Genomic DNA, 72089 nt, shown 5'->3' on the forward strand with positions numbered 1-72089 from the left:
TTTAATAATAATAAGTAAAACAAATGCCAAGTAAGGAAGTAATAAAGGAACAATTTCCTCTGAGGTCTATCAGCTTCCTGATTGAATGTGATTGGATCGTTAAAACAGTGTTAGACAGTTGGTCACAGAGAGCAAAAAAGGACACACTGAGTGTAAAAAAACATTAGGATATTGAGTTGCACTCCCCGCCCCCTTTTGCCCTCAGAACAGCCGCAATTCGTCAGGGCATGGACTCTACAAGGTGTCAAAAGCGTTCCACAGGGATGCTGGCCCATGTAGACTCCAATGCTTCCCACAGTTGTGTCAAGTTGGCTGGATGTCCTTTGAGTAGTGGACCATTCTTGATACACACAGTAAACTATTGAGTGTGAAAAACCCAGCAGCGTTGCAGTTCTTCACACAAACCGGTGCGCCTGGCACCTACTACCATACCCCGTTCAAAGGCACTTAAATATTTTGTCTTGCTCATTCACCCTCTGAATAGCACACATACACACTCCATGTCTCCATTTTCTCAAGGCTTATAAATCCTTCTTTAACCTGTCTCTTCCCCTTCATCTACACTGATTGAAGTGGATTTAGTTTAACAAGTGACATCAATATGAGATCATAGCTTTCACCTGGATTCACCTGATCAATCTATGTCATGGAAAGAGCAGGCGTTCTTAATGTGTTGTATACTCAGTGTCCAGTGAGACAGAGGGGAGCTGTTTTGCTCAGATGCTTTCGCAGGTAAGATTTATGTATCTTGCTGTCAATCAAATTATCAATATTTAGAGACCCCCCACAGTTTGACTTTGTTGCATTTAGGGAAGCTCATGTCTTACTCATGTCGCACTCTGCATGTAACCAAAGAATCTGCTTGGAATTAAAGAGTAACATCAAGAAATTGGACACACCTACTCATTCAAGGGTTTTTCTTTATTTATACTATTTCCTACATTGTAGAATAATAGCGAAGACATCAAAACTATGTAATAACACATATGGAATTGTATAGTAATCGAAAAAGTGTTAAACAAATCAAAAAATATGTTATATTTGAGATTCTTCCAAGTAGCCACCCTTTGCCTTGATGACAACTTTTCACACTCTTGGCAATCTTTCAACCAGCATCACCTGGAATGCTTTTCCAACAGTCTTGAAGGAGTTCCCATACATTGAGAACTTGTTGGCTGCTTTTCCTTCACTCTGCGATCCAACTCATCCCAAACCATCTCAATTGGGTTGAGGTTGGGTGATTGTGGAGGCCTGGTCATCTGATGCAGCACTCCATCACTCTCCTTTTCGGTTAAATAGCCCTTACACAGCCTGGAGGTGTGTTGGGTCATTGTCCTGTTGAAAAACAAATGATGGTCCCACTAAGCGCAAACCAGATAGGATGGCGTATCGCTGCAGAATGCTGTGGAAGCCATGCTGGTTAATTGTGCCTTGAATTCTAAATAAATCACCAACAGTGTCACCAGCAAAGCACCCCCACACCATCACACCTCCTCCTCCATGCTTAATGGTGGGAACCACACATGCGTAGATAATCCGTTCACCTACTCTGCATCTCACAAAATTACACGGCGGTTGGAACCAGAATTCTAAAATTTGGACTCATCAGACCAAAGGACATATTTCCACCGGTATAATGTCCATTGCTCGTGTTTCATGGCCCAAGCAAGTCTCTTCTTCTTATTGGTGTCCTTTAGCAGTGGTTTCTTTGCAGCAATTCGACCATGAAGGCCTGATTCACGCAGTCTCCTCTGAACAGTTGATGTTGAGATGTGTCTGTTACTTGAACTCTGTGTAGCATTTATTTGGGCTGCAATCTGAGGTGCAGTTACCTCTAATTTACTTATCCTCTGCAGCAGAGGTAACTCTGGGTCTTCCTTTCCTGTGGCGGACCAACTCGCTCTCTATCTTTCTCAGAGCAATCTTCTTGACCCTAACCAGTCAGGCTTCAAGATGGTTCACTCAACTGAGACTGCTATTCTCTTTGTCACAGAGGCTCTCTGCTCTGCCAAATCTGACTCTCTCTCCTCTGTTCTAATCCTCCCAGATCTGTCCGCTGCCTTCGACACTGTGGACCATCAGATCCTCCTCTCCACCCTCTCAGGGCTGGGCGTCAAAGGCTCAGCACACTCTTGGACATCGCCGACCAGGTGATGTGGAGAGGATCTGTGTCAGCTCCACATACTCTCACTACTGCTGTCTCCCAGGGCTCGGTTCTAGGCCCTCTCCTCCTCTCTATATATCAAGTCACTTGGCTCCGTCATATCCTCAGATGGTCTCTCCTATCACTGCTATGTGGATCACATTCAACTACTTTTCTCCTTCCCCCCTTCTGACACCCTGGTGCCTGGCAGATATCTCAGCTTGGAGGTCGGCCCACCACCTCAAACTCAACCTCAACTAGGCCTGCCTGCTCCAAGACCTCTCCATTATGGTTGACAACTCCACCGCATCTCCCTCTCAGAGTGCAAAGAATCTTGGCGTGACCCTGGACAACACCCTAACTTTCTTTGCAAACATCAAAGCATTGACTCGCTCCTGCAGGTTCATGCTCTACAACATCAGTAGGTTACGACCCTACCTCACACAGGAAGTGGTGCAGGTCCTAATCCAGGCACTTGTCATCTCCCGTCTGGACTACTGCAACTCGCTGTTGGCTGGGCTTCCTGCTTGTGCCATCACACCCCTACAACTTCTCCAAAGTGCTGCAGCCTGCCTGGTGTTCAACTTTCGCTCCTCCGCACACTCCACTGGCTTCCAGTCAAAGCTCGCATCCACTACAAGACCATGGTGCTTGCCTACGGAGTAGCAAGAGGAACTGCCCCTCCCTACCTTAAGGCTATACTCAAACCTTACACCCAAACCTGAGCACTGCGTTCTGCTACCTCTGGTCTCTTGGGCCTCCAATCCCTACCGGAGGGCAGCTCCCCGCTCAGCCCAGTCCAAGCTCTTCTCTGTTCTGGCACCCCAATGGTGGAACCAGCTTTCAAGGACGGCAGGGGCGGGGCCCCACCTCTTATGAGAATCAGCTGGTGATGCCTGTGGGCCAATCCGGGCGGGGCGTTTTGTGAAGTTGAAGCTAGTGGTAATATTTAGTCATTTGTTGAAATGTTTGTAACCCGTTGTTTGCTATTGCTGCACTAAGAATGAAATGACAGTAAATATTCCCCCCAACAATTGGTAGTTTCCAGTATCACTTTATTGGAGAATTCAACTTGTGGTATGTTATATTATATCTTAATCAGCGGACCATTTAATGTTGTAACATTAGTTTGTCTAAATGTAGTACAGTGAAAGTTCAAATAAAAAGGATTAGACGTACTGTAGTCAAGCTCATTGATTTTCTTTCTTTATTTTGCCAGAAGTTGCAGAAGGCATATAAGTGTTTTAAAGTCTCCTATGGAGTCTGATACACAGGCTAGTACAAACATCTTAATAATCACTATTTCAGGTAGTCAGGATGAGGTTTGTATGTAATATCCACCAATGAACAAATCAACGTAATACAATAAAAGCTTCAGACACTGAAAACACATTGTTTGGCTTTATTTACTTTAAGAAGGATAAGCAGCCTGGCTGTTTTATTTAAATCCTCTTTAGGGACAATTACTCAAGATCAACATAGATTTTTCTTAATTAATAATTGGCTTCTTAAAAATGTTGCAATTCAGGTTACTCTTGGGGGGTTTGATACTCTCTAGTTTGTACACAACATCGCACCAAAGGTTTTTATCATTTTTTTTCTTCAGCACGGCAGTAACTTTGAACACTTCATACGGTGGAATCAACACCTCCTTTTCACGATTCCCCATTTTGGGGTAGGACTTCAGATCAGCGCCAAAACATGTCTTTATCTCAAAGCAGGACTTCTCTCCAAAATGTGTCAAGTTCTTTAGGAAAGAGCTGGAGGCAAAGAAGCCGAATCTGATTATTTTGTTAACTTCACCTCCAAACTCCATGTTGGTTCTCCGGTATGTGGTGTGACAGGTCTTTTGGTTTAGTTTCAGGAGGCGAATGGCGTCAGTCAGCAAGAAATGCAGAGAGTGGAACTGGAAGGAGGTTGTGTACTCTGTTCTATTGGTCCGGACTGCTTGGTTGAACTCTGGGTACATCTTAGTTTGACCTCCTGTGTAAGCACAGATAGCCTTGATATGATCATGTGTTAGTTTGTCTTTAGAATTGTACCTGGACTTGTCCTTTTTGAATCTGTCCTTCACATTTTTTGCACACCCTGCTGCATTTTTCCAGGATTCATTGAATATCCCTACATTTCTGTTTTCATTTGGAAGATATTCCTTCCGCACCTTGTTGTACATTTGTTCAGTGCAGCCGTTATACATGTCGTCAACAGAGTTAGGGACCATGTCTAAGGGTATGCTGGAATTCAGTTCAGGCTGATGGAGATTAACCTTTAGAGAATATGGGGGGGGGGGGGGGAACAGCAACACGTGTAAAACAGAGGAATGGTTCTATATATTGAAATGCATTTAAATGCTCTCTCTCTCTCTCTCTCTCTCTCTCTCTCTCTCTCTCTCTCTCTCTCTCTCTCTCTCTCTCAAATTCATAAATGTTGCCAAAGCAAAGTGATACACACAATTATGAAAACAACAGTGACAACAATAAAAGTAATAGCTATAATACTATTTATATATAAGAACTAAAACGAATACATATCTAATCAAAAAAAATTATACTGTAATACCTCTCTCTCTCTCTCTCTCTCTCTGTCTCTCTGTCTCTCTGTCTCTCTGTCTCAAAATTGTGTAATATCTTACCATCTTGGAGTCCACACCCAAAGTCCAAGCCTGGATGAAATACATCACAGTAAAGCTTAGGATCTTGTGTCTTGCCATGATGTCAAAATATGTTGGTCCAATGGCAACTTGTAATGGAGATGAATTGTCTTTTAAGATACAGAATCAGCATTGAAATGTTCAGCTTTCAGGGGGCCTTGTTATATCAGTGCTCTTGTGGTTATTTTCACAGTCCCTCCTCTCTTGCTGAGAACAGGCACCTACAGATACAAGTACCCCTCAAACCACAAACCCCTTAGCACAGTACACACACACACACACGCACACACACACACAGGTAGCCCTTTAGCACAGTACACACACACACACACACACACACACACACACACACACACACACACACACACACACACACACACACACACACACACACACACACACACACACACACACACACATACCCACACAGGTAGCCTAGTGTTTAAGAGCGTTGGGCTGTAAACGAAAGGTTGCTGGTTTGACTCCTGAGCCGGTGAAGGTGGAAAATCTGCCGTTTCTCTGCTTGAGAAGTTAAACCCCAACAACCACTGCTCCCTGATGTTGATTAAGGTAGCCCCCTGCACCTCTCTGATTCAGAAGGGTTGGGTTAAATGTGGAACACACATTTTGGTTGAATGCATTCAGTTGTGAAACTGACTAGGTATCCCCCATTCCCTTCACATACACACACACATACAGTGTGGAGCCTAGTTGGGACAAAATCCTGCAGTACCTGATGCGCTCCAGAAATAGGGTTGATTACCTCTGGTCAAGTCTAAGCTTTGTCTGCCAATCATTCCTTTAGCTGGTTGAGGTAAACACTGCCCTCTTCTGCCCAGAATGCACCATGTCAAGACTGAAGGCCTCCAGGTACATTAGTGTGTGTGTTCGCTATTCTGTTGTCTCTCATGCCAATGTCCAGGTTATGATTTAGGCAGTATTCTAATACTACTGGTTATGTTTTTTTTTTTTTTGATATATTTTTTTTATTTATTTTTTTTTTTTTCCGGGGGGAATGGATCAGCTTAATATTGCAGATAGATTGTATCTTCTATCAATGTAATTGTCTGCATCACTTCCAATCCCCCATGTTTTATTTTATTTTTTATATATATATTCCCCTTTATTACTTGCCCAGGCCTCTACTTCCGGTCTATACTTACTATCTACACCTTATGGACAGAGTTAATTTTACAATAATTCTATATATATATATATATATATATATATATATATATATATATATATATATATATATATATATATATATATATATTTTTTTTTTTTTTTTTTTTTTTTTTTTCTGAACTTCTTCTACTCTCAACCTCTCCGATCATTTTCATGATGTCCATCCGGTTTGCTTCTAACTGCCATATCTTTCTAACTGTGCTCTTTCCCAAAAGCTCCCAACATACAACCTATATACTTATTATGGACACAGTATGCTTACATTATTAGCTATTTTTGTTATTATTTGTTGTTATTTGTTATTAGTCCCATCCTTCAACTCTATTCATTACCTCCCATCTATCTCTTAACACCATCCATATAGGATATCTATTTGCCATATATATTTCAACCGTACTGTGATGTTTTACAAAAGTTCTGAACCTTTCTATTCTCATTGCTTCTACAGATTGTGAATTAAAAATAAACATTTTTGCTAAAAGTATTATTATATTATTGATTGATTGACTATGACTTTTCAGATCACCCAGTAATACTATCTGCAAGGTTAGTTCCAGGTAAATATTGCAATCCTTTAGCCATTCCTGGACCTGTGTCCAAAAACAAGCTACAAATGGACAGAACCCCCTGCACCTCTCTGATTCAGAAGGGTTGGGTTAAATGTGGAACACACATTTTGGTTGAATGCATTCAGTTGTGAAACTGACTAGGTATCCCCCATTCCCTTCACATACACACACACATACAGTGTGGAGCCTAGTTGGGACAAAGTCTAAGCTTTGTCTGCCAATCATTCCTTTAGCTGGTTGAGGTAAACACTGCCCTCTTCTGCCCAGAATGCACCATGTCAAGACTGAAGGCCTCCAGGTACATTAGTGTGTGTGTTCGCTATTCTGTTGTCTCTCATGCCAATGTCCAGGTTATGATTTAGGCAGTATTCTAATACTACTGGTTATGGTTGTTACCTTTATTTTGTTATGACTGAGATGTGAGAGGACTGGTAGGTTGATAGTGTTCAATTCCTTTGTTATGACTGAGATGTGAGAGGACTGGTAGGTTGATAGTGTTCAATTCCTTTGTTATGACTAAGATGTGAGAGGACTGGTAGGTTGATAGAGTTTCATTCCTTTGTTATGACTAAGATGTGAGAGGACTGGTAGGTTGATAGAGTTTCATTCCTTTGTTATAACTAAGATGTGAGAGGACTGATAGGTTGATAGTTTCATTCCTTTGTTATGACTGAGATGTGAGAGGACTGGTAGGTTGATAGTTTCATTCCTTTGTTATGACTGAGATGTGAGCGGACTGGTAAGTTGAAGTTCCATCATATTGCGTTCAAATGGTGAGGTCTGTCAGATATGTGGTGGTTACAAATGATAGGAGACAAGGAAAGGATACAAGGAAAGGAAGGAAACAGATTGAGACTATGGCCATATTGTTTGGTAACATAGGGCCACTGACTGTGGAGTTTATGATGGAGTTCAGCCACTGTTTAGGTAGCACCTAATCTAACAGTTATATATGTTTATACAACGGCTGGGTATAATCCTGAATGCTGATTGGTTAAAAGCGCATTCCAGCCGGCGTCTATTCCACAAGTTACCACCGGCTAAATCTATGACGTTAAAATGACTCTTTACTCTGTTACGTCTGACTGCTCTATCCACTGTCTCATCAGCCCAGGCAGGGAAGTTATAAACTTAAGATATCTATGATCATTTCCATGTCTTAGAGATATTGTGTTTTATAGTAGTGTCAAAGCAACAGTTAGTGTCAAAGTAACATAGATAGACAGTAGACCGTTCTCTCCTCGTTGTGGTTGATAGACTTTGCAGTGCTGAGCTCTGAACTCACAGACACAGGAAACTACTAACCCTGCTCCTGCTCTCCCTCCCTCCCATCTCCCTCTGACCTCACAGACACAGGAAACTACTAACCCTTCTACTGCTCTCCCTCCCTCCCATCTCCTTCTGACCTCACAGACACAGGAAACTACTAACCCTGCTCCTGCTCTCCCTCCCTCCCTCCCTCTGACCTCACAGACACAGGAAACTACTAACCCTGCTACTGCTCTCCCTCCCTCCCATCTCCCTCTGACCTCACAGACACAGGAAACTACTAACCCTGCTACTGCTCTCCCTCCAATCTCACTCTGACAGCCACATCTTCTCTCTCTGGTTAGCCAGCCTACTTATTACTCTTTGGCCTCAAGTTTATTTCAAAGCCATGACTAAGTGTTACTTCTCTGTAAAACTATGTCTAATGATTCATTTGAAAGTTATCAGTAAAATAATGGTGAATATTAACACTATATTGATGGGGTGGAGGTTATCAGTAACATAATGGTGAATATTAACACTATATTGATGGGGTGGAGGGAATCAGTAACAAAATGGTGAATATTAACACTATATTGATGGGGTGGAGGGAATCAGTAACATAATGGTGAATATAAACACAATATTGATGGGGTGGAGGGAATCAGTAACATAATGGTGAATATTAACACTATATTGATGGGGTGGAGGGAATCAGTAACATAATGGTGAATATTAACACTATATTGATGGGGTGGAGGTTATCAGTAACATAATGGTGAATATTAACTCTATATTGATGGGGTGGAGGTTATCAATAACATAATGGTGAATATTAACACTATATTGATGGGGTGGAGGGAATCAGTAACATAATGGTGAATGTAAACAAAGACAGTGTACATGCTAACAAATGTCAACAAATCACAAATTACAATTCGATTCAATGTCAGCAAATTACTATACAATATTAAGAAAAATAACCTTGATCTTAATCTGAGCAAGCAATGCGTGTTAAAAAGTATTTAACAGGATCATTACAACTGAAAGAAGGAACGTGACCTTTTTGTTTTGACAGATTACTTAATTGTACATTGGTGGGGGAATGATCAGTGATATACAGTAATTATCAACATAATATAGAGCGTTATGTAGCCTTTTCCTGATGTGCGGTTGAATGCAGAAAAGCTGCTTCTCATGTTTGATTTTGAACCATTTTGCAACTTGCAATTCAAGTCACTCTGAACTCCAGTGTTCACTAGTGTGTAGACAACTTCACACCACAAGTTATTCTCTTGTGACTTCGTCTGGATGTTGGTCACTGTAAATACCTCATAGGGAGGAATTAAGACTTCTCTCTCTCCAGTAAATACAGAGTAATATGATATGTCAGCTCCAAGACATGTGGAGATCTCAAAGCAGGACGTCGCTCCAAATGAATCTCTGCCTATTTCCTTAACTAGAGTGCTCGAGGTGAAGGTGCCAAAACGGATATTTTTGTTGACAACCTCCTGATCAAAATACACGTTGGTTCTACGGTAGGTGGTCCTACATGTTGTTTGACTTCGTTTGAGCATTTGAATGGCCTCAGTTAGATAGAAGTGCAGGGAATGGTACTGGAATGATGTTGTCCCATAATTAGATCTACCATCTCTAACTTGTCTGTTGAAGTCCAGGTAGATATTGGGCTTTTCATTTGTGTACACATATATAGCCATGGAATGTTCTTTTTCCAGTTCATGGATAGATGGTTTGGCCTTTTGTCCTGCTTTGTTCCAGGCATTATTGAAGTCTGAATTTGTATTTTTCTCACGTGGGAGGTAGACTGTGTTCACCTCATTGTGCATCTCGTTACTGCAGCCGACGTATTGATCATCAATAGAGTTAGGGGCCATATCCTGTGGGAAAGGCTTCTGTAAAAGTAAATTTTAGTTTCAATACATTACTTCATAAGACTTGCCAGTTCTCTTTTTCTCCCCTTGAGAACAATGTCTGCTAACTCTTTTGTGCATTAGATTTGTGCAGTTGAATCAAATACAGCTACACTCTAACTAAACAGACTATCTTTTTTAAATTCCCATTCTCTATCGCTCACAACAAGCTTCTGTCGTATATGATGAATGGTGGCCATTATCGCTGTCAACAAAAAGTCCGTTATGCTGCATCGTGTCAGAAGTTTTTATTCATACCACGAGGTTACAGCATAAATTACAGACACGCGTTGCCCGGAGAACGACTCCCCAGATTGATATGGTCGTTCTGCCGTCTAATCGTTTACCCCCTATTTATAAACAATGCAAAGGGAGGGGCTACTCCCTTCTTCTGGCCAATCACCAGTCTCCCCTCGGCCGTCACCCTCCAAGCGGCACATTTCAAATAACATCATAAAACCTCCCCCCTCTGGCCTGAACAACCAACATTCCATTCCGTCATGAAAAACATTTGACAAAGACATAATCGTCAGATACGATATTCCCCCCTTTCGAGACGAAATAAACGTCTCGAAAACAAACAGAATAAGATTATGACTATTAACCATTTATCTCATTGAATATTCTTAACCTTAAACCCAAAAACATTCTCCTCTAGAGTGTAAATACCTTTCTATGAAATACCTGTTTATGAAGTGTGAATACATTACTATGACCCATGAAGAAATCTCTATGGAGTGTAAATACATTACTATGAATTATGAATAAATCTCTATGGAGTGTGAGAGCGAAAAACTGTCCAGCAGCCATCCATCCATATCAATCAAGACAGTAAAATTCTCTCACCGTCCCTCTGCCCCAGGCAACCACCGTCGGTACTCCAGATAACCTCATAACTCATGTAAATGCATTTGAAACTATGATGCCATTAAATACACATGTAAACAAAATCCTATCCATAAATATCCACTCTCAGGCTGGTCAACCCATAGGACCTGAAAGGGAATCTCTCCCTGTCTAAACGTCCTTTCCCTAACCCCATCGAAATAAACAAAAGCATCTAAGATCCTCATCTGCATTCAATAACATCAAACATCATTCTACTAAAATCAATACCTAAGAATATGACACAATTATGTATTACACATCAAATATGTCTATATTTCATTGCAGACACTGGAATGTAGTCCACTACACTTCCTCTTCCTGTAGTGTCCTCTTCCAATGGACTTGTTGATGATGGAATCAGCCACACCCTCCTTGTTTCATCTCCTCCAGTCATATTGTCTTTGTTTGAATATTCCAATCTCCACATGTTCTCCCACATGCTTCTGGAATGACAAGAAAATAAACGACCAAACAGTATCCTTTGCAAAACAACCACTTTCAAATTAAACCTCCATTTCACCTAAGAATTTAAAAAATGATACATAAATGATGCATGAATCACATTATCCATTCCCCCCTTTGATTCATAAATCATACTAAAAATTATACTAATATTGAAAAAACAATTTGAAAAATCATCAAATAATCCAAAATGATATTTATCCCTCAGTTCCACTTGTCCATCTTTATCCAGATCAGGAACAGTCCACACCGGCATCTGAGTGTTGTCTCCAGGCACCACTTCTCCAACCTATCTCAATCTCATAACTTTCTCAAAAGTCAGTACAAACATCACACAGTGTTATCAAAGCTTAAACTAGAATCTGACCCATCACTGCCCCTACTGGCCTAATTGATCTTGCAACCAAATCCTTTCAAATGCTTCCCTTATAATGCATCTATAACCCCAGTGATATTATCTGAACTATCTGGACTCACAGTAATACACTAATATTTATCAATATTATCTTCCCAAATGTTACACCATACCATGAATGAAGTCCCCCCTTCTCCCTTAAACTTATTCTTCAATGATAGGCTTGAAGACTATGACATGTCGCCATGTGTCTGCTAAATGACCAAAATGTAAATGCAATGTCACCCTTCCAACCCTAGATTTAGCTGTGTCCAATGCTATCCCTCTTATAATGGTAAAACCTCATATGGAAGCTTCAACGTTGACCTGTAACAACATCCTATCCCCATAGGGTAAGAATATACTCTATCATAATTTCCCCTTATCCTCTAAAATTCCCCTAGTCACATTGTCAGTCAAAAGCTAATCTTTTAACCATCAAAGTCCTGCTCTTCTTACTACCTGATATATAAAAAGTAACCTATTATTTGTCATTACTACCCTTAAGGTCATGCTTATCCAAAGTTATCATCTAACATCCCAATCTGATCTTTCCATAAACATACCCCTTACCTCATATGTTTTATTAGAACAAACACAACTTTTAGCCCTCAATATTTCACCTGAATACTTCAGAGTTTGCAATTACCTGATTTTACTTTCTCTCTAACCAATGCTCATAGGGTAATCTTTTCACCCAAGAACACTTAAACCCTACTGTTTTGACAACAACATTATTTCATCTGTCAATGACTGTTGCCAATTCCACAGTTATGACAAAGCTCAAAACTGATCCACACCTGACAGAGGCTGCGCAACCGTCTAACAGGTCCGGGATGGAATTCCCAACAGACATGGACCCTCAAGATTCCCCACTGACCCCACAGAATGAGTTAATCTATCTCTAATTTCCACAACAGAGGAACGAGCAGCACTGATCAGATGCCCCCCCCCTCTGTCATCAAAATCAAAAGACCCCATACTGCAGCTTCCATGATGAATCTCTATTCTCCATTTCAGATTAATCTATATTGTTTCTATCTGCTCTATTTTAACCCCATTCGTACCATAACCTCCTGAGTCCCTCTTGCTACCTCTTTAATTTCAGAACAATTGTTGTCAGTATCATACTCCTATATTTGCTATTGCCATAGTATCATTAATCCCTTCCAAAGTTACCCTTAAAGTAGTTGATTTAGCTGCTGTATCAACCCTAATTACTTCTAGTGCAAAGCTACCAACATCCTATTCGATTATTCCCTGTTGGAGTGACTACTGTAATAAACTTATCCTTAACTCCCTCTGTGACTGTGGAAAGTTTTACAGACTTCAAATCTTCCGTTATAAGCATCACCCTACAAATTACATAGCCCTTTAACCAATAATTCTTAACCAGAACAACTTCTAATGCTTGCACTAGATAAGTACACATATATTCTCCCTGACCTTTCTCTGTAACATTACGCAACATCAGTGAACAGTCCCTCCTAACCCTCTTCTAAACTATACCTCCTTTTACTCCTGGTCCTGATAACAATACTTATTCTCCATAATTATCTCTCCACATGAGAGAAACATCCCCAGCCTACACCCTAATAAGTGTTTTCCCCTCAAATTGGTGCTGTATTGGTTCCCTTATAATCAACTGCAATATATTTATGCCTTTAATACCTATCAATGTTGAAAGAGTGAAACTGCTTCTCCCTGTTGTTCTAATAGACTGAAGTGTTAATGTCCTTATTTACTCCTAGTTTTCCCCTAAGCTCTGAACTCTTTCCTTGTACTTCCATCTATCACCCCTAGTGTCACTTTTTCCCCCTTTCAGTTCTACCTCTAAACTTTAAACCTCCTGATTATAACAAAATACACCTATAATGACCTTGATCTCCCTACTGGACAGTGTCATTCATTACTGTTCTCTCTCACTACTAACTTTAAAACTTAGCTTACTGTCTCAAAGTTCCTTCACCCCTAGCCTACCCCTAACTTATTTTAATCTAATCTTTTCTCTCATAACATTTAAAACCTTTTCCCCTGACTTATTGACAAAATCTCTTACCACCAAATTTTAGAATATGTGATTGGGAAAGTTCCCCACCTGCTTCTGACTCATTACACACAGACTTGGCAAAACCGACTAAACACCTTTTATCCTAACCTCAAATCTCTTAGTGTAAGAATGTAACCCAAAATAACAGTCACCCGTATTAAGTTTTTTCCCAGACAGATTGTCTAACAGGCAATCTAATACATTATCATCCTTCCTATGATATTTATCTTTTAAGCAAATGATTCCCCAAAAACCCTACTTTTTAAAATATGCTACCAGACAGTCAGTCGTCTAGTGTACATCTTTATTGTACGCTTCAATTCTCTTCCCAACACTACAATAACAGTATCTTCTAATATTAGTACTTTAAGAGTAATTAACCGTTTTACTACCTCAAATCCCTATCCTAACCTAATTAGTTTATTTTACAGAGTGATATGTTTAACCTCTTTAGACTGAACCCAGATAAGTTTTCCCCTATTCACTATCACTTCTAATTGTTGGTTGTTTCAACTGTTAACTATTTCCTCTTCTTCTCTAATTGATGCTCTCAGCAGTGCACCCCTTCCGGATATTCTCGGCACTCTAGAATATTTAGTGTTCACCTGAAGCACAGGTGATCTTCACTTGCTCCTTAATCTTCCTCTGTTTCTTCTTCTCCAATTCTGTGTCTGTCCAGAAACTGACAGTCGATATGGAACACCTGGTCCCCCCTTGGTTGGTACAATTGCCTTTGATATTGTTCAGTTAAAGCTGTAACAGTGATTGTTGATTTGATTCACTCTGATTCTTCATAACCAACACTTCTTTTCGTCTTCTCCACCACCAGTTATAAGTTGTATTTGATAGAGTTTTCTTCGTCCGGTTCTTCTCGTTGTGGACCTATCAGTATTCTTTAAAAGGTTATCTTCTAAGTTCTGTTCTTGAAATATCATCTTCTTACCAGTGGCCTTTCCTTTAGCCTCACTGTATTATTCTTTTCCTTCAATTCTTGAGGTCTTCATCCAGTCGTGTTACTTCCATTTCTCCATTTCGTCTTTCCTCTCTTGTACCTTCAACTTTCATCAGAGATCAAATCTCTAGTATCCATTTCTTCTTTCCTCTCTTGCCACTTCCTTCTGATCACAGAGTCACTTCCTTCTGATCACAGAGTCACCTCCACCCATGACCTCTCATCATCATCATCCTCTTCTCCTTAAGTTCCCAGACATCCCGATTTTCCTTCCTTCTTCTGGATTCATCTTCATCGTTGTTTCTGCTCGTATTCGTCTTCATCTCTGATGCCATAATCACCCTGCTGGATGATGTCTTTCTACTGAATCCATATGTGAGAAAGGTGTACTAACTTCTGCCATTAGTCTCTCCTAACACTTCTCTAACCCTACTTTGATTACTTTGATTAAAAAATGACTATTTTAATCAATTTTCCCCTATATCAAGCCCTTTATATTCCCTTATTGTGAACTATCCTATTTTAGACTATATAAGTTATATAGACTTCCCCCCTGTAATTATTAATATAACCCTAACAATTCCAAATAAATCCTGAATAATTAAACCCAATTTTTATTCCTATATCCTATGTCACCAACTTATCCATTAGTGTTGAGTATATTACCACAGCCCATCAACTGCCAGTAAATGCAAGTTAGTCATCTTCAGACTAAAATACCCCTAAACAAAGCCTTTAACCCCTTGCTCTATAACCCCTAATTATCATAAATTTAAAGAATAATGTCAGTACCTGATTTCCAATCGAACTGCAATCCAGCCCAGTGATGCACATAGCTTCCAAAATGTAACTTTTATTGAAATAGAATTTGCCAAGCCCCTTGTAAAATCGTCATAACATCACATATCCTGTTAGGGAAAGATTCTGTAACCATAATCAGTACCAAAACCTTTTTTTTTTTTGACTTGATCCTCTGCCACGTGACGTGATCACTTCCTGTATCTCCTCGCTCCTCTCACTTAGCGTTCCTCTCATATGACAGAAGAACAAAGACACAACATAACATTTTAGTCGTTAATGCAGTCACTGAGTATTTCCAACCATTCAATATTCGTTTGTTCTACATGATTCACTGTAAGACTAACTCAGGACTAATTATAGATCGCCCAAAAACCTTTTTATTTTATTTTAATCCGTTATTTAATTATTTAATTAAATGTATTATAATCCGCTACCATATATCTAATTTATAAATTCAATAGGCTACAAAACAAGTTTCATCTTTAACCAATCTTTAAACTAGAATACTCGTGCTAAAATCTCTATGTCTGTGTGTTTCTCCGTCTCCCTGCAGCCCCCATGTGTTGTTTTGCAGAATCCCACGCATGCGCAAATATCATTTTAAAATTAAACGCATCTTCATACATTTACTAACGCCACCATTTTGTTTCGTCGACCGCATGTCGTAGATTTAGTGCCGTAAACCAAAGCGTGTCCTAATCTCGTGTCATAAACTCCCCTTTCTATAGTGTAGTGTCGCAAAATTAAACGCATGCGCATAACCATTCAAAAATACTTTTCACCGTGGAAGAAAGATTCTCTCTCTCTCTCCCCAAACATAATAACAGTCCAGCTGTAATTCCCCATTTCCCCCTTATAATCAAACAACATTTACCAGCGCTCACAAAACATATAACCTGACTTACAAACACATAAACAAGTTTAAGAGACTTTCACCCGTCGCAACGGAATCTCTAAGGATATCCGTTAGCATGTAGCACACAACACAATTAACCTGTAGCATTAGCCTTTAGCTTAGCCTAAGGTACACCATAGCATGATTCACACTTTAGCCTTACAAAGATTAGCCTGAACAACGATGTACCACGTGGCCTGAAACAATCAAGCCTTAGCTTCAGCCTCTAGCCAACTGTGGCCTACTAGCTATACCAATGAACACCCCGCACCGTGGCCCAATCATTTTCCATGATTATCAATAATATCTCCTTCTAACTTTGTGTTGCCGTAAGTTCTGGATAATCATAGAGAGGTTACCCCAAGCATTATAGTTCGTCAACCATACGATGAGTATATAACATACATATAATCCGTCCAGCTTAATAATTCCCTGAATTAACCATACACCACATAACGCGTTGCAAGGATTTTATGGCCCATTCCTATGAATCGCCTCGATTCGAGGGCTTTTCCAGATTCCCCGGTGCCCTAATTATGCAGACGTCTTCCAACCTTTATTCTCTACCAATCCATTTGTACAATCCATTGTTGTAAACAGCGTTTACACATCAACCAAATTTAAAATATTTTCGTTCAGACTCCCAGTTAACAGCCATAACGCCACCTGAGGCCGGGTCATAATGGAACATCTCCTCAATGTACACAAATCATATCCAATCTAACAACCTCCGAAGCGGTAAGAACACTCACCCTTTTCCCTCAGAGAGAGTTAGGCCGGCGGTTGACTGAAACAAGGAGGAGACGCAAACCCAGGCCCCACGTTGGGCGCCATTATGTCGTATATGATGAATGGTGGCCATTATCGCTGTCAACAAAAAGTCCGTTATGCTGCATCGTGTCAGAAGTTTTTATTCATACCACGAGGTTACAGCATAAATTACAGACACGCGTTGCCCGGAGAACGACTCCCCAGATTGATATGGTCGTTCTGCCGTCTAATCGTTTACCCCCTATTTATAAACAATGCAAAGGGAGGGGCTACTCCCTTCTTCTGGCCAATCACCAGTCTCCCCTCGGCCGTCACCCTCCAAGCGGCACATTTCAAATAACATCATAAAACCTCCCCCCTCTGGCCTGAACAACCAACATTCCATTCCGTCATGAAAAACATTTGACAAAGACATAATCGTCAGATACGATACTTCCATTTCCACAGTCACAAGCGGCATTATGGCTGATTTAAAATGAAATCGTCCACCCTGTTACTTTTATTGTCACCTTTTATAGTAATTTTCCTTACTTTAACCTCTGGAGATGGGAAAACACATTGTTGTTTCTTTAAGTTAAACACGTGTTCTTTATGACAGAATGTTAAAATTTGGTGAAATAAATAGTTATTTTTCACTGAATTACCCAAAAGGACCTCTATTCATGGAACCACCCTTTAATGTATATTCTCTCATATCAGATATACTCAACAGACAGTACAGGAACAAAAAATAAGTTCAAATATTTTATCTGAGCCATTTTGAGCCTGCCTGTCTCAATAAACCAATAGAAATGTCCCATCTGGTACTTCAAGCAGACTCAAGAAAACACTCAAAGTATTTTAAATGATTTTTCAAGTATTTAAACTCATGTCTGATGTCAATATAGATGATCAAACTATGAAGCTTTACATATCAAATAATTAATTAAGAATGAAAACTATATGATGCAGTAAACAATATTCCACTATAGTTTGTGCCGACAATTCGGGAACCCCTAATCTTTAGGGGCAGACAATAATGACAGTTGCATATGGATAAAATAAAAATTATCTCACCAGTCCATAGTTAAGACCCAGGGTCAACGCCAATGCTTCCGGCACAAAAACAATAATAATTACCACTACCCACTTGTTCACCATATCTTAAGATGTGTGGTGAATGAGCCTAGTCAGTATAACCTGGTGACTCCTCCAGTCTCTCATCGGAGCAATGGTAACACAGACAAGGAAGATGAAGAAGAAGAAACAGAAGGACAGAATGAGACCTCAACCACAGGAAGCAGCAAAATCGAGACAGAGACAGAGAGTGACGAGTGTGGGTAGACTGTATGCAGATTCCTCTATTGTTCCGCTTCAGGACTTGTGTTTTGCAGACTGTCTGCTAAGATCTAATATACCTGGTCAGAGATCTGACTTTACAAGCAGACATGACCACAAACCATGTTCCCACACTGAAGCACCAAGATAATATGTGAACAAAGTCATGCAGATCTTCATGTCTGCACACGTAAACATGCATGAGGATGTATACAGCTCTACCTTGGTTCACCACAGGGCCATTTCCAACTAAAAGTGATGACAAGCAGATATGACCACAAACCATGTTCCCACACTGAAGCACCAAGATAATATGTGAACAAAGTCATGCAGATCTTCATGTCTGCACACGTAAACACGCATGAGGATGTACACAGCTCTACCTTGGTTCACCACAGGGCCATTTCCAACTAAAAGTGATGCTGCTGAGAAAGACTTAACGTTCCACCTTTCTGTCTTTCTTACGTTCCCTTCAACCCCAAGTCAACCACTGCACCGTGTGGTCAGTCAGTTGTCATGGTCATTGTCTCTCAAGTTGTGTGACTGGTAATGACGTCATTGAGTTCCAGCCATTTCTTGATTAAGTTTTCTATTTTGTGGCAGAATCAAGTATCCTATTTTGAATAGAATAGAATAAAATAGAACATCTTAATTGTTAAAGTAGTTATAGTAGTGACAAAGCAACAGTTAGTGTCAAAGTAATCTGTGGATAGACAGTAGATGTTATGACAGTTCACTGCCACCCTATGGCGTCTGTTGTCTCTGCTAGTCAACAAGATGGCTGCTGAAAGCTTCCTTCATAACCAAGTCTGTCCTCATCTCTCATCCAACCCCAATCATCAGGTTGGCCACATTCCAGGCTGACTACATTGAAGTCGCCTTCCAGATCTCACAACTCCTGGACAGGTGTTTAACATATCAGTTAACCACATCGTATGATAGAGCAATATGATGCCCATTGGTTGTTGTGTGCAGCCTGACTGCAATATAGTTGGCCTGGAATGAGACCACTCTCTCCTCATTGTAGTTGACAGATTGAGCTGTACTGAGTTCTGACCTTAAAGACACAGGAAACTACTAAACATGCTCCTGCTCTCCCTCCCTCCCTCCCTCCCTCCCTCCCTCTGACAGCCACATCTTCTCTCTCTGGTTAGCCAGCCTACTTGTTACTATTTGGCCTCAAGTTTATTTCAAAGCCATGACTAAGTGTTACTTCTCTGTAAAACTATGTGTATTGTTTTCTAATTATTGTTTTGTTTGAAATTATAGTTTTTCACCATTTTCTCCCAAGTTGCTAGTTACGACCTTGTCTCATCACTGCAACTCCTCAATTGGTTCGGGAGAGGCAAAGGTCGAGACATGCATCCCCCGAAACATGACCCGCCTAGCCACTTACTTCTTAACACACTGCTTGCTTAACCCGGAAGTCAACCTCACCAATGTGTCGGAGGAAACACCATTCGACTGACATCCGAAGTCAGGTTGCAGGGCCCGACCCGCCACAAGGAGTCGCTAGAGTGTGATGAGCCAGGGAAAGCCCCCTCCGGATCAAACCCCAGGCTGCGGTGGCGCCTCAGCACTGTGATGCCACAGACCGCTGCAGTACTCGAGACTCCTCTAATTATTTATTTGAAAGTCAACAATATGTTTTTCTGTATTTGCTACCTGCATGTAAATAGAATGACAATGTCGATCACATTAGCCATATAGCTAACTAGGTGAGGTAGTTGCTAGAGGCTGGTTCAGCTAATGAAGTGAAGTTGTGAAGTTGCTTTTAATGAGATGGAATATTATCCTCTGTAGGTTTATACCAGATTTACACATAGTGGATCAAGAGGACATGAGATGTCATTATAATGCTTAATGCTTTTCTTTATTGGTTTCAATTCAAGCTCCATTTCAACAAATCACAAATTACGATTCTATTCAATGTCAACAAATTGCAATACAATATCAAGAAATATAACCTTGATCTGAATCTGAGCAAGCAATGTGGGTTAAACAGTTTTTAACAGGATCATTACAACTGAAAAAAGGAATGTGACCTTTTTGTTTTTACAGATGACTTAAATGTACATTAGTGGGGTAATGATCAGTGATATACAGTAATTATCAACATAATATAGAGCGTTATGTAGCATTTTCCTGATGCGCGGTTGAATGCAGAAAAGCTGCTTCTCATGTTTGGTTTTGCTCCATTTTGCAACTTGCAATTCAAGTCAGTCTGAACTCCAGTGTTCACTAGTGTGTAGACGACTTCCCAACATAGTTTATTCTCTTGTGACTTCGTCTGGATGTTGGTCACTGTGAATACCTCATAGGGAGGAATGAAGACTTCTCTCTCTCCAGTAAATACAGAGTAATATGATATGTCAGCTCCAAGACATGTGGAGATCTCAAAGCAGGACGTCGCTCCAAATGAATCTCTGCCTATTTCCTTAACTAGAGTGCTCGAGGTGAAGGTGCCAAAACTGATATTTTTGTTGACAACCTCCTGATCAAAATACACGTTGGTTCTACGGTAGGTGGTCCTACATGTTGTTTGACTTCTTTTGAGCATTTGAATGGCCTCAGTTAGATAGAAGTGCAGGGAATGGTACTGGAATGATGTTGTCCCATAATTAGATCTACCATCTCTAACTTGTCTGTTGAAGTCCAGGTAGATATTGGGCTTTTCATTTGTGTACACATATATAGCCATGGAATGTTCTTTTTCCAGTTCATGGATAGATGGTTTGGCCTTTTGTCCTGCTTTGTTCCAGGCATTATTGAAGTCTGAATTTGTATTTTTCTCACGTGGGAGGTAGACTGTGTTCACCTCATTGTGCATCTCGTTACTGCAGCCGACGTATTGATCATCAATAGAGTTAGGGGCCATATCCTGTGGGAAAGGCTTCTGTAAAAGTAAATTTTAGTTTCAATACATTACTTCATAAGACTTACCAGTTCTCTTTTTCTCCCCTTGAGAACAATGTCTGCTAACTCTTTTGTGCATTAGATTTGGGTCGTTCCATAAATAAAGTGCCTTTTATGTCCTTGTAACATTGTGTGTACATTTTGATAAAACCCTCAATTGAACAGTTGAATCAAATACAGCTACACTCTAACTAAACAGACTATCTTTTTTAAATTCCCATTCTCTATCGCTCACAACAAGCTTCCATTTCCACAGTCACAAGCGGCATTATGGCTGATTTAAAATGAAATTGTCCACCCTGTTACTTTTATTGTCACCTTTTATAGTAATTTTCCTTACTTTAACCTCTGGAGATGGGAAAACACATTGTTGTTTCTTTAAGTTAAACACGTGTTCTTTATGACAGAATGTTAAAATTTGGTGAAATAAATAGTTATTTTTCACTGAATTACCCAAAAGGACCTCTATTATAATAATAATAATAATAATAATAATATGCCATTTAGCAGACGCTTTTATCCAAAGCGACTTACAGTCATGCGTGCATACATTTTTGTGTATGGGTGGTCCCGGGGATCGAACCCACTACCTTGGCGTTACAAGCGCCGTGCTCTACCAGCTGAGCTACAGAGGACCACATTCATGGAACCACCCTTTTATGTATATTCTCTCATATCAGATATACTCAACAGACAGTACAGGAACAAAAAATAAGTTCAAATATTTTATCTGAGCCATTTTGAGCCTGCCTGTCTCAATAAACCAATAGAAATGTCCCATCTGGTACTTCAAGCAGACTCAAGAAAACACTCAAAGTATTTTAAATGATTTTTCAAGTATTTAAACTCATGTCTGATGTCAATATAGATGATCAAACTATGAAGCTTTACATATCAAATAATTAATTAAGAATGAAAACTATTTGATGCAGTAAACAATATTCCACTATAGTTTGTGCCGACAATTCGGGAACCCCTAATCTTTAGGGGCAGACAATAATGACAGTTGCATATGGATAAAATAAAAATTATCTCACCAGTCCATAGTTAAGACCCAGGGTCAACGCCAATGCTTCCGGCACAAAAACAATAATAATTACCACTACCCACTTGTTCACCATATCTTAAGATGTGTCGTGAATGAGCCTAGTCAGTATAACCTGGTGACTCCTCCAGTCTCTCATCGGAGCAATGGTAACACAGACAAGGAAGATGAAGAAGAAGAAACAGAAGGACAGAATGAGACCTCAACCAGAGGAAGCAGCAAAATCGAGACAGAGACAGAGAGTGACGAGTGTGGGTAGACTGTATGCAGATTCCTCTATTGTTCCGCTTCAGGACTTGTGTTTTGCAGACTGTCTGCTAAGATCTAATATACCTGGTCAGAGATCTCACTTTACAAGCAGACATGACCACAAACCATGTTCCCACACTGAAGCACCAAGATAATATGTGAACAAAGTCATGCAGATCTTCATGTCTGCACACGTAAACATGCATGAGGATGTATACAGCTCTACCTTGGTTCACCACAGGGCCATTTCCAACTAAAAGTGATGACAAGCAGATATGACCACAAACGATGTTCCCACACTGAAGCACCAAGATAATATGTGAACAAAGTCATGCAGATCTTCATGTCTGCACACGTAAACACGCATGAGGATGTACACAGCTCTACCTTGGTTCACCACAGGGCCATTTCCAACTAAAAGTGATGCTGCTGAGAAAGACTTAACGTTCCACCTTTCTGTCTTTCTTACGTTCCCTTCAACCCCAAGTCAACCACTGCACCGTGTGGTCAGTCAGTTGTCATGGTCATTGTCTCTCAAGTTGTGTGACTGGTAATGACGTCACTGAGTTCCAGCCATTTCTTGATTAAGTTTTCTATTTTGTGGCAGAATCAAGTATCCTATTTTGAATAGAATAGAATAAAATAGAACATCTTAATTGTTAAAGTAGTTATAGTAGTGACAAAGCAACAGTTAGTGTCAAAGTAACCAGTGGATAGACAGTAGATGTTATGACAGTTCACTGCCACCCTATGGCGTCTGTTGTCTCTGCTAGTCAACAAGATGGCTGCTGAAAGCTTCCTTCATAACCAAGTCTGTCCTCATCTCTCATCCAACCCCAATCATCAGGTTGGCCACATTCCAGGCTGACTACATTGAAGTCGCCTTCCAGATCTCACAACTCCTGGACAGGTGTTTAACATATCAGTTAACCACATCGTATGATAGAGCAATATGATGCCCATTGGTTGTTGTGTGCAGCCTGACTGCAATATAGTTGGCCTGGAATGAGACCACTCTCTCCTCATTGTAGTTGACAGATTGAGCTGTACTGAGTTCTGACCTTAAAGACACAGGAAACTACTAAACATGCTCCTGCTCTCCCTCCCTCCCTCCCTCCCTCCCTCCCTCCCTCCCTCCCTCCCTCCCTCCCTCCCTCTGACAGCCACATCTTCTCTCTCTGGTTAGCCAGCCTACTTGTTACTATTTGGCCTCAAGTTTATTTCAAAGCCATGACTAAGTGTTACTTCTCTGTAAAACTATGTGTATTGTTTTCTAATTATTGTTTTGTTTGAAATTATAGTTTTTCACCATTTTCTCCCAAGTTTCTAGTTACGACCTTGTCTCGTCACTGCAACTCCTCAATTGGTTCGGGAGAGGCAAAGGTCGAGACATGCATCCCCCGAAACATGACCCGCCTAGCCACTTACTTCTTAACACACTGCTTGCTTAACCCGGAAGTCAACCTCACCAATGTGTCGGAGGAAACACCATTCGACTGACATCCGAAGTCAGGTTGCAGGGCCCGACCCGCCACAAGGAGTCGCTAGAGTGTGATGAGCCAGGGAAAGCCCCCTCCGGATCAAACCCCAGGCTGCGGTGGCGCCTCAGCACTGTGATGCCACAGACCGCTGCGGTACTCGAGACTCCTCTAATTATTTATTTGAAAGTCAACAATATGTTTTTCTGTATTTGCTACCTGCATGTAAATGGAATGACAATGTCGATCATATTAGCCATATAGCTAACTAGGTGAGGTAGTTGCTAGAGGCTGGTTCAGCTAATGAAGTGAAGTTGTGAAGTTGCTTTTAATGAGATGGAATATTATCCTCTGTAGGTTTATACCAGATTTACACATAGTGGATCAAGAGGACATGAGATGTCATTATAATGCTTAATGCTTTTCTTTGTTGGTTTCAATACAAGTTCCATTTCAACAAATCACAAATTACGATTCTATTCAATGTCAACAAATTGCAATACAATATCAAGAAATATAACCTTGATCTGAATCTGAGCAAGCAATGTGGGTTAAACAGTTTTTAACAGGATCATTACAACTGAAAGAAGGAACGTGACCTTTTTGTTTTTACAGATTACTTAATTGTACATTAGTGGGGGAATGATCAGTGATATACAGTAATTATCAACATAATATAGAGCGTTATGTAGCCTTTTCCTGATGTGCGGTTGAATGCAGAAAAGCTGCTTCTCATGTTTGATTTTGCTCCATTTTGCAACTTGCACTTCAAGTCACTCTGAACTCCAGTGTTCACTAGTGTGTAGATGACTTCACACCACAAGTTATTCTCTTGTGACTTCGTCTGGATGTGAATACCTCATAGGGAGGAATTAAGACTTCTCTCTCTCTCCAGTAAATACAGAGTAATATGATATGTCAGCTCCAAAATGTGGAGATCTCAAAGCAGGACGTCGTTCCAAATGAATCTCTGCCTATTTTCAGGTCTGGAGTGCTCGAGGCGAAGCTGCCGAAACAGATAATTTTGTTAATAACGTTTTGATCAAAATAAACGTTGGTTCTACGGTAGGTGGTCATACATGTTGTTTGACTTCCTTTGAGCATTTGAATGGCCTCAGTTAGATAGAAGTGGAGGGAATGATACTGGAGTGATGCTGTCCCATAATTAGATCTACCATCTCTAACTTGTCTGTTGAAGTCCAGGTAGATATTGGGCTTTTCATTTGTGTACACATATATAGCCATGGAATGTTATTTTTTCAGTTCATGGATAGATGGTTTGGCCTTTTGTCCTGCTTTGTTCAGGGCATTATTGAAGTCTGAATTTGTATTTTTCTCACGTGGGAGGTAGACTGTGTTCACCTCATTGTGCATGTAGTTAGATAGCCTGGTGGTTAAGAGCGTTGGGACAGTAACCGAAAGGTAGCTGGGTCAAATCCACAAGGCCACTGACTTGTTTTTAGGTGTAATAGCCATTCAATAGAGCTTGTGTCAGAAAGCTCACATTCCACACTCAACGGTTTGCATTACTCCACCACCTTATAAGGCAGGGGTCAGCAACCCTGTTCCTGGAGTGCCGCAGGGTGTTGCCCCAACTAGGCTCCACACCAGACCAACTGAGTTAAATGATCAGTTCAGTGATTGCCTAAGTTCAACACACCTGGTCTTCCAGGTTGGTTAAATCAAAAACATCATGTGTCTATGGAACTCCAGGACCAGGGTTGCCTGCCTCTTTTATAAGGTATCTCTACAGAGATAAACAGTCCCATTAACAGACATACACTTCATGACCCCAAACTCTCCCACTGCACTGTGTGGTCACTGGTCAGTCATGATTACGGACACTCAGGTTGCAACAAAGTTATGGATGACCACTGGTTGCTATTTGGCAAATGTCCAGGAAAAGGTGTGTTTAGTTTAAACAGAACCACATTTATGAAAATGTTTGTGGCTCTTTGAGGATGTGTGACCATCATCTTCTTCATTCAGTTACAATGATCTTAGTGGTGAATTTACCAGAACTGGAGCCCGATATAGTTTTGTAGAAGACTTCAGGTTTCCTGTCTGCAGACTGTCTGAAAAGATCTACTGACAGTGGCGGCTCCTGAAAAAATTCTCAGGAGGGGCAATTTTTCTGATGATTTAGGTGACCTACACACATTTTTAAAAAGATATGTCCAGCAACAACATGAAGACAGGGGCAGCATATAAGTCAATACCAGAAGCATTTATTGACTGATCTCAAAAGTGTTGGCTTACAAAAGCAAAATAAGTTATCACAGTAAAAATAATCAAGGGTGTTCTTTCACATTCCTCAACACTGCATAAACAATATGTATGGCTTTGTAAAAATGAACAACCATATTCTGGCCAATTGTATAGATTTGTAAATATGAACAACCATATTCTGGCCAATTGTATAGATTTGTAAAAATGAACATGAACAGATTTTTTATTTTTTTGAATGGCAGTACCTTTCAAACATGTCTGCTTGCAGTAAGGTAGCACTCACAAGGTGGCCAGAGAAAGAGAACCTTTCTTTGGTGTGATCCAGGATGGTGTTGCAGACCTCTTCAGACAGCCTCTGCTTCTCCTCTTCTCTCAAAGCTGTTCTGGGTCTTTTGGCTCCTGTTGCTTCTTGCAGCTGCTGTTGAGAGGAGTCCCTGAAGGCAAACAGACCAATGTGTTTGTTGGCTTTGTACAGTATTGTTGTCTATGTGATGCACAGGTATATGCAATGTATCCATGTATAGTACAAATACTTCAGTTCCACTTAAAATGGGCAGGGATGCATAAAGTCTTTAGTGTTTAAGTTAGCCTTTGTGTCTCACATAGCCTGGATGTTCAGCACAGTATACAGTGGTGCTCATAAGCTTATGATCCCATGCTAAAGTTGACTAAAAAGAGGAATAAAAAAGAAAAGAAAATTGGTGTCCTTAAAGGTTGGATTTTCCAACTTTTTTAATTAAGTCATTAAGATCAATTTCCAAAAGATGATTTTTTTATTTTTTTATTCCTCTTTTTAGTCAGCTTTAGAATGTGTTCATACACTTATGAGCACCACTGTACAGTACACATAGTATATAAAATAAGATAGATTACACCACTGGCCATATATAATGACAATAATGTAATTTCAAACACAAATGCAGTCTCCTTTCATGCATACATTTTCAAATAAAGCTCTGCTTTGAGAAAGATTGAATGATATTGTTTAATCTTTATCTTACCTTATGGCTTGCACACTGCTTGCGAAGCTGTCGAGGGCACGTTTGATAAAGACAGCATCGATGTCCTTATTCTGTAGCTTCTGGTACGGTGGGCTGGTCAAATGAACCCAATGAACCCGTCCGGATGGCTTCAAAACATTCTATGAGGTCGTCTCGATTCTCGTAGACAGTGTTCACGACTCTGCTGTTGCTAACCTCATCGTTGTGGCGGCGGACAGCTAGCCTGTATCCCTCATCCAGTTGAGTGGCAATATTCACTCTCACCAAAGCAGACAATCTCAAACAGCTATCAATGTGGGTCTTTGAAAGCTCATTTTTCTTAATCTTTTCTGAAAGATGGTGCATGTCGGTTACACCAGTCGCTGTCCAAGCGTTGCTGTCTGCCGTTCATGGTTACGTTACGTTACGTATGACGAAAGCGCGTAAGTGCATGCCCTCAGACACCCATAGAGAATGTATTGAAAGCTCAGAAATTTGAAAAAAAAATGTTTTACATTAGAGGCTATGAGAGACTTCTGGGCGATTTTCAACCTGACTGAAATCGCCCCAAAACGGGCGGGGACATTTGAAGCACGACTTTAGCCTGATTGGACATTTAGTGGCTGGCAGATCAGACGTGAACACTGAACTACTGTTGCCATGATATAATTGATTAGAAAAAAAATCCCTTCCTTTTCCCGTTTGGCAGTGCGTCGCCCATATCGCCCTATTGAACACACCGCCCATGTCTACTGATACTTGGTCAGAGAGCTGGCTCTATAGGTTAATAACAGATCTACAGTGTATAAAGATGACATGATATGTAATCATTCTCAATGCTTTTCTTTATTGCTTTCAACAAAAGCTGAAGGGCAAATTTATAGGCTCCTTTATTTCAATATTTTAAAACAATGACAATGTCAAGAAAGAAAAAACATACATTTACAAGCAAAGCAAGATTTTCTTAACAGGATCATTACAACTAAGATATGGAAAGTGGTTTAGATTCCTCATCATTGTAGTAATTGCATCATTGTTTCTGGATGGAATGATTAGTGATATATAGTAGTTATCAACACAATAAAGAGCATTATGTAGCCTGTGTCTGATGCTCTGATTAATGTATCAAAGCTGCTTCTCAGGTTTGGATCTGCTCCATTGTAAACCCATCTGCAGTTCATGTTGCTCTTAGATATTCCAGTGCTCTTCAGTGTATAGATGACATCACACCACATGTTTGTCTGGACATCAGTGACTCTAAAGACCTCATAGGACGGGATTAAAACCTCACTCTCATTGATATAGGCAGAGTAATATGTCAGGTTAGCACCAACACCTGTGTTGATCTCAAAGCAGGACGTGTTGCAAAAATATGTAATGACTTATTTAAAGAACTGGAGGCAAAGAATCCGAAACGGATCTCTTTGTTTAGAACATTCCGATCAAAATACACCTTGGTTCTACGGTAGGTGGTCCTACATGTTGTTTGACTTTGTTTGAGAATCTGAACGGCGTCAGTTAGATAGAAGTGCAGGGAATGGTACTGGAGTGATGTTCCATACCCATATCTTCCTTCTCTAACTGCTTTGTTGAGGTTAGGGTTTGTTATATGTATACAAATACAGTTGAAGTCGGAAGTTAACATACACTTAGGTTGGAGTCATTAAAACTCGTTTTTCAACCACGCCACACATTTCTTGTAGAATAATAGTGAAGACATCAAAACTATGAAATAACTCGTATGGAATCATGTAGTAACCAAAAAAGTGTTAAACAAATCAACATATGTTTTATATTTGAGATTCTTCAAATAGCCACCCTTTGCCTTGATGACAGATTTGCACAGTCTTGGCATTCTCTCAACCAGCTTCATGAGGTAGTCACCTGGAATGCATTTCAATTAACAGGTGTGCCTTGCTAAAAGTTAATCTGTGGAATTTCTTTCCATCTTTGATTTTTGGTTCCAACCGCCGTGTCTTTGTGAGATGCAGACTAGGTGAACGGATGATCTCAGCATGTGTGGTTCCCACCGTGAAGCATGAAGGAGGAGGTGTGATGGTGTGGGGGTGCTTTGCTGGTGATACTGTCGGTGATTTATTTAGAATTCACTTAACCAGCATGGCTACCACAGCATTCTGCAGCGAGAGGCCATCCCTTCTTGTTTGCGCTTAGTGGGACTATCATTTGTTTTTAAACAGGACAATGACCCAACACACCTCCAGGCTGTGTAAGGGCTATTTGACGAAGAAGGAGAGTGATGGAGTGCTGCATCAGATGACCTGGCCTCCACAATTAACCGACCTCAACCCAATTGAGATGGTTTGGGATGAGTTGGACTGCAGAGTGAAGGAAAAGCAGCCAACAAGTGCTCAAAATATGTGGGAACTCCTTCAAGACTGTAGGAAAAGCATTCCAGGTGAAGCTGATTGAGAAAATGCCAAGAGTGTGCAAAGTTGTCATCAAGTCAAAGGGTGGCTACTTAGAAGAATCTGAAATCTAAAATATATTTTGATTTGTTTAACACTTTTTTGGTTACTACATGATTCCATGTGTGTTAATTCATAGTTTTGATGTCTTCACTATTATTCTACAATGTAGAACATAGTAAAAATAAGAAAAACCCTGGAATGAGTAGGTGTGTGCAAATGTTTGTCCAATACTGTACATACAAACAAACGCACACACACACGCACACGCACACACACACACACACACACACACACACACACATACAAACGCACACACACTCACACACACACACACACACACATGCATGCAGTAAACACCAAGTGACTTCTGAGAGTTGTTTGTTCACACTTCTTTCATACTGATCTATTTGAGAACATGACTAACATCATCAACACCACTGCTGATCTCATCATCATCATCCTTCCCCTCTAAACAGGGACTGATTCAGGCCTTGAATACTAAAAGCCAAAATACCACTTGAATCAATCAATTACCCATAATAAAGGAATACAGCACTACAGTGAAGCTTGAGGCCCCCAGTCCAGGGTTTCCCAACCCTCTCCTCAGGGACCACCAGACGTTTCACATTTTAGTTTTAGCCCTAATCTGACACACCTGACTCAGTCTACTAACCATCAACCCCTTGACTAATTGATGCAGGTGTTCCTGTCTGGTGGTCCCTGAGGAGAGGGTTGTCTGGTGGTCCCTGAGGAGAGGGTTGTCTGGTGGTCCCTGAGGAGAGGGACCACCAGACATGCCCTATAGGCACTCGTTCCTGGAGCGCCGCAGGAACTTCTTGTTTTAAATTTAACCGACCTGGAAGACCAGGTGTGTTGAATTTAGGCAATCACTGAACTGATCCCTACTGTGTGAGACTGGATTTGAATAACCCTAGTCTAAGCTTTCTCTGTCAATCATTACTTTAGCTGGTTATTTGAAATGCTGCCCTCTACTGGTAAATGTGAAGAATGCTCCATGTCACTGCAGCCTGCCTAGACCAAAGCATCTGTCAATCATCTTCAACCCTCTACTTCAAAAAACAGATAAAGCAACACCTCACGGCACAACGCCTCTCCCTTATTTGACCTAGATAGTTTGTGTGTATGTATTGATATGTAGGCTACGTGTGCCTTAACTTTTTTTTTATGTAGTTCTGTCCATTAGCTGTTCTTGTCTATTAATGTTCTGTATTATGTCATGTTTCATGTTTTGTGTGGACCCCAGGAAGAGCAGCTGCTGCTATAGCAACAGCTAATGGGGATCCTAATAAAATACCAAATACCAAATAAAACATTTGTTTCACCAGAATCCAACTCCTAAATAAGTGTGAGACAGTCATATGAATATGAAAACCCCTTTATCAGATCAATTTAAAAAAGGCCAATGACTAAAATATATCCTTGATTGTTGTGCTATTTGATGTGTATTGTCAACCTGCCTCATAGACAAACCCCATAGACCGTGTCTGACATCGGTCTTACCTACTACTTACTAAAACTACTGAGTTCTGATCATACAACTTACTATTTAGAATGTAGTCTCGCAAGCCAACCGGATCTCTCACATTAATGTTTCACTACATGGTAATCTGTCTGGTTATTACGAGGCTATTTAGAATGTACAGTCTAGTTAAAATGGATGCAGTAAGCCACAAATACTAACATACTAGGCTCACCCACACTGAGAATACATATTCTAATCTTGGTACAGAGTCTCCACTTAACTTATTGTCAGCTGATTATCAACTGGGTCTGAAGTGACAATTCTCTTCCTCAATAGCATGCAGTGACATCCTGGCATTTAAAGCATACTCAATATTAGAAATGTCACATACTATAAAACGTTGTCTTTTCGCATATCCATCAGCCTACTTGTTAGTTTGGGGAGTCGGACACGGCCAGTGTGTTTTTTCTTATGGTAGAACAACATACCAGACAGTACCCTACATATAGTCGTTTCTCTCTTTTAACCTTTGGCCTAAAGTGTTCTCACACGTTATCAACGTGTGTCGGTTATGCTTCATTGAGTCTCTCAAACCAGTTTTGCCAGTTGAACAATGTACTTAAAAAACAGACAGAATATCACTCGCATGAAAACGTGTTTAGGATTGATGCTGTAGCTGTATCATTCATCTTTGTTTTGTCTCTCCCACTCAACTTCATGCTGTTCTCTCCTGGTTGTGATTGGTTGATTGAGCAGTATGGAGCTCAGGTCCCCTGATCTAGGATCCCCTGTCCATGTGATCTTATTCATTATGATATAAAAGGCGAAACTGATCCTAAATCAGCACTCTTACTCTGAGAGGCTTATGGCCCCTTACTTCACAGACAAAGGAAACGACTAACCCTCCTCAGTGCTCTCTCACCCAACTCTCTCTCTCAGCCTCAGAGAGCCCTCGCAGTTTTCTTTTATTTTCACTCTTGGTATTCTTACAACCCATTAAGAACTGACCTTGAGTCAGTATGTCTGGTATAATTCATTTCAGATTAGACTTGACAGGACACCGTGCAATCCTGTCAAGACTTGCACAGTGTGAAAGGTAATAAAACTGTAGGATTTTGTAAACCATGTAATGTGAAGCAAGCTTTAAAGCCATTATTAACTTATCATTTCTTTGTACAGCCATTATGCATGAGAGTCAAGCACATAAGGACATTTGAAGGATTTTGAAAATGGTGTAATGTGAAAGAAGCTTTATCATGTCAGCCACAATGTCACTCAAATGTGTATATGATGATAGTGGCTGGTTCTCTTTGGTTTCATCTCGGCAGTGGATTCACCTCCACTCAAAATCAATTTGCAATTCAGATCACTGTCTCCTCCTTTGCTCTTTAGTGTGCAGACAACTTTACACAACAGGTTATTCACTGGTGACTTTGTCTGGATTTTGGTGACTTCAAAAATCTCATATGGTGGAATAAAAAATTATTTATCTTCAGGAAAGGCTGAGTAAGAAGTTAGCTCAGCGCCAAAGCAAGTGTGGGTCTCAAAGCAAGACACATTCCCAAAGTTGGTTAAGTCGGATCTCAAAGAGCTTGCGGCGAAGGTGCCGAAACGGATCTCGTGGTTGAGAACACTCAGATCAAACTTCTTGTTGGTTCTGTGAAAGGCTTCCTTACATGCCCCTTGTCTTTCTCTAAGAATCTGAATGGCATCAGTCAGGTAGAAATGCAGTGCATGGTACTTGAATGATGTCACGTATGCAGAATTGCCCTCTTGAACTGCTTTGTTAAAGTCCAGGTAGATCGATTTGGAATTCAGTCTGGGTAGATTTGTTGTGTACAAATAGATAGCAGTGGAATGCTCTGTTTTCAAAAGGTCTCCATGTGGTATAGCATGTGGTTTTGCCATGTTCCAGGATGTGTTGAATTGAGGATTAGGGTTTAACTCATTGTAGAGGCACATGTTTTCAACCTTCCATAACATTAGACCTCTGCATCCATCATATTTGTCATCAACAGAAGAACGGACCATGTCTAGAGGTAGAATCTCTTGCATCCCTCCATCTTGAATCCCTCCATTCTGAGTTTCTCCATCCTGTAACAGTGACATTTTTTGAAACGTTTCCATTGATTAGACTTATGGCAACCTGTTCTACAGTTTGGAAACGATTCCATTGATTAGACTTATGGCAACCTGTTCTACAGATTGGAAACGTTTCCATTGATTAGACTTATGGCAACCTGTTCTACAGATTGGAAACGTTTCCATTGATTAGACTTATGGCAACCTGTTCTACAGTTTGGAAACGTTTCCATTGATTAGACTTATGGCAACCTGTTCTACAGTTTGGAAACGTTTCCATTGATTAGACTTATGGCAACCTGTTCTACAGATTGGAAACGTTTCCATTGATTAGACTCATGGCAACCTGTTCTACAGTTTGGAAACGTTTCCATTGATTAGACTTATGGCAACCTGTTCTACAGTTTGGAAACGTTTCCATTGATTAGACTTATGGCAACCTGTTCTACAGTTTGGAAACGTTTCCATTGATTAGACTTATGGCAACCTGTTCTACAGTTTGGAAACACTGATCTACTGTAGGGGCAAACATTGTCAATTGAATATGTAATATATTTTTGTTTTATTTATTTTATTAAAATGTAAAATATCTCACCTTTGATTTAGGAATGCCGAAAATCAAAGCAAAGATTACCATCAAAACAAGCAGAAAAATAACAGAAAAGGTGATTGTCTTCTTTGTGTGTAGGTCATGTGATTTCCATCTAATGACGTGAAAGGAGGAAGTAGAAGGGGACAGTTAATTTCAACAAAAAAACAGGGCTGTGTTCGAATACCTATACTAACATACTGTATACTACATACTTAATGAGTATATACTACATACTATTAGTTAATTTTAGTATATTGTAAACGAACGGTATCCTTACAGCTGAGTGTACTAGAACTTCGCCTGTCTACCGGAAGTTGATGCTGTTGCTGTGCAAGTTCTTGCTAGCTTGTTAGCATCACAAATGACTAGCTAGACATCTTACGACTTCATTAACAATGTTCATTGAGAACGCACAACGACTATTCCACTTATCTAAGCTAAGAATGACGTGAATAATAAAGTCAATAGATGTTGGGAAGTTAGTTAGATAGCATATAGTTAATATACTGGCAAGTTCGATGTATTAGTAGCCAACCAACGTTAGGTAGCTAGCTAACATACCAGTACATACAATCAACTGCTGTAATGATATGCTATGCGGTTCGTAAGGCTAGCGTACCTAAGAAATTGTCACCCAACATAACATGTAACGTCACTTATTTCAAAAGGCATTACATTATTACATTGCTCAACATTTTCTTAACATTTGTCGTAATAAGTTAAAGCAATGAATTTGTATCCACTCTCGTCGGACTTCAGCTGCATATTTTCTGCAATTTTCTTAAAATCTGAAAATGCTGTGAAGCCACGCCCATTCTCTGAAGAATTGCATTATGGGCCCCAAAAGCACGGAAATAGTGTCCACTGCTTGTTTACTTTGTATTTTGGCTAATGTAGTACAACATCAGGGAACTTTTGGCATACTAAATATATCCATACTATGACCAATAAGCATACTACATACTCCATTTACGTCACAAATAGTATGGTTAGTGCGGTTAGTATGAGTATTCGAACACAGCTCAGGTCTTACTGTGCCTGTTCCAAAGATATTGATATTAAGAGGTAGAATTGGAAGAACTTGAAATTAAATTACCGGTAAATGTAAATGTGACATTTGTAATATCTGCCATCAAATGTATTTGTTCTCGCTAGTTAGTCACTTTTACTTATCACTCATAAGCCAGTGTTATACTCTGTGAGAGGGCAAAGTTACTACTATTATCATTCTTTAATCATTACTTTTCAGTGTCTTTTGCACGTGAAATAATCTGTAGAAAACTGGGTGTACAGGTGTTATGTACATATATTACATTCTTACCTGTTACTTCAGTTCTGGTCACTCAACGTTACGGTATCCTTTTTTGTGAGGCCAAGTTATGAGCAAAACCTCTTAATCCTCTTCTTTTGTGTTTTCTGTTATTATGTCAATTCGCATAACAGGTTTTGTTGTTATGGAACCACCCATGTATGACACATCACTGGTGTTTCTGGTCCTTGGTGACTTTAGCCCTGAGTACACCTTGCATTACAGTTCTAGCACATGTAAAAGAGGAAACACTGATGTGTCACATGGGGTAAAAACCTGAAGCATCCGGTGGGGGCTTCCACTCACTACCAAATATGGTGATGAGAGGAAGCCCAGTGGCCAGCAGTGGGAGAAGATGGAGCGAGATGAAACTGGGCCAACATTCTGCTCATTTCTTAATCGATGAAACATTTGATCTCAATACAGTTTTCTGTTCCCAAAACTAAAATCTGTTACGAACAGAATGCACTAAATGATGTATTCTTGACCATTTGAGAAAGTTCCTAAAAATGGCATTATTTAGAAGGAGTGCAAGGTCAAATTAAAGTTGTTACACATGCACACTAAAGCCCAAGGCACAAACTTATCCATACTGGACCCAAGGCACAAACACCCAAGGACACACTAGAATATAATAGAACATCTTCATTGTCCATTTAAATATTTCATAAATTATTATACATTTGATCAAATGTGGAATGATACCAGTCATCAGTCAATCATCAGGGTGACTTCTGACTACTGTTGATCTCTTTCCCACTAACAGGTATATTTGGTGATATTTTCCCCCTCAGAACCCTCACTAAAGTTTGAGGCCCTCTTGAAGGTGTGACACAGTCATCATCAGGCTGAGTTTGATGAAAACCACAACACAAACAACCTGACAAAGATAAATGTCATTCAGTTTCCCAGATGTAACTATGCAGGTGTCATCATTACTGTATAAGATATTCATTGTATTTTCCATCTCTTAGATATATTGTGTTTTGTATTTGTGTCAAAGCAACAGTTAATGTCAAAGCACCAGTTTAGTCAGTAGGTTGTTATGACGGTTCACTGCCACCCTATGGCCTCTGTTGTCTCTGCTAGTCAACATGATGGCTGCTGAAAGCTTCTTGGTAACTGAGTCACTCCCCATCTCTCTTCCAACCCCACTCATGAGGTTGGCCACGTTCCAGGGTGACTACATTGAAGTTGCCTGCCAGATGTCACATCTCTTAGATAGATGTTTAACATATCAGCTAACCAAATCATGTGCTATAGCAATCTGATGCCCAACAGCACAGTCAATGACTTGGCCAGCAGCCATGTCTTAATGGCTGCAGCCTGTCTTCAAAATAGTCGGCCTGGAACGAGACCGTCCTATCCTCGGTGTGGTTGATAGATTGAGCAGTACTGAGCTCTGACCTCACAGACACAGGAAACTACTAACCCTGCTCCTGCTCTCCCTCCCTCCCATCTCCCTCTGACCTCACAGACACAGGAAACTACTAACCCTGCTCCTGCCCTCCCTCCCTCCCATCTCCCTCTGACCTCACAGACACAGGAAACTACTAACCCTTCTACTGCTCTCCCTCCCTCCCATCTCCCTCTGACCTCACAGACACAGGAAACTACTAACCCTTCTACTGCTCTCCCTCCCTCCCATCTCCCTCTGACCTCACAGATACAGGAAACTACTAACCCTTCTACTGCTCTCCCTCCCTCCCATCTCCCTCTGACCTCACAGACACAGGAAACTACTAACCCTGCTACTGCCCTCCCATCTCCCATCTCCCTCTGACCTCACAGACACAGGAAACTACTAACCCTTCTACTGCTCTCCCTCCCTCCGAACTCCCTCTGACCTCACAGACACAGGAAACTACTAACCCTGCTCCTGCCCTCCCTCCCTCCCATCTCCCTCTGACCTCACAGACACAGGAAACTACTAACCCTTCTACTGCTCTCCCTCCCTCCCATCTCCCTCTGACCTCACAGACACAGGAAACTACTAACCCTTCTACTGCTCTCCCTCCCTCCCATCTCCCTCTGACCTCACAGATACAGGAAACTACTAACCCTTCTACTGCTCTCCCTCCCTCCCATCTCCCTCTGACCTCACAGACACAGGAAACTACTAACCCTGCTACTGCCCTCCCATCTCCCATCTCCCTCTGACCTCACAGACACAGGAAACTACTAACCCTTCTACTGCTCTCCCTCCCTCCGAACTCCCTCTGACCTCACAGACACAGGAAACTACTAACCCTGCTACTGCTCCCCCTCCCTCCCATCTCCCTCTGACCTCACAGACACAGGAAACTACTAACCCTGCTCCTGCTCTCCCTCCCTCCCATCTCCCTCTGACAGTTTCCTCTTCTCTTATCACTCTGGTTACGATTTAACTATTTGGCCTCAAGTACATTTCAAAGCCATAACTAAGTTTAATGTCTTTGTACAACTATGTTGAATAATGGGTAAAGATTGACCATGTTAGCCACAATCTCACTCAGATGTGACGATTGAAGCTTCAGGTTTCATTTGTCAAGATCTTTGAATCTTTCCTTAAATCTAAATCTCTTTGTAGTCCATTCTAATTGCAACCTGAGAACAAACTCATTTTCTTCAAGTGAGATGAAATTCATCTCATTATAACTGATGTACAGGTAGTGGATATATAGGACATGGGATGTAATAATGTTCAATGTTTTTATTTATTCAACATAAGCTGGAGTGCACATGCTAAAAATATAATCAAATGACAAATTAATTAATTACATTCAATTTCAATCTATTACCATACATTATATTATTTCCAAAAATCTTAATCTGAGAAAGTAATGCTTGTTTAACCATTTAACAGGATCGTTACACCTGAGAGCTGAGAAAGATACCTTTGTTTCAGATTACTTCTCCTTGTACATTGGTGGGAGGAATGATCAGTAATATACAGAACATAATTAAACAGCAATATGAAGCCTGTATTGGCTGTACTGCTGATTGTGATTAAAATATAAATGAACTGCTTTTCTGATTTATTTTGGCACCAATTTGCAGTTCAGCTCTTATGAACTCTATTGCTCACTAGTGTGTAGACGACTTCACAACATAGTTTATTCTCTGGTGACTTCGTCTGGATGTTGGTCACTGTGAATACCTCATAGGGAGGAATTAAGACTTCTCTCTCTCAAGCAAATACAGAGTAATATGATATGTCAGCTCCAAGACATGTGGAGATCTCAAAGCAGGACGTCGCTCCAAATGAATCTCTGCCTATTCCCCTGCCTAGAGTGCTCAAGGTGAAGGTGCCGAAATCGATTTATTTTATGACAATGTTCTGATCAAATTACACTTTGGTTCTATGATAGGTGGTAATAGTGCTTTTTTGAGGTTGGTTTGATTTCAGTTAGATTATTATAAAATAATAACTGATTTCGGTTTTGATTATTTTTTAAACATTAAATACACTATGCGTTATAAGGGTTGAATTCTGTAAAAACACAGAATAAAACAAGTAATAAAAGTCCTATGATAGTAGTGACTGCCCATTACTGCTTATCACTTATTAACCATCATTTATTCACATTTCTTTAATAAAATATTTCAGTTGTTGTGTATGTTACATTTCTTTTCTTTGATGACTTTATTCTTTCATTCCAAATAATCATCTCATCTCTACAGAGCTGCTGCCTATGCTGTCTGACAAAATCACTATATTAGTTTTGTAAATATATGAACACTATTGCGACTATGAACATAGTTAATAGCTTTATGTAGCAGTAGCCTGTATCTATTGCTTTACAATTCAGGTCACTCTTCCATTTTCCAGTGCTCTTTAGAGTGTAGACGACTTTACACCACAGGTTATTCACTGCTGACTTCATCTGGATGTTGGTGACTTTGAATACCTCATAGGGAGGAATCAAAACTTCCCCCTCGTTTGCACAGGCAGAGTAATATGTCAGGTTAACACCAAAACATATGTTGATCTCAAAGCAGGACGTGTCTCCAAAATCGTATAAGGTCTTATGTATAGAACTTGAGACAAAATAACCAAAGCGCATTTCTTTGTTGACAACATCCTGATCAAAAGTTACATTGGTTCTAAGGTAGGTGGTCCAACATGATGTTTGACTTTGTTTGAGAATCTGAATGGCGTCAGTTAGATAGAAGTGCAGGGAATGGTACTGGAATGATGTTCCATACCCATATCTGCCTTCTCTAACTGCTTCGTTGAAGTTCAGGTAGATGGATTCGGATGGAGGTTGGGGTTTGTTATTTGTGTACAAATACATAGCGATGGAATGCACTTTTTGCAGACCATCTTTTGGAGTGGAGGCATGTTTCTCTGCAATGTCCCAGGCTCTTCTGAAGTTAGTGGTGGTGTTCTTCTCATGTGGGAGGAAGTAGCTCTCCACTCTCTTAAAGGCTTCGTCTCTGCAGACATCGTATTTGTCATCAACAGAATCAGCTGCCATGTCCAGTGGGAAAATCTCCTTCTGTAACAGTAACATTCTTAAGGGACATTCTCCTTACAGACCTATCAGGTCCTTGCTTGGGTGATAAAATGTCTACCGATCCCTTATTGGCCGCAGTTTGTGAGGCCAAATGTGAGGAAAACAATAGTAGACTTGTGTGTTTGTTGGTTTATGTCAATGTGCAAAATGAAAGTACAAAATAATAGCACCGCCCAAGTCCCAAAGCAGGACGACAAAAATATGATAGACATTTGTTTTTTCTGCATAGCTCAGGGCGTTGTCAAAACAACATGAAGCCTATTCACAGGAATTGCCCATAACATTTAAGGACACTCTTTTCTTGTCAGAAAAAACAGTCGTGGGACACTATTTTTTTAAATGTTGTCTCTGTGAAAGGAGAACTTGTTCAAGTTATCTCTGTAAAAGGAGTCCTTGTTCAACTTAAAAATATAAATGAACCCTGATGGTGTTAAATGTAAAGTTGTATGAACTTATACTTTATAACGTAACAAATATGTTTTTGCCTTGTTTTGTTAACTCAACTTGATTTCCTGATTTGCCATAATTTATTATAAGCAGGGTAAATCAACTAAACTAGGTAAATGAAATATTAGGTTTGAGGTTGTATTTTTCTTAGGGTACCTGTGTCACCAGTCCAAAGTGAAGACAGAGAATCAAAACCAAGACAGAGATGTAGTTTTTCTTCTTCTCAGTGCTCTTCACCTCTAAATATGAGAACACAACCAGTCAAAGGATGAGAAACATTTCCATTGTGCCTTTACATACAAATAAGTTGCAGCTACATACAAAACGGTTGTCATTGCTAAAAAAATATCTCACCATCAATTAAGGAATATCCACCACCCATGTTGCAGAAGTTGTTGACCTCAAATCTACAGCATGTTCAAAGTATATAATCAAATAAAGTTAACTCTTATTTCAACAACCCAAGTGATACAACAACAACAAGTGATACCTGTTCCTAAGACTGGAATAAAATATCACATCCTGTCAAATGGAGAAGCACTCACCTGCACTCTGTACTAGTAACTATTGATGCAAGGAGCTCTTCAATCAAACTCTTCTTACAGTGTATCAGTTCTCTCTGTCATCCCAATCATGCCTTTCTTTTTATAGCTGTGATAATGACGATCCATCCCACACAGTGACGTTGAGGTCTCGACTGAAAGAGAACCTTAAAGTGACTTTCTCTTTCAATTTGGATAAATCTTTACCTTCACGTTCTTCATTACAATGTAATATCTTTATAGTGATAGTGAGGTATATCAAATCAAATCAAATCCAAAAATTGTATTTGCCACATGCGCCGAATACAACAGATGTAGACATTACAGTGAAATGCTTACTTACAAGCCCTTAACCACCAATGCAGTTTTTTAAGAAAATAGTGTGTAAAGTGTTAAGTAAAACATAGATAAGTAACTACAGCTGTATCTGTAGTTAGTACTACATCCACCCAGGTCTCTGTCACCAACACTACAGCTGTACCTGTAGTTAGTACTACATCCACCCAGGTCTCTGTCACCAACACTACAGCTGTACCTGTAGTTAGTACTACATCCACCCAGGTCTCTGTCACCAACACTACAGCTGTACCTGTAGCTAGTATTACGTCCACCTTTGGCTCTGTCCCTGAATCTAAGGTTTCTGTGTGATGCTTTCTCTCCTATGGAACAGAGTAGAGCTATAGAGTTGTATAATAGTTAATGTAGGTAGATGTCATGTGGAACAGTGGAATCAGTGCAAAGAGAGTTGTGTCATTAGACGTAACCGGTATATATATGTTATGTTGTACTAAAATACAGTGTGGAAATATGAACTTGTTGTCATAAAACATGTGAAGGGTTTGATTCTTCTTTCTAGTCTCTTAAATCTGTCAAACTGAAGCTATGGAGATATTGTCACAACTTCTGAGTAACTCTTCACAGTCAGCATAGATAAAGAAAGACCCCTACTATATACAGTTGAAGTCAGAAGTTTACATACACCTTAGCCAAATACATTTGAACTCAGTTATTATCAATTCCTGACATTTAATCCAAGTAAATATTCCCTGTCTTAGGTCAGTTAGGATCACCACATTATTTTAAGAATGTGAAATGTCAGAATAATAGTAGAGAGAATGATTTATTTCAGCTTTTATTTCCTTCATCATATTCCCATTGGGTCAGAAGTTTACATTCACTCAATTAGTATTTGGTAGCATTGCCTTTAAATTGTTTAACTTGGGTCAAACTTTCGGGTAGCCTTCCACAAGCTTCCCACAATAAGTTGGGTGAATTTTGGCCCATTCCTCCTGACAGAGATGGTGTAACTGAGTCAGGTTTGTAGGCCTCCTTGCTCACACACGCTTTATCAGTTCTGCCCACACATTTTCTATAGGATTCAGGTCAGGGCTTTGTGATGGCCACTCCAATACCTTGACTTTGTTGTTCTTAAGCCATTTTACCACAACTTTGGAAGTATGCTTGGGGTCAATGTCCATTATCGAAGACCCATTTGCGACCAAGCTTTAACTTCCTGACTGATGTCTTGAGATGTTGCTTCAATATATCCACATACTTTTCCTTCCTCATAATGGCATCTATTTTGTGAAGTGCACCAGTCCCTCCTGCAACAAAGCACCCTGACAGCATGATGCTGCCACCCCCGTGCTTCACGGTTGGGATGGTGTTCTTTGGCTTGCAAGCACTCCCTTTTTCCTCCAAACATAACGATGGTCATTATGGCCAAACAGTTATATTTTTGTTTCATCAGACCAGAGGACATTTCTCCAAAAAGTACGATCTTTGTCCCCATGTGCAGTTGCAAACCGTAGTCTGGCTTTTTTATGGCGGTTTTGGAGCAGTGGCGTCTTCCTTGCTGAGCGGCCTTTCAGGTTATGTCGATATAGGACTCGTTTTACTGTGGATATAGATACTTTTGTACCTGTTTCCTCCAGCATCTTCACAAGGTCCTTTGCTATTGTTCTGGGATTGATTTGCACTTTTCTCACCAAAGTACGTTCATCTCTATGAGACAGAACGCGTCTCCTTCCTGAGCGGTATGAACATGGTACCTTCAGGCGTTTGTAAATTACTCCCAAGGATGAGCCAGACTTGTGGAGGTCTACAAGTTTTTTTTCTGAGGTCTTGGCTGATTTCTTTTGATTTTCCCATGATGTTAAGCAAAGAGGCACTGAGTTTGAAGGTAGGCCTTGAAATACATCCACAGGTACACCTCCAATTGACTCAAATGATGTCAATTAGCCTATCAGAAGCTTCTAAAGCCATGACATCATTTTCTGAATTTTTCCAAGCTGTTTAAAGGCACACTCAACTTAGTGTATGTAAACTTCTGACCCACTGGAATTGTGATTCAGTGAATTATACGTGAAATAATCTGTCTGCAAACAATTGTTGGAAAAATGACTTGTGTCATGCACAAAGTAGATGTCCTAACCGACTTGTCAAAACTATAGTTTGTTAACAAGAAATGTGTGGAGTGGTTGAAAAACGAGTTTTAATGACTCCACCTAAGTGTATGTAAACTTCCGACTTCAACTGTATATACAGCCCAAATATTACTACTGGTACACAGGAAGCTACAAACAGGAAATAAGTAGGACTTTTATGAATAAGATACTACAAACAATAGCTGTGTGTAATAGTGTGTATTCGTGTGTGTACATGCAAGCATGTGTAGTTTACAGATTTATTCAATTGTTTAAGCACAATTTTGGAAACACTACACACAATTAGCACAACCCTACACCAAAGTAGCACAACACTTCAGATCATTTGCAAAATGGAACACTTTTGTCAAAACGATACACGACTTCATAAAAACAGTATTTTGTTACCATACGAAACACACACATTTCACATGACTTCAATATTTTTGAACCAGTTACACACTGCTGTTACTAACCTAAAACACTTTTAGCAAGTCTAATTCTCAGTGATTAGAGTACTGTAAATGAAGTACACAGAGAAAGTGCAACTATACAAACACTACACAAGACCAATGCTGCAGACTGAGGAAAATATCATTTATATCTCTCCATATACCCAAATCAGTCAACATGTCAACATGGAGAATCACAACAAAACATGTCCCAGTTTTCATGCTACTACAGTAGTATGCATAACACTGTTAGCTCAGCAAACAACAGACAAACGTAAAATACTGTATCCAGTACAGGTTACAATTACAGTAAATAACAACAACAACAAACATAAAAAATAATCTGAAAAAAACTGACAATATTGCACAGAAAATACTACAATAAACATACTATACATTATCTCTTCGCCTAGCTGGATCTGGCCAGAGAATTTCATCAACATCACAAGCAATATCCTCATTAGCAAGACAACGTGGGAAGAACCGTCTTGAATGTCGAATCCATCCTTACACAGCTGCGGCGTGGACTTGGTCACAGGCATCCTCCATGGCCTGAATGAGGGGTACCTGAGCCTGGGGCTGGAGATCGTAAACCTTCCACCGCCATGCAGAGAAAAACTCTTCGATAGGGTTTATAAACGGAGAGTATGGTGGAAGGTATAGTACTGTCAACTGTGGATGTTGTTGAAACCAGTTCTGGACCAAAGCAGTGGAATGACACATTGTCCCAGATGACAGTGTATTGCATCTGGTGCATTTCATTACCTGCTGTTACGATGTGGTGCAATCGGTCCAAAAATGTGAGAATGTGAGGTGTGTTGTAAGGGCCCATTTTGGCATGACGGAGGAGAACCCCATGTTGTGAAATGGCAGCGCAAAGGGTGATGTTACCCCCACATTGCCCTGGGACATTGATTATAGCCCTGTGGCCAATGATATTTCTGCCTCTCCTTCTTGCTTTTGTGAGGTTGAACCCTGCCTCATCAATATATATGAATTCATGCAGGATTTCCTCAGCATCCATCTGCAAAACTCTCTGAAATACAGTGAAAGACAAGATTGTGTAGTTCAGGATAGGTCTAGTATACAGTCAATGTAAAAAAGTCATGTGTGCAGTATGCAACATCACAGTGCTAAAGTGAACAATACAAACCTCCACATACTCATGCCGCAGCCGTTTGACCCTCTCTGAATTCTGCTCAAAAGGCACTCGATAAAGTTGTTTCATTTTAACCTGATGTCTTTTCAGGATGCGTGCCAGTGTTGACTGAGAGACCTGATGGACATTATTGAAAATGGCATGGTCACCGATAATGTTGGCTTGTAGTTCTCTGAGCCTGATAGCATTATTGGCCAAAACCATTTTTATTATCTCTCTCGCTTGTCCTTGTCGTTCCCGACCCTCAATCCTATGTAGAGAATAATACATGTAACTTACTGTACAATGTCACAGGAAGGGGTATCACAAGTGCTGATATGGTTCATACAATAAGCGGCTGATTACTGTAACTGTAGACAGATCTTCTTTTACCTGTTTTCCTGTCGAAATGTCCTTATGACAGATGACACTGTATATCTGCTAAGATTTGGCTGAACTCTCAGTCCAGCCTCCCTCAGCGTCAATCCGTGGTTCACAACATGGTCCACTAGTGTTGCACGAATGTCATTTGATAAGTTTGGTCCTCTTCTTCTTTGTGCACGTTCTCCTCCTGCTTCAGGTCTTCCTCGACCTCTGGCTCGGCCTCTGCCTCTTCCTCTACCTCCTTCTCCTCCTCTGTGTACTCCTCCTCTCACCCTCACTCTTCTTCTGACTCCTTCCATTTTGGTTGAAGGCAGGTGAACCTACCTGCTGCATTTTTATAGTGCTTAAACCTGATTGGTGTGTCTACAATTTAGCAATCGTGTTTGTGCACCTGATGGCTGTGTTTAACAGATTGGCTCATAGGTGTGGTAATTTGACAGTCAGTGCTTTGGAATTGCAAGGAAGTGACATCATGATATAGTTCTGTGTCTGATGTATACATGTGTGTTTAGTGTTTTGCAAATCACTGTGTGTAATGTTTTGTAAATAGTGTGAAGCTGACAATGTGCTTACAGTTGTGCAAATCTAGCTTTGTGTTTTGCTCCTTGAGTGTAAGGTTTTGCTAATTGTGGGAAAAGTTTAATTTTAGTGTGTAAGCAATCGAAAAAAACTGTAACGTCACCATGACAACATACTGTAACACATACAGTAGCCTACAGTGCACACAACTTCCTCTCTCTCTCTCTCTCTCTCTCTCTCTCTCTCTCTCTCTCTCTCTCTCTCTCTCTCTCTCTCTCTCTCTCTCTCTCTCTCTCTCTCTCTCTCTCTCTCTCTCGCTCTCTCTCTCTCTCTATGATCACCAGGTCTGCTCCTCTCTCCAGACAACGCTGTCTGCTATCCTCCCAGGTTTTTTTCTCAGTAGAGCGGAAGTAGAAATTGGAGTCAAAGTATCTCCATTAAGAGTCAGTTAGAAAGGTAATCATACAGTATAAATAACCATAGGACTCAGTGAGAAAGGTAATCATACAGTAGATATTACCATTAGGAGCCAGTTAGAAAGGTAATCATACAGTAGATATTACCATTAGGAGCCAGTTATAAAGGTAATCATACAGTAGATATTACCATTAGGAGTCAGTTAGAAAGATAATCATACAGTAGATATTATCATTAGGAGTCAGTTAGAAAGGTAATCATACAGTAGATATTAACATTTTGAGTCAGTTAGAAAGGTAATCATACAGTATATATTACCATTAGGAGTCAGTTAGAAAGGTAATCATACAGTTGATATTACCATTAGGAGTCAGTTAGAAAGGTAATCATACAGTAAATATTACCATTAGGAGTCAGTTAGAAAGGTAATCATACACGTGTGTGTGTGTGTGTGTGTGTGTGTGTGTGTGTGTGTGTGTGTGTGTGTGTGTGTGTGTGTGTGTGTGTGTTTGTGTTCTCGCATCAGTGTGTATCTCCTCAGGACCTGAGGATTCAGGGAGAAGACTCTACAGGATGGGTGCTGTGAGCTTTGGGATGCTGTGTGTTCTACAAGTCACTCTCAACATCTCCCTGAGACTAGTCTGTGAGTGTATTGTTTTCTAATCATTACACTATATCAGACTTTCACAACAAGGTCCTGAATTCAGATGTTATCTGTGTACATTAGGTAAGTTCCTCCTCTGTTACAGACCAGTTACAACAACCTGGCTGAAGAGAGAGGCCATCTTCAGGCAAAGCTTTTTGTGATAGGTGAGATATAATCGTGATTAACTGGAAGTAAAATCAACAGTAATTATATAACAATGGGTTTGTGAGTATAGAGATACTAGCTACGTTTCTCAATGTGTTCACCTTTGTTCTTCAACAGAGCAGTATTGTCAAGATGAATGGAGATACTTTGATTCCAGTTTCTACTTCCTCTCCACTGAGAAGAAAACCTGGGCTTCCTCCATCCTTCCACCATTTTAAAGTAGTCAAAGTAGTCAACTGGGTGGGTTTTCCTATTGGTTGTAGCCTCCATGGCGTTGCCCGTACTGTCACAGACACTATAATGGGACAGATATAAAGAGTCCTCTATCTATCTCTATGGGTCAAGGTCACAGTAATAGAAGGAAGAAACTGAGCTTGTAGAAAACAGCCAGTAGGGGGAGACAAACACTTATAAAAGTAGGTATTATACCCAACATGAGGGACTTTTCTGACCAGCATCCCATTGACAATCAGATTATAGACAAAACCTAAAACTGACCCTTATCTTAACCCTAACTTTCACCTAATTTTAACCAACTCAGAAACTGAACTGATTATAAATGTATAATTGAAGTTTAAAATGAAGCCTTTTTCTTTATAGATGTCCTGTTGTACTTGTGGTGACCTTATATCCATGGATGAAAAGTGTCCTGTGTGTTTAGGACAGATGCAGTGCATAAGGCCTACATAGAATGTGAATAATGACATTAAGGGTACGTCTCAAATGGCACCCTATTCCCTGTATAGTGCACTACTTTTGACCAGGGAACATCACTATTTAGGAAATTGGGTGTCATTTGGGACACAGTGTTTAGGGAAGTTATTGCTGGAGCACCTATTGTATTGTAATTTCAGTTGATTTCAGCATGCGTTGCTGTGCCAATTCATATTTATCCATACCACTGACTTCCTTTAATAACAGCTTCCTGTCTGTCTTTATGTCTGTCTGTCTGTCAGTGGTTGGTGGTTACTAGCAGACCTGGGCCACGTATTCATTAGGGCACACCATAGCAAAATGTTTTACAACTGCAAATGAAAACACGTTATTCGTATGGGACAGGTACAGTTAGTTCCTCCCTGTTTCAGTTTGCTTTCTTCCATTTGGTGCCTAATGAATATGACCCAAATACTTTAGCTGTGCTTGGTTTAGCTTGCCTGGCTTAATGGAACCAATAGAATAGTCCCAAACGCTCAAAGTATTTGACAGATTTCCAATAGTTTTTAAACCCAGGTCTGGTTATTCCTTATTTTGTAAAGGATCCAGATACATTATTAGCACTACACTAGCACTACACAGCTGATTCAAATCATCAAAGCTTGATGACGAGTTGGTTATTTGAATCAGCTGTGCAGTGCTAGGGCAAAAACCAAAACGTGCACCCAGGACTGAGTTTGGGAAACCCTGCTTTAACGCAACATAGCTATAGTCAGTAAACATTGTTGAACATGACTGAGGGCATATATGCCAAGCCAGATATGATCAATACAAATTTAACAGAGGTGAGATGGAGGAAAGGATTGTGGATATCTACATCAGTGCAGACACACATGCCAGTTACAACACCCTTACTGAGGAAAGAGACCAACTACAGACCAGCTAAGAACACCTATCTGAAGAGAGAGACCAGCTACAGACCAGTTACAACAACCTGACTGAAGAGAGAAACCAGCTACAGGCCAGTTACAACACCCTGACTGAAGAGAGAAACCAGCTACAGACCAGTTAAAACAACCTGACTGAAGAGAGAGACCAGCTACAGACCAGTTACAAAACCCTGACTGAAGAGAGAGACCAGCAACAGAGGGAGAGAGATGATTTTGAAGGCTGGTACTACATCTCGACCAAGACTAAAAACAGGAAAGACAGCAGATAGGACTGTATATACAGTGGAAGGGCCTTGAGGCCTCATTTATCAATACTACTTAACCCATCAGAGTTTAAGCCCTGGGGGGGGCTTACTGCTATTAGCCCATACAAACATATTGAATAACAGATTAACTTCATGGAACAACAGAAAGTCCAAAAAAATTGCAGAAGGAAGTTTGTTCTGAAGTGTCTCTTCTATCTGAGAGATATAAGAAAGATCCGGAAATATATCTATTTTTTTTAACATGTATTTAACCCCATATTCTTGGCAATAAGAACGGAATTTAGAATGTTCATATGCATAGAAAAGTGGGATTTATCAAACAATCCCACCAGCTTCATACACACACAAGTAGGAGATTACCTTTGATGAATACCAATTGTTCTCAGCCTCAGTGCTCTTGCAGGACCTTGACTATTTGGATTACAAAACGCCCCTAATTAATCACATAGGGTCAAAATCATTCCTTTAAACGCCATACCATGAAATAGCATACAAAGGCACAATCAAAAGAAGCTTAGAATTGTATTTCTTTCGAGACTAATTATAATAATCCAGACTGCAATACAGTGCTAGTGTCAGAGATTGAGTACAGCCAAAATGTTTTATTTGGCTCGCTCAGTTGTGGTTTGACCTGTAAAAATAAAAACATAGCTACAAAAAGAGGACCATTAGGACAATTCAAGTTGCTCTAGCAATGGCAAATTTACATCAAATGAGTAGGCAACACTCACCAATAAGCCATCCATTCACAACAGCTCCCCCTGTAGGCGTATAGGCCAACATTGCTGTTCTAGAGAATGAACTAGTCGTGCGTTCCAACAGGCTACCTTGTCACCACATTCAGCAGCGTTTTCTGTGCATCACATAACGTATCACCTGCACATTAAGAGTGGAAGCCTTTTCTGTTCACGTAGTTGAACTCGTTTTGGGATGGTGATGGGAATGTGGGTGCCGTCTATTGCTCTGTTCATATCTTGGGGATATGATATTTGTGAGTCTGTAACTTTAATACACATATAAGTGAATTTGTCCCAATACTTTTGGTCCCCTATAATGGGGGGACTATGTACAAAAACTGCTGTCAATTCTAAACGGTTCACCCAATATGGACGAGAAAACCCTAAAATTAAAGCTGAAAGTCTGCACTTTAACCTCATGGTCATTGTATCATTTCAAGTCAAAAGTGCTGGAGTACAGAGCCAAAACAACCACAAATCTGTAACAATGCTTTCGAAGCTCACTGTAAATATACATTTTAGTCATTTAGCAGACGCTCTTATCCAGAGCGACTTACAGTTAGTGAGTGCATACATTTTTATTTTTTATACTGGAATCGAACCCACAACCCTGGCGTTGCAAATGCCATGCTCTACCAACTGAGCTACATCCATGTATCTTTCTCAACAACAGGAGTTGATCTTCAATCTCAACAAGAGGGTCTGGATTGGTCTGACTGACAGAGAGACAGAGGGGACCTGGAAATGGGTGGATGGAACAAGGCTACAATTTTCAATTCATTCAACAATTGTATATACAGGTTGACTGTCATTGAAACCAGGAGTCAACAAAGTTGAATTTAAGCTGAAACATGTCTGTATATTATGTAGAATTGGGATGTTTTAACTGTGATGTCTGACCGTTTTTAACCCTGTAGGTACTGGTATTAACCATGATATCTGACAGTTTTTAACCCTGTAGGTACTGGTATTAACCATGATATCTGACTGTTTTTAACCCTGTAGGTACTGGTATTAACCATGATATCTGACTGTTTTTAACCCTGTAGGTACTGGTATTAACCATGATATCTGACTGTTTTTAACCCTGTAGGTACTGGTATTCACCATAATATCTGACTGTTTTTAACCCTGTAGGTGCTGGTATTAACCACGATATCTGACTGTTTTTAACCCTGTAGGTACTGGTATTCACCATAATATCTGACTGTTTTTAACCCTGTAGGTGCTGGTATTAACCACGATATCTGACTGTTTTTAACCCTGTAGGTGCTGGTATTAACCATGATATCTGACTGTTTTTAACCCTGTAGGTACTGGTATAAACCACAGCCTGATAAGGGTGGTGACCAAGCAGAAAATGGTGAGGAGGACTGTGTTGAGATAGGTGAAGATCATAGTCCTCTAAAGGCATGTAATGACTTGTCATGTGACAGGAAACTCATTATGAGAAAGTGGTTTAACATCTCCATGACAACATACTGTAACACATACAGCAGCCATCAGTGCACACAACTTCCTCCTTCATTCTCTCACACGCACACACTGTAGGTACTAGATTCAGTCTGTTGCGCAGAGGATCCGAGCTATAGTGGAATTGAAATGGCAATTTTCCCGTCTTTGCGGAGACTGCATTCATGGTAAAGTCTGCATATGTCAGCTTAATTGAAAATTAACTTTACATTTCAATAGCGCTATAGCGCAGATCTTCTCCTCTACAGATTTAATCTAGGTCTCACTGTCAGAGTGAGCCACAGCAGAGGAAGAAGAAAATGAAGGTAATGATGGAGAGAGAGAACATAAAGAGAGAAAAAATTATAGTTATGTTAAGATTTAGAGGACAGTATGTATAGTTGAAGTGGGAAGTTTACATACACCTTAGCCAAATACATTTAAACTCAGTTTTTCACAATTCCTGACATTTAATCCTAGTAAAAATTCCCTGTCTTTGGTCAGTTAGGATCACCACTTTATTTTAAGAATGTGAAATGTCAGAATAATAGTAGAGAGAATGATTTATTTCAGCTTTTATTTCTTTCATCACATTCCCAGTGGGTCAGCAGTTTACATACACTCAATTGGTATTTGGTAGCATTGCCTTTAAATTGTTTAACTTGGGTCAAACGTTTCGGGTAGCCTTCCACAAGCTTCCCACAATAAGTTGGGTGAATTTTGGCCCATTCCTCCTGACAGAGCTGATATAACTGAGTCAGGTTTGTAGGCCTCCTTGCTCGCACACACTTTTTCAGTTCTGCCCACAAATGTTCTATAGGATTGAGGCTTTGTGATGGCAACTCCAATACCTTGACTTTGTTGTCCTTAAGCCATTTTGCCACAACTTTGGAAGTATGCTTGGGGTCATTGTCCATTTGGAAGACCATTTGCGACCAAGCTTTAACTTCCTGACTGATGTCTTGAGATGTTGCTTCAATATATCCACATTATTTTCCTTCCTCATGATGCCATCTATTTTGTGAAGTGTACCAGTCCCTCCTGCAGCAAAGCACCCCCACAGCATGATGCTGCCACCCCTGTGCTTCATGGTTGGGATGGTGTTCTTCGGCTTGCAAGCGTCCCCCCAAACATAACAATGGTCATTATGGCCAAACAGTTCTATTTTTGTTTCATTCATTCATTCTTCATTCTGAAGTGTCTGTCCTATATCGGAGAGATATAAGAAAGATCAGGAAATATTTATTATTTATTTTTACATGTTCAGTGCGTTCGGAAAGTATTCAGACCCCTTTTATTCTAAAATTGATTAAATAGTATATTTGTTTCATCAATCTACACACAATACCCCATAATGACAAAGCAAAAACAGGTTTTTAGAAATCTTTGCAAATGTATTAAAAATAAAAAACAGAAATACCTTATTTACATAAATAGTAAGACCCTTTGCTATGAGACTTGAAATTGAGCTCAGATGCATCCTGTTTCCATTGATCATCCTTGAGATGTATCTACAACTTGATCGGAGTCCACCAGTGGTAAACTCAGCTGATTGGACATGATTTGGAAAGGCACACACCTGTCTATATAAGGTCCCACAGTTGATAGTTCATGTCAGAGCAAAGACTAAGCCGTGAGCTCGAAGGAATTGTCTGTAGAAATACGAGATAGGATTGTGTCGAGGCACAGATCTGGGGAAGGAAAAGATGAAAGTAGAAAAGTGAAGAGAGACCTTTGATGAAAACCTGCTCCATAGCGCTCAGGACCTTAGACTGGGGCAAATGTTCACATTCCAACAGGACAATGACCCTAAGCACACAGCCAAGACAACGCAGGAGTGGCTTCGGGACAAGTCTCTGAATGTCCTTGAGTGGCCCATACAGAGCCCGAACTTGAACCCGATCGAACATCTCTGGAGAGACCTGAAAATAGCTGTGCAGCGACGCTCCCCAACCAACCAGACAGAGCTTGAGAGGGTCTGCAGAGAAGATTGGGAGAAACTCCCCAAATACAGGTGTGCCAAGCTTGTAGCGTCATACCCAAGAAGACTTGAGGTTGTAATAACTGCCAAAGGTGCTTCAACAAAGTACTGAGTAAAGGGTCTGAATACTTATGTAAATGTAATATTTCCGGGGTTTTTTTATATAAATGTGCAAACATTTATAAAAATCAGTTTTTGCTTTGTCTTAATGGGGTATTGTGTGTAGATTGATGAGGAAAAACCATTTAATCAATTTTGGAATAAGGCTGTAATGTAACATAATGTGGAAAAAGTCAAGGGTCTGAATACTTTCCGAGTGCAATAGCCATTGTCAATGTTAAGATTTATAGTTCACTATGTAGCATTGCATGCAGGCTGTACATCAATATATCTGTCTCTTTATCTATCTCTCTCATTCTCTTTATCAGGTAGGCTAGTAGTGTAGTTGATGGTTGGATACAGTACTGAATGATTAAGTAATGATGTCTAGTAGTTATCATGTTGATGGTCATGCTGAATGGTTAAGTGATGATGTCTAGTAGTTATCATGTTGATGGTCATGCTGAATGGTTAAGTGATGATGGCTAGTAGTTATCATGTTGATGGTCATGCTGAATGGTTAAGTGGTGATGGCTAGTAGTTATAATGTTGCTAAATTAAGATTTAGAGGAGAGTATGTACACGTAACGTAAAATGTTATTTCTTTAAATAAACATGTCAAACATGTTCTCATTTTAAATTATTAACATATATCGCTTTTTTACTTACAAGAATAACAAATGGACATATTAATAAAACAGCAACCATGTCATTTAACAAGGTCTATCAGCCTGAATATGATTAGATACTGAAAACAGTGTGACCTGCAGTTGGACACAGACAGAGGGCAGAACAGTACTGAGAGGACACTCACACTGCACGCCACACGCAGGCACACACACACACACATACACATGTAAAGTTCCCAATTTTAATGTCCGATAAAGATGCAGATATATATTTCCCCCACCACCTCTGAATAACTCCTCACACTGATGTCACACACAGACAGCATACATAGAAAAAAAGGTCCCTATATGGCCATCGATGGCCGGTCACAGAGTACAAGCCATAACGTGACCTCCTTATGAAGGCTGGGATGTCAAAGCCTCAGTAATGCTCTAAGATCTATGTGCAAATTCAGAGGGTCCAATTTTGCATCTGCTAAAATAGATGATCAATTATATCTTGAATCGTTTAAAACGGATGGGAAACAACCATGTTTAGATTAGAAACTAAGGCTGGTGCAAGTCACGTGGTGGCCAGTGTTGTGTTCATTTGACAGTTTCCCCATTCACTGTGGTTGACTGATAAAGACTTTCACTACCATAAGTCACACAGACGCAGGACAGTCCAGGGAGAAGACAGGTACAGATATACATTAGAGTTGAGGTTAGAAGTAGAAGTTACTGTATTTGACCACAAGTGTGTTAAGATGTCAGAGGGAGTCTATGAAAACTCAGACAGATTTGAAGACGGAGAACCTAATGCAATGAAGAACACGGACATTGATGACCAATTATATGGCAACTTAAGAGCCTTCAAGCCCAGTCCAAGAGATGTTGCTTCAGGTAAGATTGCACACACACACACACATTACACACACACATTACAGGTGAGATTATCCTGTAGTACTATAGCTTTATTTGTCCCAATCCTGGATGATGCGGTAAAACATATTACCAAAGTTCTTACTTGAATAATTTGTGATTCAGTTCATGTTCAGTGGTGGAAGAGACCCTGTGGAGTTGCTGCAGTGTGTCTGGGGCTGCTGTGTGTTCTCCTACTGGCTGGGATCATAGGCCTGAGTGAGTGAGAGAGAGAGAGAGAGAGAGAGAGAGAGAGAGAGAGAGAGAGAGAGAGAGAGAGAGAGAGAGAGAGAGAGAGAGAGAGAGAGAGAGAGAGAGAGTGAGAGAGAGAGAGAGGATATAAGTGTGCAGGGGGTAGATATGATCAAACGTATACGGTGAGGGAAAAAAGTATTTGATCCTGTGCTGATTTTGTATGTTTGCCCACTGACAAAGAAATGATCAGTCTATAATTTTAATGGTAGGTTTATTTGAACAGTGAGAGACAGAATAACAACAAAATAATCCAGAAAAACGCATGTCAAAAATGTTATAAATTGATTTGCATTTTAATGAGGGAAATAAGTATTTGACCCCTCTGCAAAACATGACTTAGTACTTGGTGGCAAAACCCTTGTTGGCAATCACAGAGGTCAGACGTTTCTTGTAGTTGGCCACCAGGTTTGCACACATCTCAGGAGGGATTTTGTCCCACTCCTCTTTGCAGATCTTCTCCAAGTCATTAAGGTTTCGAGGCTGACGTTTGGCAACTCAAACCTTCATCTCCCTCCACAGATTTTCAATGGGATTAAGGTCTGGAGACTGGCTAGGCCACTCCAGGGCTTATTGTGCTTCTTCTTGAGCCACTCCTTTGTTGCCTTGGCTGTGTGTTTTGGGTCATTGTCATGCTGGAATACCCATCCACGAACCATTTTCAATGCCCTGGCTGAGGGAAGGAGGTTCTCACCCAAGATTTGACGGTACATGGCCCCGTCCATCGTCCCTTTGATGCGGTGAAGTTGTCCTGTCCCCTTAGCAGAAAAACACCCCCAAAGCATAATATTTCCACCTCAATGTTTGACGGTGGGGATGGTGTTCTTGGGGTCATAGGCAGCATTCCTCCTCCTCCAAACACAGCGAGTTGAGTTGATGCCAAAGAGCTCCATTTTGGTCTCATCTGACCACAACACTTTCACCCAGTTCTCCTCTGAATCATTCAGATGTTCATTGGCAAACTTCAGACGGGCCTGTATATGTGCTTTCTTGAGCAGGGGGACCTTGCGGGCGCTGCAGGATTTCAGTCCTTTACGGCGTAGTGTGTTACCAATTGTTTTCTTGGTGACTATGGTCCCAGCTGCCTTGAGATCATTGACAAGATCCTCTCGTGTAGTTCTGGGCTGATTCCTCACCGTTCTCATGATCATTGCAACTCCACGAGGTGAGATCTTGCAGGAGCCCCAGGCCGATAGAGATTGACAGTTCTTTTGTGGTTCTTCCATTTGCGAATAATCACACCAACTGTTGTCACCTTCTCACCAAGATGCTTGGCGATTGTTATGTGAATTATTTAACAAACTATTTTAGTGTCTCTGTGCGTCTCCCAAAAGGTTGTAAGTCTTTTGGGATTTAAGTAACGGCCAGAGTCCCGGTCTGCATAGTCAGAGATATTTATTAATTGAGAATTCTGAAACAAAATGGTGGTACAATCCTTTTATACACATAAGTCATACTAAAAATCCTGTCACTGTTCTTATCTTTTCCCACTCCTTGCTCGGCCAGGTGCAGATATCGCATCCTCCCTATATTGGGAGGACCCTTTATCTTGGTTTAGACAGTTCTCCATTGTTGTCTGGTCTAACTCTTACTCACATTGCTAAATAGTAGCTCAATGGTAGCTTACTGGTCCTACACTCACACATTTCTAACACATTATACACAGTTTCAGGGTGTAATAATTAGTCATTAATAATTAATCTATCAATCCACCCTTTGACTAAATATTACGCACATACAAAATATATGTTTTTATAGAAATAAATCACACTCATTGAAGTATATAAGTTGGTTTGCATATAAAAACATTAAAAAGTGTCTCATTCAATACAGGTTCATCAGGGTTACCCCATGATTAAAAGAGTCATGTTACTATTTAGCAATGGTACCTAACCTGTTTACCCACTATCTGGAAACAACAGTCTAAGCCTATAGTGAAGAACATTTGCTTCATCACATCCTGCAATATTGATTAATTAGTACATCATACTTAAAACGAGACTTTAATACACAAAAGACATTACAATAACTTTTAAACTAGAGATTTGTAGTTCTAGGTTAACATCCAATCACAGCTCTTCGTTAGAATTTCACTGCAACCTTCACACATTAGAACTAAGAAAAGTTTCATCCAGTCTCAAACTATCTGAATCGTCGTCATCCTCCACCAAGCCTGGTAGGTCATATCCTTCATTCCTTAGGTCGGAGTCCGGGATTGGGCCGTATCTCACCATCTGTTGGGAAACTGCCTTTTCCATCGCCTTGCTCACCAACCCTCGGACACAGGGAATAAGACAACATCCACAAAGAACAAGCATACCCACAGAAGCTATAGCTGCACCCAGAATAGTTACAACAATAGTTTTCCATTTACCAAATATGTTATCAAACCAACCGTTTAGGGAGCTATCAATACCAGAGTTCTCAGCCAGTTCGTTCGCCAGCGTGGTGAGTCCCTGAAGCGCTTTGGTCACGGACCTGTCCGGTGCTGTATTGTTGGGGATGAAAGTACAGCACATAGATCCAAACAGAACACAAACTCCGCCCCGCTCAGCCAAAAGCATATCTAAAGCTATTCTATTCTGCCATGCCATTAAGCTAGTTGCCGCTGTCTGCTCAGCCAATCCCTTTATTGCATCACAAGTGTGGTTTATAAATCTTTGCTGTTTATAGTAAATATAATTTATCCAATCTACGTTTTTAAAAATTGTTGACCACCAGAAAAGACTTGATTCAAACCCAGCTGCGATCTGATTCCTAGCTTTGAATTCTTCTGGAACCCCTCGAGGTACTCCTATGCCATCAATATATATCCTTTCATCAAAGGATCCCGGGAGGAGGTCCCGCTTTCTACGTGACAACTCACCAGTCTCTGACACGTTTGATTGTTTGATGAGAGTGAAGGGCATTACCAGCTGAGCTAGCGCACAGGTTCCTGTCCAATTAGTATGTAGGTGAGGCCACAGTCTGTCATCACCACACAACCATCAGATGTCAGCACGGGCCTGGTTTTGGTTCCTAAAATCCTTTGGCTGCAACAAAGAGGAGAGATTAGTCATGGTCTCTTTAGTAGTGACATTCTCTGTGTGGGAGCAGGAGCTAAGATGCCCTACCCTGTATCCTATTTTATCAGTCCTAGAGAAACAATAGTAAGACTCCCCTGAGACTTCAAACGGAGGTAACCTAGGTCGGGGTGACTTTGTTATCGGGGGATACAGATAGTGCAAGTTACTACAAGACTCCTTCACCACATTCCCAGGTGGCTTGAACAATTTAATCATGCAAGATAAACCTGACGGAGAGTTAAAGCCCGTCAAGGGGAACGGAGCAGTTGTTAACCTTGGTTTGGCTGTCCCACATGCATAACAGTCCTCTTTAGACATAGTTCTTGCCGTATACTGAATCCATTCCAACCACAGGTTAGGATCCCTATACCCCGTCTCCACCTGTACTACTTCCTTCAGGTCTATAGTTTGCACTATCTTCACCACGGCCCCGGTCTCACTACCTCCCTCAGAGAGGTTTACTCTATAGGGTGCCCCAGTTGAAGAGGATATCTCACTTGTCAGGTCTGTAACATCTGCTGGGTTGATTACTACCCAGAAAGCCACTAATGGGTCTCCACAACATTTGCGGTCAAATCCTATGTACCACATTCCCTCATCCGTAGCCTTTACCTGTTTTAGCGTAATTCGGACTTTCAGACAGTACCTACCCTTATATGGGTCGCACTGCCATTTCTGGTAATTCCCTACTTTCACAATACTCCACCTGTCCTTAAACTGTGTATGGAGATTGACATATCCCCCTCGCTCGGTATGAGCAACTACATGGTCCCAGGATGTACATGGTGACATACATATATATCTCCCATCCTTTATGATACTACCAGCCAGTAGTCCCCAACTTCCCAACTGGTCCGCAAAGACCTCAAAGGTGATGTCCTTCCCTACAGTCCCTAGTACTTCCCCTTTCCCTACGTCTAGCTGTCTCCTATGCCTTCGTAGACTGTGCTCAGGTAATATTTTATCAACGTGTGTTAGGTTAACTACTACTTCTGGCGGATCAGGAGGGTTTGAGTGTGTTAGGAATATGGCCCCCACAATCAGACAGCTACCTGCCGTCAGGAGACCTGTGAATCCCCACCCTCGCCCTGAGAACATGTCAGATGCCAGAGGCCAACCCATTGCTTTACCTTCTATCGAACTCACACAGGGATGATCAGACAGGGTAAGGGAATCTTCGTTAAGGAGCCAACCCCCGAGCCCTAGTGGTGATCGGTTCTTTCTCCTAACTCTGTGTTTGTTCGTCAGGTGTAGCTGGGTTTACCTTTTTACAGTGTGTGACATGCACCCAGGTGGATCTTTCCGCAATTCTTACAGCGAAGGCCGTCACCAACAGGACCTGATATGGACCTTCCCAACGGGGCTAATTCCAGTCTTTCTTCTTCAAGGATTGGATCCACACCCAGTCACCTGGTTGGATGGAGTGGGTTACCTTCTCCTTTAGTTCTCCTGTGGGGCACAACATCTTTGACATATGTGTTTGGTTAATGAACAGTCTTCTCATGTGTTGTGCCAACGTGTCTTCTACTTCTATGTCTGCCTGTTCTGGCCCTGCCAACTGCGGCATCCTGTAAGGTCTTCCAAACACTTTCTCAAAGGGGGACAATCCATTCTTATCTGGCGTTATTCTGATAGTCATTAGTACGATTGGCAGACGTTGTACCCAATTCCTTCCTGTGCTCATGTGAGTTTTTCGTAATCTAGCCTTAATTGTCTGATTCATGCGTTCGATAAGTCCAGCCGATTTCGGGCTATACGAACAATGCTTCTTCATGTTTATTTGTAACTTCTGTCCAATATTATATATTACTTGATTAGAAAAATGGGATCCATTATCAGAAAAAATAGTTTCTGGAAGGCCGAACCTTGGTATTATATCCTGGCATATTGCTTATAATACTGTTATAGCATCTGCCGAGGAGGTAGGGAAAGCCTCTACCCATTTAGTGTATTTGTCTATTATAGTCAAACACCACTTCTTTCCCTCACTCCTGGTCAGCTCTATAAACTCCATTTCTAATTGTTGAAAGGGGTACTTAGCCGGAGGGTACTCACCCAGAGGTGCCCTTTGTCTGCCCTGGTGATTATTTTGAGCACAGATAACACATCTTGAACAAAAGTTTTTTAAATAATTTGTAATCCCATATGCAACAAAGTGTTGTCTAATCTGCTCTACCATCCCTCCGGTTGACACATGGCTCTGCCCGTGTGTCAATATTGCAGCATATCTAAACAGTGATTTCGGGAGAATTGGTAAGCTATCTTTGACCCATATTCCCTCCTTATTTACTGCGCCTTGCTTTACCCATCTGTGAACTTCCTTAATTGGGGCCCTACTGTAGCTCTCTATAAGTAGATCTCTGTCTATCGAAACTTCCTCTTTTGACAGCTGACTGGAACCAGAGAAGTGTTTTGACCCAGACATGTGGGCTCCATCTCTCTCTATAGAATTGCTGACTCTGTGTCCCCAATTTGACTGCTGCTGCTGCATGGGTGTCATCATAATGAAACCATTTCAAGCCTATTGTCCTTTCTGTGGTTTTAAACAGAGCTTCCTCATATTCTTTACTAGGGACAGAGTATGTATTATACCACAGAGTACAATGTAAGTCATCCTCAGTCATTTTAGGTGAGTCAGGTACTAGGGTTTTAGTCAAGTCTACTAAGGTCTTTGGTATGTCTGAGTTACCTCCCCTCAACAGGTCCTGGCTATACCAATAACATGGTTCCCCTTCACCACTTACAACCATATTATCCTTTATCACATGAGCCTGCATTCCCCTCACTGTCGGTCTTACTTCTATGTTTAACTGCGTCATCGCATCTCTTCCCAATAGATTAACAGGACACTGTACTGAAATCAGTACAGGCAGAGTAGCTTCACTCCCTGTCTTTACATGTTTCAGTGTTACTGGTGCAGACAGCTGTTCAATACCTTTATGACCAGAGGCTGATCGCACTATAATTTTTTCTCCATTAATGTCAATTCCCTCTGGTGCATTATCTTTACAAATACAGGTTCGGTCTGCCCCAGTATCACAGAGAAATTTTATCTTTTTACCCATTACTGTCAATGTTAGGTATGGTTTCTGTTCCTGTTGTAATGCCAAATCTACAAGAGACAGATCAAACACCTCCAGTTCTCTCTCCTGCTTCTCCTGATTTCTCTCTTCCTCCCACTCTAGTCATGCCTCCTCTTCTTCCTCTGATTCTGGCTTTCTCCCCCTGTCTCTTCCTCCTCTGCCTGGATTATACTTTCCTCCTTTTCCTCTCTTCCCCTTCTTCTTACAGTCTCTTGACTGGTGCCCTTTCCTTCCACAGTGATAACACGGATCCTCACATTCTTTAGCAAAATGTCCAGTTTTGTCACAATTGAAACACTTCCATTCACTCCTGTCTCCACTATTACCGTTGCCTCTCTTCTCTCCTAGGTTCTTCCAGTCTCTCCTGCCTCCCATCTCCCCTGGGACTGCCACTAGGTACTCAGCTCCCTTCACTTCCTTTCTCTTGTTTCGTTCCTTTACATTCTGTTCATGATGGATTGCATAACGTTTAACCTCAGCTAAGGTAGCCGTCCCCCAGCCAATTAGGGTATTTTTTATTGTTTGAGAGATTTCTGGCCTCATTCCACTTAGGAAGGCAATCTTTAACTGTTGGTGATACGGACCCTCTGGTGCCCCTGGCCCTGGATCTATTAGCCCACTGTTTGCATTGAACACATCTCTCAGTCTCTCTAGGTATTGACTAATAGTCTCACTGTCTCCCTGTTTACACTCATGGACCTTGGAGAAGTCGGCATGTCTGTGATAATATTCTCTCAGATTATCACAGAGTTGTGCCAACTTATCTCCATAAGCCCCTCCTTCTGCCCACTCTAGGACCTGCGCATTCCCGTCTCCGGGAACCCAGTTCCCTCTCACTGCCGCCCAGTCTTTTAACACTATCTGTCTGACTGCCCTCTCTAGTTCCCCTGTATTCAGCTTAAAGCTGGCGGTCAGCCCTTCCATATCTCTTCTGAACTGGTGTACCCCCGTCTTGGGGTGGGGTATCCCTTCCACTGCTCTCACTACATTTCTCTGGGTCCATGCTCTGTATACTTGTAATGTATCAGGCTGGTTGTCTTCTCCTGCTCTGGGGTTTGGCAGGGCTATTAAGGGATAGGATTGCTCCATTTTACCCTTACCACTGCCAGCCCCATCTGATTCTTCCCCTTCTGACTCATCATTCCCCTTTCTCTTGGCCTCAGCCCTGTGCCTCTCTAGCTTTTTCCTTTTCTCTTTCTCCCTTTTAGCCTCCTGTCTGACTTTCTCTGCCCTTGTCCTGTACTCCTCTACCTCTGGCTCTTCCTCACCTTCATCTTCCCTTCCTCCTCCAGCCCCTTCTTCCTCATAGGGAGGTGGGGCCGGTGGGGGGGGCGACATTATTCCCCTGCACTCTCCTTCTCCTCCCTACGTATTCATCATCTGGATTTTCTCTCCATGCCTGGTCTGCCAAGTTTGGATGTAACCTTTCTGCCCTCTGCTCTGGGGGAGGCACGGAGACCTCAACCTTCACTTCTCTTTCCCTCTCACTCACTTCTCTTTTCTTGCTGCCTTCTTCCCGCTTTCTAACTTCTACTAGCCACACCATGGCTGTTTCTAAGCCCTCTCTTTTCTGTTTCTTTAGATCAGTACCACAATTTACATGCATTTGTTTAATCATGGATTCCAGTTTAATTACATCAAGTCGCCCAGTAAAGCCATATTTCTTTCTCCAAATATGCCCATAATACACATTTCGTTTGTCTCGCATTTCCATGAATTTCTCGTCCCCAGTAAATTCTGGGACCTCTTGTGAGGATTTGTCCCCCATGGTTGGTACTGTTAAAATTCCCTTAGCCACCTCTTCTATATAACAAGTCAATTTAACAAGTAATACAAAACAGCTTCACACAACAACACCTTGAATCACCCCTTCCTGTATATGTAATCTTGACTAGTCCCCCAGAATTATCTCATACTTTAGGGAGGATTTTATCCCCACAATGTAATCTTGATAATTCCTGACAGTCTCATACAACAGGAATGGGTTCTCCCTCCTCTATACAACCACCTGGAATTATTCATAGATGTGACTTCTGAGTAAACATTAGGTCTCACACGTATACAACCTTACATGATTATTGGTGTTATATCGGTAACAAGAGTTTATAAGGCTCCAGAACGGATAGAGTTTACAGCAAAATCTACAGTTGTTTGTGACTTTTGACTTTACTAATATTCTATTTCTCACACATGCTATTTTAATTCCTTCTGGTGTACTTTTTGTATTTGTTTAACCCGGATTATTTGTTGACTGTTCAATAATCTCTTACAGGTTCCATCCCATAGGTGTACTTTTAATAGTTCCTTCTATTTCAACACCGGGTAGTTTCTTTTTGGTAATGGCCTATTACCGTGAATCGTTACGGACCAACCAACAGGTTGACTAGTCCCCCAGAATTATCTCCTACTCTACGGATGAGTCTATCCTCACAATGTAATCTTGATAATTCCTGACAGTCCCCTACATTTCACTTAAAATGGCTACGCATTGATCAATTTGCTACTTTTCAATATTTTAGCACATTCTCAAATCAATTTCACCAAGTAATGAATAAAGACTACTGACCTTATCCTTGCAGCTGAGATTCAATGTAGGTTTGGATTCCGTCACAGTCTCTGTCATTAATCAGGTGTCCTCTGGCCTTTTATAACCCTTAATGTCAAAGGGCAGGACTTTCTATTTACGAATGTATCATTCACCCGTCGACGGTTTTCAGAGTTACCTGGAATGACAGAAACAGGGTATTGGAGTCCGGCTCAGAAGGACCAAGCTGTTATGTGAATTATTTAACAAACTATCTTAGGCGGCCTGTATTTTTCCACTATACACATCTTGTAAACACACACACACCTCGGCTCAGCTCATGTTTTCCTCTGCTCACCTGACCATCACTGTTCTTATCTTTTCCCACTCCTTGCTCGGCCAGGTGCAGATATCGCATCCTCCCTAAATTGGGAGGCCCCTTTATCTTGGTTTAGACAGTTCTCCATTGTTGTCTGGTCTAACTCTTACTGTATAGGTGGTCCTCTGTAGCTCAGCTGGTAGAGCACGGTGCTTGTAACGCCAAGGTAGTGGGTTCGATCCCCGTGACCACCCATACACAAAAATGTATGCACGCATGACTGTAAGTCGCTTTGGATAAAAGCGTCTGCTAAATGGCATATTATATTATATTATTATTATTATATTACTCACATTGCAAAATAGTAGCTCAATGGTAGCTTACTGGTCCTACACTCACACATTTCTAACACATTATACACAGTTTCAGGGTGTAATAATTAGTCATTAATAATTAATCTATCAGCGATGTTCTTGTAGCCCATTCCAGCCTTGTGTAGGTCTAGAATCTTGTCCCTGACATCATTGGAGAGCTCTTTGGTCTTAGCCATGGTGGAGAGTTTGGAATCTGATTGATTGATTGCTTCTGTGGACAGGTGTCTTTTATACAGGTAACAAGCTGAGATTAGGAGCATTCCCTTTAAGAGTGTGATCCTAATCTCAGCTCGTTACCTGTATAAAAGACACCTGGGAGCCAGAAATCTTTCTGATTGTGAGGGGGTCAAATACTTATTTCCCTCATTAAAATGCAAATCAATTTATAACATTGTTGACATGCGTTTTTCTTGATTTTTTTGTTGTTATTCTGTCTCTCACTGTTCAAATAAACCTACCATTAAAATTATAGACTGATCATTTATTTGTCAGTGGGCAAACGTACAAAATCAGCAGGGGATCATATACTTTTTTCCCTCACTGTAGGTATATATATATTTATCTTTCTCAACAACAGACATTTCTTATCAACCTCAAGAAGAGAGTCTGGATTGGACTGACTGACTCTGTTAATGAGGGGACCTGGAAATGGGTGGACGGCACATCACTGTCCACAGGGTGAGATATGATACCTAATCTGTCAATAAGGCTCCAATTTTCAGTTAATTCAACCTTTTTCGATACAGGTTATTGTAATTGTTGATAGCAGTCAGCAAATATATCTGACTGTTTTTAACCCTGTAGGTACTGGTATTAACCATGATATCTGACTGTTTTTAACCCTGTTGGTACTGGTATTAACCATGATATCTGACTGTTTTTAACCCTGTAGGTGCTGGTATTAACCATGATATCTGACTGTTTTTAACCCTGTAGGTACTGGTATTAACCAAGATATCTGACTGTTTTTAACCCTGTAGGTACTGGTATTAACCAAGATATCTGACTGTTTTTAACCCTGTAGGTACTGGTATTAACCATGATATCTGACTGTTTTTAACCCTGTAGGTACTGGTATTAACCATGATATCTGACTGTTTTTAACCCTGTAGGTACTGGTATTAACCATGATATCTGACTGTTTTTAACCCTTTAGGTACTGGTATTAACAACAGCCTGATAATGGTGGTGGCCATGCAGAATATGGTGAGGAGGACTGTGCTCTCATAGAAAAAGATCGGAGTCCTCGTGAGTTATGGAATGACTTGTCATGTGGCAGCAAACTCAACTGGATTTGTGAGATAGTGGTTTAACATCACAATGACAACATACTGTAACACATACAGTAGCCTACACTGCACACAACTACCTCTTTCTCTCTCTCTGTCTCTCTCTGTCTCTCTCTCTCTCTCTCTCTCTCTCTCTCTCTCTCTCTCTCTCTCTCTCTCTCTCTCTCTCTGTCTCTCTCTCACACTCTCTCACTCTCTCTCTCTCTCGCTGTCTTAAACCTACAAACACACTTATTGTTGCATTTGTTTATAGTATCATATTAATAAAAGTCCAACTTATTTCCTGTTTGTAGCTTCCTGTGTACCAGCAGTTATGTTTCACACATCATCAGATACAACATGAAGTTAGTGCATTTGACTGTAAAGGAATGTTGTAGACTGCATCACCAATTAATTAGTGTAGTAGAGATATCAAAGGGTATTAAATGATGTTTCTTAATCATCTTTGACAGTCAGTCTTTGTTGTCAAGTTACACATAAGCACAATATTAAATGCTCATATTTGACTGCTGTTCCCCTATATGGGTCCCGAAAGAGGGAAGTGAAGTGGTTCAACCAGCTGTCACTCAAAAACTACTCAACCAATCAGGTTCATCAAGTGAGAGGAGAGCCCTGGTTAAGTCTATCCACCCTCAATATCCACTTGGAGCAGTTTGTAGTGTCACGTCTATTGTATGGACATTATAATGACCCATGTTTGTAGTCCTGGACCTCCTGAACATGTTGGTGTATATTTGGGAGAAAACAGAGGGTCCAAATCAGCAGAAAGGTGAAAGGAAGGAGGAGTTCTGGAAACTCCCTGAATTATCTTGGGGCTGTTACATTTGATATTTAATATATGTTAATAGCTAGACTTTGTTCTCCACTTCCCCTCTATTATCTATATCTTCCTGGTATGATAGTGTCCTGTCCATCATCACAAATAGCAAGTCCCATTCCCTGGGGAGGAGGACTGTGTTGAGATATACTCTGGACAAGATGACCATGTAGAGACATGGAATGATTTATGTTGTGCCACAGAAAATGGTTGCACACATGCACACAAGTACGTGCACAAGTATGTAAACTTGTTCTATTTTTTGTATTAGCATAGCCACAACTACCCATGTCATTTTGTTGATACTTCCCTAGAGTTAACACCTACAGCAGTCACACTGACAGAGAAACACAGATGACTCAGAGACAGAGATATCACTAGAAGCAGAGATTTAACGTATAATAGAGCTACATCAAAGAAAGACCCAGGCATTGTTAAAGATGTCAAAGGTCATCTATGCTGAGCCAGATATGAACAACAAGGTCAAGTTTGACAGAGGTAAGATGGAGGAGAGGATTGTGGATATCTACATCAGTGCAGACACCCTGAGAGACGGTGAGACCAGCACCAAGAGAGAAGAGACAGCAGACACTGCTCCTAATAATGGACCACGAGACCAGCACTCAGGTAACACAAATTCACACAGACACACAGACACACAGACACACAGACACACACACACACACACACACACACACACACACACACACACACACACACACACACACACACACACACACACACACACACTCAGCCCTATTAGAGGTGAAGGTCCAAGGTCCCTCCCCTAGGATTGTATTCTCCAATGTGTTTTGAGAAGGAGGGGAGGACAGAGGTTGCAAGGAGGAATTGAGGAAATATTTTCAGTTGGTTCCACCAGCCAAATTCTACACCATAACTCTCCCTCTCTCTCCCTCTCTCTCTCTCTCTCTCTCTCTCTCTCTCTCTCTCTCTCTCTCTCTCTCTCTCTCCCTCCCTCTCCCTCTCCCTCTCCCTCTCCCTCTCCCTCTCCCTCTCCCTCTCCCTCTCCCCCTCTCTCTCTCTCTCTCTCTCTCTCTATCTCTCTCGCGTTTATGATCACCAGGGCTGCTCCTCTCTTCAGACAGTCCTGTCTGCTCTCCTCCCAGGTTTTCTTCTCAGTAGAGAGGAACAATTATTCAAGTAGTCAAAGTATTATTCTGTGTGTCTCAGTTGATAAAAGCATCCCACTGGGCACAGACGTCAGTTCAGTTTTTATTTACACATGATTCAGTTGTCAGCGTTAGTAATGTAAGGTGTGTGTGTGTGTGTGTGTGTGTGTTTGTATGTGTGTGTGTTCCTCTGCAGATGGAAGATCAATATTCTACAGGCTGGGTGCTGTGTGTTCTACAAGTCACTCTCAACATCTCCCTGAGGATGGCTTTCTTTGAGTGAGGATGTGTCCCAAATGGAACCCTATCCTCTTTAAAGTACACTACTTTTGACCAGGGCACATAAGGCTTTGTTCCAAATGACTGCACTATATAATAAATAAGGTGCCATTTGGGATGCATTCTAGGAGCTTCTCTTTTCTTTCTTTCAGCCCGCTCCAATGAAGAGTTAGAGGACAAGCATGGCTGGAGGGAGTTAACACCATGTTCCTCACACCAGTACTAAGCTATGGAATTGTTTTAAGAAGGTCGTACCGATAATCATTTTGCTTTTTGATTTCAAATTTTAAAGGAAGTTTGTTCTGAAGTGTCTGTCCTATATCTGAGAGATATAAGAAAGATCAGGAAATATGTATTATTTATTTTTACATGTTCAGTGCATTTGGAAAGTATTCAGACCCCTTCACTTTTTCCACATTGTGTTATGTTACAGCCTTATTCTAAAATTGATTAAATAGTATATTTGTTTCATCAATCTACACACATTACCCCATAATGACAAAGCAAAAACAGGTTTTTAGAAATCTTTGCAAATGTATTAAAAATAAAAAACAGAAATACCTTATCTACATAAGTAGTAAGACCCTTTGCTATGAGACTTGAAATTGAGCTCAGGTGCATCCTGTTTCCATTGATCATCCTTGAGATGTATCTACAACTCGATCGGAGTCCACTGGTGGTAAACTCAGCTTATTGGACATGATTTGGAAAGGCACACACCTGTCTATATAAGGTCCCACAGTTGAGAGTTCATGTCAGAGCAAAGACTAAGCTGTGAGCTCGAAGGAATTGTCTATAGAAATCCGAAATAGGATTGTGTCGAGACACAGATCTGGGGAAGGGTAGCAAAACATTCTGCAGCATTGAAGGTCCCCAAGAACACAGTGGCCTCCATCATTCTTAAATGGAAGAAGTTTGGAACCCCCAAGAGTCTTCCTAGAGCTGGCAGCCCAGCCAAATTGAGCAATCGGGGGAGCACTACATATGTCCACAAAGTCATAAAGACCTTCATGTCTGCACATCAGTGGCGGCCGGTGGGAGGAGCTATAGTAGGACAGGCTCATTGTAATGGTTGGAATGGAATTCATGGAACAGAGACAAACATGTGGTTTCCATTTGTTTGATGTGTTTGATACCATTCCATGAACGGTACACACACACACACACACACACACACACACACACACACACACACACACACACACACACACACACACACACACACACAAAAACACACACACACGCATGAGAATGTACACAGCTCTACCTTGGATCCCCACAGGCCCATTTTCATCTAAAAGTGATGCTGCTGAGAAAGAGTTGACACTCCGCCTTTCTGTCTTTCTGATGCTCCCCTCGACCCCAAGTCAACCACTGCACCGTGTGGTTAGTTGTCATGGTCACAGTCTCTCAAGTTGTGTGACTGGTAGTGACGTCACTGGATGAGTTCTAGATATTTCTCAGTAATAGGTTTAATTTTAAAATATTGTTGCAGAACCAAGTATCATAATTTCAATAGAATGAAATAGAACATCTTAATTGTCCATTAAAATATTTAATGAAATATATCACATTTGGTAAATATGGAATGATACCAGTCATCAGGATCCGCCATAAAAAAGCCAGACTACGGTTTGCAACTGCACATGGGGACAAATATGTATTATTATTATTATTATTATTAATATTATTATTATTAAAGTTTGTACTTTTTGGAGAAATGTCCTCTGGTCTGATGAAACAAAAATAGAACTGTTTGACCATAATGACCACCGTTATGTTTGGAGGAAAAAGGCGGACGCTTGCAAGCCGAATAACACCATCCCAACCGTGAAGCACGGGGGTGGCAGCATCATGCTGTGGGGGTGCTTTTCTGCAAGAGGGACTGGTGCACTTCACAAAATAGATGGCATCATGAGGAAGGAAAATTATGTGGATATATTGAAGCAACATCTCAAGACATCAGTCAGGAAGTTAATGCTTGGTCGCAAATGGGTCTTCCAATTGAACAATGACCCCAAGCATACTTGAAGTTGTGGCAAAATGGCTTAAGGACAAAAAAGTCAAGGTATTGGAGTGGCCATCACAAAGCCCTGACCTCAATCCTGTAGAAAATGTGTGGGCAGAACTGAAAAAGCGTGTGTGAGCAAGGAGGCCTACAAACCTGACTCAGTTACACCAGCTCTGTCAGGAGGAATGGGCCAAAATTCACCCAACTTATTGTGGGAAGCTTGTGGAAGGCTACCCAAAACGTTTGACCCAAGTCAAACAATTTAAAGGCAACGCTACCAAATACTAATTGAGTGTATGTAAACTTCTGACCCACTGGGAATGTGATGAAATAAATAAAAGCTGAAATAAATAATTCTCTCTACTATTATTCTGACATTTCACATTCTTACAATAAAGTGGGGATCCTAACTTGGCTAAGGTGTATGTAAACTTCCGACTTCAACTGTAGCCTGAGTGCCATATATGTTTGTGCTGTCATTGTTTGACGTGACAGCAATATAGGAGTTAGCAAGACAGTACAAACAGATCTGGGACTCAGGCTAGGAAAGAGCTAAACAGCAGTCAGAGGTCATGAGTCAAGTATCTTAATCACAGCTTGTTAGGTGAAACAATTTATATCAGTACAGTACAAACCTTCTATGTTTAATCACCAATGCATTCCTTCTAAGCTATTCATCACATCCAGATCCAGTTATGAGAAAATAGAACACCACAGACAAGATAACCTTAAAACAACTAAACTAATCAATTTATATACTGTATATACACACCGAAACCCAACAGAGTGAAAATAATTCCAGTCACTCTCACAACCACTCGTGCTTCACGACTCACTCCCAGCATGCACACCGACAAGAGAGAGAGAGAAGGAGGGAAAGAGAGAGAGAGAGAGAGAGAGAGAGAGAGAGAGAGAGAGAGAGAGAGAGAGAGAGAGAGAGAGAGAGAGAGAATGAAGAGGGAAGTTGTATGCACTGTAGGCTACAGTATGTGATACAGTATGTTGTCATGGTGACGTTAAACCATTTTCTCACAAATCCAGTTGAGTTTCCTGTCACATGGGAAGTCATTCCATGCCTTTAGAGGACGCGTATCTTTGTATATCTCAGCACAGTCCTCCTCACCATATTCTGGATTGCCACCACCATTATCAGGCTGTGGGTCATACCAGTACCTAAAGGGTTAAATACCGTCAGATATCATGGTTAATACCAGTACCTACAGGGTTAAATACCGTCAGATATCATGGTTAATACCAGTACCTACAGGGTTAAAAACAGTCAGATATCATGGTTAATACCAGTACCTACAGGGTTAAATACCGTCAGATATCATGGTTAATACCAGTACCTACAAGGTTAAAAACAGTCAGATATCATGGTTAATACCAGTACCTACAGGGTTAAAAACAGTCAGATATCATGGTTAATACCAGTACCTACAGGGTTAAAAACAGTCAGATATCATGGTTAATACCAGTACCTACAGGGTTAAAAAACAGTCAGATATCACGGTTAATACAAGCACCTACAGGGGTAAAAACAGTCAGATATCACAATTAGAACATCACAGTTCTAAATAATATACAGAAATGTTACAGCTTAAATTCAACTTTGTTGAGTGCTGCCATCAATGACAATAACCTGTATAGATGAAGGTTGAATGAACTGAACATTGTAGCCTTATTGTCAGAGTAGCTTTCATCTCTTACTCTGTGGTCAGTGTTGGTCCACCAGTTGAGTTAGAGGACCTAGAGTATGAATAACACAGAGAATCTGTCCTACTCCTTCCACTGTGGTCAGTGTTATTAGAGCAGTAATCTCTTACCTTGGGGTGGTCAGTGGGGTGCCGTCCACCCATCTCCAGGTCCCCTCAGTAACAGAGTCAGTCAGACCAATCCAGACTGTGTTGTTGAGGTTGAAGAGAAATGTCTGTTGTTGAGAAAGATAAAGATATACATATTTGTTTGATCATATCTACCATCTGTACACCCATCTCTCTCTCTCTCTCTCTCTCTCTCTCTCTCTCTCTCTCTCTCTCTCTCTCTCTCTCTCTCTCTCTCTCTCTCTCTCTCTAACTCAATCTCTCTCTCTCTCTCTCTCTCTCTCTCTCTCTCTCTCTCTCTCTCTCTCTCTCTCTCTCTCTCTCGCTCTCTCTCACCTGTTCCTTATCTGTGTTTATGATCACCAGGTCTGCTCCTCTCTCCAGACAGTCATCTCTGCTCTCCTTCCAGATTTTAGTCTCAGTAGACAGGAAGTACCAACTGGATTCAAACTTCTGCCAGCCTTCAGGACAGGTTTGTTCTACAAGATGAAAACATGAATTTCCTTCAACTTATCACACTTGACACTTAATGAAAGAATACAGACACACTATAAAGTGTGTGGGATTAATGATAATGTATTACTGTAGGTTTACTCACTGAGATTGGTAAGCATCCTGTTAAGAATCTCTCTCTCAGTCTCTAGCTGGTCTCTCTCTTTAGTCAGGTTGTTGTAACTGGTCTGTAACTGGTCTCTCTCTTTAGTCAGGGTGTTGTAACTGGTCTGTAGCTGGTCTCTCTCTGTTGAGTCATGATGACCATTGACTCCAT

General features: G+C 40.8%; 5 protein-coding genes and 2 pseudogenes across 7 annotated transcripts in view; all 7 read right to left on the reverse strand.

Annotated features, from left to right (window-relative positions):
- Positions 1-3632: 3632 nt before the first annotated feature.
- On the reverse strand, positions 3633-4853 carry LOC311114946 (NAD(P)(+)--arginine ADP-ribosyltransferase 2-like; the record flags this gene model as incomplete). The annotated part of the gene is made up of 2 exons (XM_084190166.1): positions 3633-4409; positions 4776-4853. The coding sequence occupies 2 exons, from the start codon at positions 4851-4853 to the stop codon at positions 3633-3635; spliced, it is 855 nt and encodes a 284-aa protein (XP_084046292.1).
- A 4054-nt stretch (positions 4854-8907) lies between these two features.
- LOC311114947 (ecto-ADP-ribosyltransferase 5-like) lies at positions 8908-12329 on the reverse strand (the record flags this gene model as incomplete). The annotated part of the gene is made up of 2 exons (XM_084190167.1): positions 8908-9711; positions 12279-12329. 2 exons carry the CDS (start codon positions 12327-12329, stop codon positions 8908-8910), a joined length of 855 nt encoding a protein of 284 aa, XP_084046293.1.
- An 8022-nt stretch (positions 12330-20351) lies between these two features.
- LOC311114941 (ecto-ADP-ribosyltransferase 5-like) lies at positions 20352-21444 on the reverse strand (the record flags this gene model as incomplete). The annotated part of the gene is made up of 2 exons (XM_084190163.1): positions 20352-21155; positions 21436-21444. 2 exons carry the CDS (start codon positions 21442-21444, stop codon positions 20352-20354), a joined length of 813 nt encoding a protein of 270 aa, XP_084046289.1.
- Positions 21445-24593: 3149 nt separating this feature from the next.
- On the reverse strand, positions 24594-25321 carry LOC311114942 (ecto-ADP-ribosyltransferase 5-like; annotated as a pseudogene). The gene has a single exon. The product of its transcript is annotated as an ecto-ADP-ribosyltransferase 5-like (transcript).
- A 7022-nt stretch (positions 25322-32343) lies between these two features.
- LOC311114943 (ecto-ADP-ribosyltransferase 5-like) lies at positions 32344-33177 on the reverse strand (annotated as a pseudogene). Its single transcript has one exon. The product of its transcript is annotated as an ecto-ADP-ribosyltransferase 5-like (transcript).
- A 5572-nt stretch (positions 33178-38749) lies between these two features.
- Positions 38750-40379, reverse strand: LOC311114944 (T-cell ecto-ADP-ribosyltransferase 1-like; the record flags this gene model as incomplete). Its single annotated transcript, XM_084190164.1, has 3 exons — positions 38750-39532; positions 40154-40236; positions 40352-40379. The coding sequence occupies 3 exons, from the start codon at positions 40377-40379 to the stop codon at positions 38750-38752; spliced, it is 894 nt and encodes a 297-aa protein (XP_084046290.1).
- A 30134-nt stretch (positions 40380-70513) lies between these two features.
- LOC311114945 (C-type lectin domain family 4 member E-like) overlaps positions 70514-72089 on the reverse strand; it is a gene marked incomplete at both ends in the record, with an annotated part of 2145 nt that continues 569 nt past the window's right edge. The window contains 4 exons of the mRNA XM_084190165.1: positions 70514-70670; positions 71324-71427; positions 71657-71799; positions 71919-72089. Coding sequence (XP_084046291.1) covers positions 70514-70670; positions 71324-71427; positions 71657-71799; positions 71919-72089 — 575 coding nt within the window. The remainder of the gene's footprint in view (positions 70671-71323; positions 71428-71656; positions 71800-71918) is intronic.

Source organism: Coregonus lavaretus (genome assembly GCF_964263955.1).
Source record: "Coregonus lavaretus genome assembly, contig: HAP1_SCAFFOLD_1670, whole genome shotgun sequence".
NCBI classification, from domain to species: domain Eukaryota; kingdom Metazoa; phylum Chordata; class Actinopteri; order Salmoniformes; family Salmonidae; genus Coregonus; species Coregonus lavaretus.